This window comes from Lactuca virosa, chromosome 2 (genome assembly GCF_052849685.1).
Source record: "Lactuca virosa cultivar CGN04683 chromosome 2, Lactuca_virosa_CGN04683_v6, whole genome shotgun sequence".
Classification (NCBI taxonomy): Eukaryota; Viridiplantae; Streptophyta; class Magnoliopsida; order Asterales; family Asteraceae; genus Lactuca; species Lactuca virosa.
The window spans coordinates 146,820,566-146,892,654 of record NC_136427.1 but is presented as its reverse complement, the minus strand read 5'-3'; the positions used below and the strand labels follow the sequence as shown (position 1 = coordinate 146,892,654).

The 72,089-nt window shown below is 36.7% G+C and overlaps 4 protein-coding genes across 5 annotated transcripts; 1 reads left to right on the top strand and 3 right to left on the bottom strand.

Annotated features, from left to right (window-relative positions):
• Positions 1-16,951: 16,951 nt before the first annotated feature.
• On the bottom strand, positions 16,952-24,050 carry LOC145159574 (DNA topoisomerase, type IA, core). 2 transcript variants are annotated; one of them, XM_079078578.1, is made up of 14 exons: positions 23,947-24,050; positions 23,810-23,866; positions 23,012-23,115; positions 22,789-22,882; positions 22,574-22,673; positions 22,234-22,474; positions 21,814-21,976; positions 21,612-21,731; positions 21,387-21,466; positions 20,635-20,913; positions 20,375-20,543; positions 19,136-19,477; positions 18,882-19,061; positions 16,952-17,715 (listed from the first exon to the last, which is right to left on the bottom strand). In XM_079078578.1, the coding sequence occupies exons 1-14, from the start codon at positions 23,965-23,967 to the stop codon at positions 17,080-17,082; spliced, it is 2,586 nt and encodes an 861-aa protein (XP_078934704.1). In that variant the 5' UTR covers positions 23,968-24,050; the 3' UTR covers positions 16,952-17,079. The 2 variants fall into 2 exon arrangements, with proteins under 2 accessions (XP_078934704.1, XP_078934705.1); XM_079078579.1 differs by lacking the exon at positions 23,947-24,050 and having other exon boundaries at positions 22,789-22,877; positions 23,810-23,826.
• Positions 24,051-31,105: 7,055 nt separating this feature from the next.
• On the bottom strand, positions 31,106-38,350 carry SEC (Tetratricopeptide repeat (TPR)-like superfamily protein). The gene is made up of 28 exons (XM_079078577.1): positions 37,887-38,350; positions 37,041-37,186; positions 36,852-36,950; positions 36,695-36,745; positions 36,482-36,598; positions 36,334-36,390; positions 35,814-35,933; positions 35,647-35,709; positions 35,460-35,538; positions 35,259-35,368; positions 35,126-35,179; positions 34,968-35,035; positions 34,733-34,835; positions 34,457-34,659; positions 34,274-34,370; positions 34,099-34,170; positions 33,934-34,010; positions 33,741-33,857; positions 33,356-33,440; positions 33,108-33,275; positions 32,922-33,032; positions 32,744-32,830; positions 32,511-32,638; positions 32,294-32,376; positions 32,052-32,157; positions 31,814-31,960; positions 31,601-31,721; positions 31,106-31,463 (listed from the first exon to the last, which is right to left on the bottom strand). Exons 1-28 carry the CDS (start codon positions 38,104-38,106, stop codon positions 31,350-31,352), a joined length of 3,003 nt encoding a protein of 1,000 aa, XP_078934703.1. The 5' UTR covers positions 38,107-38,350; the 3' UTR covers positions 31,106-31,349.
• Positions 38,351-44,932: 6,582 nt separating this feature from the next.
• LOC145157836 (uncharacterized) lies at positions 44,933-45,703 on the bottom strand. Its single transcript, XM_079076820.1, has one exon. It carries the CDS (start codon positions 45,701-45,703, stop codon positions 44,933-44,935), a length of 771 nt encoding a protein of 256 aa, XP_078932946.1.
• Positions 45,704-52,254: 6,551 nt separating this feature from the next.
• LOC145159572 (protein transport protein SEC23 E-like) lies at positions 52,255-57,163 on the top strand. The gene is made up of 12 exons (XM_079078576.1): positions 52,255-53,235; positions 53,309-53,482; positions 53,642-53,803; positions 54,074-54,216; positions 54,382-54,457; positions 54,532-54,704; positions 54,832-54,913; positions 54,983-55,060; positions 55,141-55,302; positions 55,391-55,654; positions 56,562-56,666; positions 56,770-57,163. Exons 1-12 carry the CDS (start codon positions 52,474-52,476, stop codon positions 56,911-56,913), a joined length of 2,325 nt encoding a protein of 774 aa, XP_078934702.1. The 5' UTR covers positions 52,255-52,473; the 3' UTR covers positions 56,914-57,163.
• Positions 57,164-72,089: the final 14,926 nt, after the last annotated feature.

Sequence of the window (72,089 nt, the reverse complement as noted above, 5' to 3'; positions counted from 1 at the left end):
GATCGTCACAAAACCCCATACTTGATCGGGACTGAATAGATCCTACTCATACGAAACTAGTTCAAGAAGACTTCCAAGGTTATCCCGAAGGTTGCCAAAAACCCGAGTCTGATACGAATCAGAATTCCACTCTACCATCGAGGGTAAACATACCCCAAAGACTGAGGAAAACATAACACACTACACAGGGGATTTGGTGACGCATCCCTATCTTCTCAATTGTCGCCTCTCGAACCCTTCAGAGAATTCCTGCTGAAGACGACTCAACGACCAGTGGTCTAGTACACCCTGATACCTAAACCAGGGAACCACACGTCCACCTGGAGTTGAACATTCCTGCTTCTTGGAGGGGTTCACCGATTAACGCCCGCCTAACCACTCGGGAAACCGTAATCCGAATAGCAACAGACAAAACCTTCAACTAGAACACTGACCACTACCCACTGGTGACGAAACCAAAACATAACCTAACCGTCCCAACTAGGTATTACCCTAATTTAACCATGGAATGGATAACCTACGCAAAATAATCCTTCAGGTACAGAGCAACCGAACTCCGAGATAAATATGAATCCCAACTGAAGACCTCTGAATCTCCAAATTATCACTATTTATAGAGCATAAGCAACTACCGATTTTAGATTCAGACATACCTTCCTTGCTTGCAACCCAAATGCAATCCAGTGCCTAGCTTTCCCATTCCCAAGAATGCGGCCCTTGCTCGCATCACTAAGGTACTCGTGCTGCATCAATCCGCCTGCGTACCCCGTCGCTGACATACTGTCGCTATTCACTGCAACTAACTCCTTAAGTCCTTTATGCTGGTGACTTAAAACTATAACCATGACCCTGAACTGGCGAATCTTTATTCTAACTCCTCATCCTCAAATGAATCTTTGAACTCTAGCTATCTGCAATCCCTCGTGGTAATAAATTCCCCTGACACTTCCAATGCCCTAACGACCCAAGCGGAATGATACATGAGGATTCACCATACATAGATTAGGCAAAACAGAGGACTAACCCGAAGACACTACTTATCCATACCCAACAAGATTCCGAAGCAAAACCAATACCGATTAAGGACAATTACACTATAAAATTATTACATACTGGGGGTTCCATTTACATACCAAAGATTTCTTGCGGCTCGATCTTGACCTCGATGATCGTTGGAACTCGAATTCCGCCCTTTTCCAAAGTAGAACAGTTGGACTAGAAATGACCTGCCTGATAACAGTGGAAGCATATCTGATCCTTCTTACAATCCCGTTGCACATTCCCTCTTTCTCCACACTTAAAACACCTGAACTTGTGACAAGCAAATCTGTGAGTTCCCCCACACTTGCCACACACCTCATGATTCTTATGACTTCCATTACTGTGACAACCATCAAAACTCAGGTTATGACTCATCTAGAACCTTTTCATTGCCATGTGTGCACATAACTTGGCTTTAGAAGCAACAAGTTGAGCTAGATCGCGACTTAATATATCCCTCGGAACAAGCAGTGTAACATAGCATGTACTAAGTAGTCACATTGATATGTGAATACTCCAACTAGGTTGTAAAGTGCCAAAGTTCAATCTCAAAACTAAACATGAAACCATGTTCAATAGATCACAGCACAAGGGTAAGTTAAATGCCCTAATTTATTAATCGGAACATATGACGTGCTTAACTAGTTTAAGTACCTATCAAACTCAATTTAATTAAATCACGATTTGATTTAATTTTAAGTTGGAAATAATATCCACATATTATAATTTGAATTATGAGCCAAAAATATAATCCATTGTCTAATCCTACATGCATATGTTATGAACCTTTATTTCATTTATTTGAAATAAAAAATTGATTTTATAAAAATCAAATCATAAGTTATCATTTTTATAACTTAATTCAAGATGATTCAAGTTTATGAATTTATTTCTAAAAACAAATAGCTCAATAAAAACCAAGAAATAAACTCTTGGAAGTTCATGAAAATACTTAGAGTTTTTATAAAAGTTAAAGCTAAATTTTTATAAAACCTAAGGGAAGGCTTTAAGAGGGTACCCTTACCAATAAAAGTCTCATAATAACCCTCTCTCCTCCCCAAAAATTCGGCCATACACAATCTCTACACTCCTCCTCTCTCTCTTACTCATTATTGCTCCTTTATGCAAAATCCCGAGGTCAGATTTTGCATGTCAATGGGAGAGAGAAAAACCGATCTTAGATACATTTTCTGTGGGAGAGATTTTCCCATTTAGTTTTTCAAAAGTTGACTCACATTACTGGAGTTTTGTGGACGATTCTAATGTAGTATACCCTCAAAGAGATGACGAGAGAGATCGCCTATCCAAAGAGATAGAACCTCACTTTCCCTCATTCTTCTCTCTAAAATCACCCAACTTCTCTGTCACTCTTCAAGAAACCTTTCCTATTCTTAAAACCTCTCATACACCTCCAAAAATCCTCCATCCTCTGCCCTAATTTCGGATTCTTGAAGGTCTTGAAGTGTTCTTGCTTCACTCAAAGTCGAAATCAAGGTAAACAATACAACCCCTTCATATGGTTTTACAACTTTGCTTCCTCTTCTTCATAGTTCTTCTTTACTTTTCAGATTCTATACCCTTCTATGGCTAGAGATCCTTGTTTTTCCCTCTTGGTGTTTGTAGATTCTCACCATAACACATTTCATGTGTTAGAAATGGTGAAAATACGGGATCAAATGTATGCTAAGAGTGAAAAGAAGCACGCATGTTCTTATGACTTCAAAACCGAGTTCTACATCTTCTTCACTTTTGTGTTTTCATATGACAAAACCATTTCTAGTACATCTTGGATGTGTATTCACTCCATACATGTGATAGAAATCGGAATTGTGGTGCAATCCTAGTGTAAGATTTGGTGGTTCCAAGGAGTTCTCTATCACAAGAATGAAACACCCACTTTGGGGCTTTGGATAACCCTAAATCTATGGCTTGGATACATACATCTAAAAGTTTCTTGTTATTCTGTAAACTCTAGTATATTATCATTCACTTTCAACCATAAAGGTTATGCATGTTGTTATTGATGGGTTTTGAGCATTACAACATTCCTATGGTGCATATGCAACCCTAATGCTTTAGATCTAGCTTTTTCTCAAGTTATACATGCAGATAATCATCTAAAGCATATACCCTACTTCTAGCATACAATTTCGAAATTGACAACATAAAACAAAGTTAGATGAATACCTTTTCCTTGTAGCTTGTAGATCTTGACCTTCAAGAGCTTAGTGCCTCAATTGTTGCACCTCTAGTGAGTCACAAACACCAAGTAGCAATTGGAAGAATATGAGAGAGGTTAGGAGGCTTCTAAAAACGGCTAGGGTTTCCTCTAAGGATCAAGTGGTCGATTTCAGGGATCCAAAGGGTTCCTTATATAGCTGAGCTGCTAGGGTTTCAGGTAAAACCCTAATCTGATTGCTTAAGCCTTAATCAGTCCGGTAGATCCTTCCAGAAGGCCTCCTTGGACGAAATATATGTGGGTTATACATAGAATTTCGTCCACCCCTTCCTTGGGATCCACAAGTCCAACTTGCAACTATTAGATAATTGTAATATCAGTCCCCCGTAATTTAATCAGTCTCTTTTGATCACCAAATTAATTCCAAATTAATTTATGATCAATACTAATTAAATAATATGATTTCTCGTAATATATTATTCTTATAATATATTAATAAATCACAATTAACCTCTTTCTTTATAATTCATCCTATCAAATTGCTATGGTGAAGGTAACCCAAAATGATCATTATACTATCGGGTCAAGTACATACCAATTATAGTTATGGGTTTAGACACCTAATCCAACAGTTATTTTGAACATATGACCCAAATGGGCACTTTAATCAACCAAAAATAAAATGCATTCTGTTAAAAACAATTGTTCGGCTTTGAACAGCCATATCTCACTTTTTATTGACCAAATCACTATATTCTTTTCTGATACATAGTTCTCTGAGTTAAATTTCGAACCCGAGTGGTCGCACTATAAAACATTAAGAATTCGATTTTTGAAGATTTTTATAATACAGTTGCGCAAACATAACTTTTTCTATGATCACTAGTATTTCATTACATAATCAAAGGCCTTAAACCACACAATAAATCTAGAGAAAATTATTTTTGGAACGTGAGACATTTATATCAGTAGACCTAAAATTTCATGAACAAACACTTTACAGAAGTTTGTACAAAAATTGTTGAACTTCCAGCTACATTTGGAACTTGTGCACTAGTTAGTGCTACATTTCTAAACGTGTTGGGGTTGAATACCACCATTCAGCTCCAAAATAAATTTTATCCAAATTGTTTTATGTAAGCTCATGGTTTCAAGGAATGTTCTGTAAAACCCCAAGTGCTAGAACAAATTCTTTATTTTTTCTACAAAAATAAGGGTTTAATGGCCAAAAATTCAAAATAAATACTTACAGATGAGATAAAAATCTGAAATTTTATAGAACTTATTTATGTACAAAATATGGATGCCACCTAAATTCTCATACAATTTTGTCACTGTTTTGTATTTTATTCAAAATTTTCGTTGAATTAGAGCATGAATTTACAAAACCGGGTCTTATAACTCAAATGCACAAACCAATATTTTTCCCAGCTTTGGGAAAATTATTAGAACCTGTACAAATTAATTTGTGATTTTTTGCAACTGTTTACTATTTACTTTGAATTTTTCTTATTATTTAGACTTAATTTGCAAATAAATAACAAATTTCCCTTCAAATTTCTCAATAAAATTTGCAGACACTTATACCCTCCGTTAGAACAAGAATATAAATTTTTACAATTTTTGGAGTTCATTTTCATGCCTTTATGGATTTTTGAACACAAGGCACCGTGAATTCAATATTACCAATAATGAACCGAACAAACTTTGGGCACTTTACGACACCACTAGTAGGATAGGTAGTTCTTAGATAATGGCTTAGTGAATTGTATCTCACTAGCAACTATTTGTTCCGTAGGGAACTAGTAGAAATCGATCTCTACAACACCGAACCGCGAAGCTCGAACCGCAAACTCTCCCTAGTGAGTATTCACAGCCCCCTTTTTACTGTTTTCATGTTTTGAGGTGGAAGGCATGCTACTGTTTTATGAGCTATCCGTACTATTTTATGAACTTGTGGAACTTTGTTTTATGAACTTGTTGAACTCTATTTTGTGAACTTGTTGAGCCTTGGTTTATGAACTTATTTAACTTGGAACGATATTGATCTATGAACTTATTGAACTTGGAACGATATTGTTTTATGAACTTAATGAACTTGGAACGATACTCTTTTATGAACTTTCTGTTATGAACTTGTGCTATGAACTCTATGATATGAACTTGTGTTGAACTTTGTATGTTAAGTCCTCGAGAACCGAACGACAACCTATTAACTCGTATTTCGAGCCGACGGTCTTATGGATAGCGCTATTTAGGGTAGACATCCCCCACTCACCCAAAACCGTGAGTGCATATTTCCGTGAACTAACATCATGGGAACCATGGACATGATGGAATGGGGCAAGAACGGTCGTTAGGCTTGGTTGTGAACGGAGTGCTTTGGCATTCAACACTCATTTTGAGTTGGAACTTTTTTTGAACAAATCTATATTTTCTTACTAAAATGATGTACCTTTATAAACCTGTGAACTCACCAACTATTTTATAGTTGACCCTCGTTTTTGCATGCTTTTCAGGAAACGGTCAGTGAGTCAGTTTAAGACGCCATAATGATTTATGTTTATTGATCTTGTTATGTACTAGACTATGTAGTATGGAACTAAAATATAATATTGTTTCGAATATGATGTAAACATAAAAATGTTCAATGATTATGGTTGGTAATCCTATTTACCTTGTGCTATGAGACCATAGCATGTCACCCTTCGTGTTTCCGCTTTAACGGGGTGTGACAAGTACCCAGGTCAGCAGCCTCACTCTCCTCGTCCTCAGATGAAAGATCCATCCTCCTCTTTCCTAGTTGTGTCCCCACAACCAGTACTTCCCCAGTTGTCATAGCAACACCTCTCCCAATCTGCAAGGCTACAGCTTGCTCCTCGAGCTTGGCGATTACCCTGGCAGTAACCCGATCCACGACACCGGACAATTCTTCTTGCAAAATCTGGGAAACTTCTACGGAAATCTTTTCCCGCATCTGATCGATGGACAAGATCGGCCTATCCTGGCCGCTAGCTCCCGATCCCGATCCGGATCCCGCCTCAAATCAGCTCGTCATCACCATATTGAACATAAACTACGTAGATGTCAGATAATTCGCATAAACAACGGGGAACCAACTCTCCACGAAGCCCTAGGGTTGTGACTTCCTTGCTACATGTATGGGTCATGTGCTTTCAGTAGTACGGGCCCATACTACCTTCCACACCTACCCATATTTTTCTCAAGTATCATCACAACTCCCTAACAATATACATAAGCATAGGTGAGCGCTCACTCCTATAGGAAAGCTAAATATCTCATAACTGATCGACTGACCCCGCACAACCCATCCTACCACCAACTGCCACACGACCCTCCATTGGTGCCAGATAGTTACTGCATGAACACTATCACATACCATATGACTTAAACAACCCTAGACTAAATGGTTCCACCCCACAACGGTTGGACACAGACGAGAGCTGCGCAGCACGACCAAATCCTCTAACCTAGGACCATTTAACCCATACAGTATGTGACTTAACGCATTCATTCAATAACTAATTCACGCACAAAAGAGTCACACAACAATCAATGAGGTACTCTACACAAGATAACGCATCAAAGGTCAGGCAAAGTCTATCATACGATTCCTGAGGATCCCTATCTTGTCACTAGCATGTTGTTCTAACATATCACAATATCAAATAACAGTATGGTATTTTTGGGTCTACTTACTGGCTCCGGCTGATCGTACACTTCGTGTTTCCGCTTTAACGGGGTGTGACAAGTACCCAGGTCAGCATCCTCACTCTCTTCGTCCTCAGCTGAAAGATCCATCCTCCTCTTTCCTAGTTGTGTCCCCACAACCAGTACTTCCCCAGTTGTCATATCAACACCTCTCCCAGTCTGCAAGGCTACAGCTTGCTCCTCGAGCTTGGAGATTACCCTGGCAGTGAGCCGATCCACGACACCGGACAATTCTTCTTGCAAAATCTGGGAAACTTCTACGGAAATCATTTCCCGCATCAGATCAACGGACAACACCGGCCTATACTGGCCGCTAGCTCCCGATCCTGATCCAGATCCCGCCTCAAATCGGATCGTCATCACCATACTGAACATAAACTACGTAGATGTCAGATAATTCTCATAAACAACAGGGAACCAATTATCCACGAAGCCCTAGGGTTGTGACTTCCTTGCTACGCGTATGGGTCATGTGCTTTCAGTAGTACGGTCCCATACTACCTTCCACACCTACCCATATTTGTCTCAAGTATCATCACAACTCCCTAACAATATACATAAGCATAGGCGAGCGCTCACTCCTATAGGAAAGCTAAATATCTCATAACTGGCCGACTGACCCCGCACAACCCATCCTACCACCAACTACCACACGACCCTCCATTGGTGCCAGATAGTTACTACATGAACACTATCACATACCATATGACTTAAACAACCCTAGACTAAATGGTTCAACCCCACAACGGTTGGACTCAGACGAGAGCTGCGCAGCAGGACCAAATCCTCTAACCTAAGACCATTTAACCCATACAGTATGTGACTTAACGCATTTATCCTTTTGTGATGACTATGCACAAAAATCACAAAGACTCGGCAACAGACATTACAAAGTATTCCAATGGAGAGCAATTCCATGGAAACGAAGTCTCACATTCAAAGTACATTCCTTTGAACATCCTTCTTGCATTAAGTTCTCTAATCTAACACAGATTTAATGAATAACTTCCACCTACGGAAACATTTCCATATTCCCATTTTGACTATCACTTCTGAACAAGAGTTGCCTCTTTTCAGAATATGTCAATATGGTCCTTCCAAAAATTAATACTATACTTCCAACCGTCCATGAACAACCAATCTTTGGTAAACCTCAGATTGTCCTCGACAATTTCTTAATCATTTTAGTCATATCCAGTTCTATTCCTTTTTCCCTCTTAATGCCCTAGGCATTTGGAAAAATTAGAACGGATGAATATTATAGCACATGTAATCGATCCTATATCCAAAGCATATGGGACACGATTCATGATGTCTCACAAAAAGACATGATACTAGACCAGTCTTTTGCTATAAAAATTCTATTTCTATTTGCCATGTTCGCATAATTCGAATTATGAAAAGTGATGTCGTAATCATAATCGAATTTTAGAACGCAAATAATGTAATCATGACTAAATTTGATTAAAGACTCACAATCTAAGCTTTTAGAATTGGAATGAAGTATAATTTCCTCTCCCATAATTATAGCAAAACAACTTTCTAAACCCTGCAACTTTGCAAATTGACACTTTTGTTTTCTATAATTAACATTGCTAACTTGCAACACCTAACATAATAATCATGCTCCCACTAACATGATAATTATTAGCATATCACTTATACTCCCACTAGCTTTGACATGTATCCAGAAATCAGCTGGACTTCTAGAAATCAATAATTTATTGACTTTCTTACCAAAGTTCAGATTTCTGATACGAGATGCTTTGATAAGACTTTATCAAAATCATACACATTTCCTTAGATAGCTCACATGTGTGTCTAAACAATTACGAAGAGGGATGCCGTAATCATAATTTTTAGACCTTTTTCCATTCTCACTAGTCCATCTTAGTGTGCCGGTTAACCACACACGCTCCACTAACGACTTTGAGAATGCAAATATCACAATTGCTATCTACTTAAAATTTACTTAGTGAAAGCGTTTCCTCACCATCATTTTCATGAATCGGAGAGAAATCTTATGACACTTAGATTTCTATGGTGTATTTGTTCCTATCCATGTAAATTTATCATAACCATAATCACAAGACAAGGTTAGTGACAAATCCAAACTCATATGGACAGAACTTGTTTAATCTTAGTTTTCTTGCCACCCGACAGCACAAGGACCTACCATTGCTTCCAGGTTGTTATACAAACAATTGAGAACTCATAGAACTCATATGCATAGTCAACTTTAACTGGAATGGGCACAGAAACAAGAATATGTCAGCACGATAGGCTATAAACCTCAAGTCGTGTGCTAGTGATAAACAAGTCTTATTCTTGATTAGTTCTTGAGACTTTTCAAGATCTTTAAGACTCCCACTGACCTCTTGACATATAATATTCTCTTTTCAAGAACCATTCCTTGACAAAGCAAATATTCAAGAGTTAGTGCAGATTCTTATCAAGAAAAAACACTTCACACAATTGGCCTTAGTTGGTCTTTGTCTTATCCAAGACATCACAACTTACCAATTTCAAATGTACAAGAGTAGAAAAACATTTTACTCTACATTTGACAAGTGTTTTAAACCTTTCTTAAGATTACGTCACTTGAGTTACAATCTTGGAGTATTACTCTAAGACTCAATTTTGGAACGAAGTATGATTCATCTTTTGATTTAACCGTTTCAACAATTCACGATTCCTCTTCTTAGTCAAACAAATGCACTAAGATTTCCTTAGAGGATCAATTGTGATATGGTTTTTCATAATCATTAAGATGATCATAAAATAAGATACTCAAGTACTCTCCTATCTCTTCAGATTGGATAAACTTTTATCTTTCTGCCTAATTTGATTTTTCTCATTCGTCCTGCCATACATTGACACCTTTCCAATGTTTCAGAATTACACTTAAACTTGTAAGCATAACCATATTTACTAAACTTTAGTAAATTATGACGAATAGCCTTATCGTTCTTTGTGGTGGACCTGATCAGCGCACAACCAAGTGTACCCGATCTCCTGGTCCTTCACTTGACTCACATATACATGTGAACAAGGAATTAGTCTTAATTTCCCAAAGATGAAATTTCTCATTCATCATACAATACAAGTTGCATGATTCCAAGTTTCTACCCAACTGAAACTTGGGTGATGAGAATCTTTCCTTATTTGGTAAATTATGACACTACCATAAACGAAAGAATCAAATTCATTTTCCAATATTGCTATCAATGGAATCAAATAAACAAAAAATTTTCATAAATGCCATTGTAAGGATACTTAAAATATATAAAATCAAAAATTTTCTTTTTATTTTAAAATTGCGGAAAAAAACTTATCCTTACAATGCAAATACATATGAAAACTTTGTTGTTATCTATACCTAAGCAATATATCATAACTCCTAAGCAGCTCAAAATTTTGATCATCGGACCATACGATCGTAATTCATCTCTTCACGATCAGAATCAGCTTACTCTTCCTTTAAGCTTCCTTTGATTCTTCTAAACATCAAAATGTAATTTCATTACATCATGTGTAAAGAATCTCCAAATAGGAACTTAATAGAGTTAGATAGTGGACTTTACCTGAAGTAGAGTCAAATTTTTGACTTTTACCATCCTAGTGAACTTCCAGGTAAATAAGGCAGCTTCGCAGCCAATGCCCCTTCCTTTGACAATAGAAACATATGGACTCTTTGGAAATGGTACATGGGACTATCTCAGACTAAGCCTTTCTCTTTACCATCTGGTCAACCGGGTTGACTATGGTCGATCCCTTTCCATTGGGAAGAGAAGACTTTTCTGGACTTCCAATGTTTCCATTGTCAATGTCCATGAAAGTTTGGGAAGTGGATCTTCCAATCAAATTTGCTTTACCAGTGCCCCAAATCATTGTTGATTCAGTAGCAACAAGCAAATGGGTAAGATCGATAAGGGTCATGTCGTGGTCTGTCACATAGTAGTCCTTTAAAGAACTCACTATATGACTCGGAAAGTGATTGAAGACAGTCAACAGTCAACCTCCTTGAGACTTTGACACCCACCTCTCCCAGCTTGTCAATATGTGACTTCATCTCCAAGATGTGAGTACATATAGACACTCTCCTCGTCCTTAGCTGAAAGATCTATCCTCCTATTTCCTAGTTGTGTCCCTACAACCAGTACTTCCCCAGTTGTCATAGCAACACCTCTCCCAGTCTGCAAGGCTACAGCTTGCTCCTCGAGCTTGGCGATTACCCTGGCAGTGACCCGATCCACGACACCGGACAATTCTTCTTGCAAAATCTGGAAACTTCTACGGAAATCATTTCCCGCATCTGATCAACGGACAACACCGGCCTATCCAGGCCGCTAGCTCCCTATCCCGATCCCGCCACAAATCGGCTCGTCATCACCATATTGAACATAAACTACGTAGATGTCAGATAATTTGCATAAACAACAGGGAACCAACTCTCCACGAAGCCCTAGGGTTGTGACTTCCTTGCTACGCGTATGGATCCTGTGCTTTCAGTAGTACGGGCCCATACTACCTTCCACACCTACCCATATATGTCTCAAGTATCATCACAACTCCCTAACAATATACATAAGCATAGGCGAGCGATCACTCCTAGAGGAAAGCTAAATATCTCATAACTGGCCGACTGACCCCGCACAACCCATCCTACCACCAACTGCCACACGACCCTCCATTGGTTCCAGATAGTTACTGCATGAACATTATCACATACCATATGACTTAAACAACCCTAGACTAAATGGTTCAACCCCACAATGGTTGGACTCAGACGAGAGCTGTGCAGCATGACCAAATCCTCTAACCTAAGACCATTTAACCCATACAGTATGTGACTTAACGCATTCATTCAATAACTAATTCACGCACAAAAGAGTCACACAACAATCAATGAGGTACTCTACACAAGATAAGGCATCAAAGGTCAGGCAAAGTCTATCATACGATTCCTGAGCATCCTTATCTTGTCACTAGCATGTTGTTCTAACATATGACAATATCAAATAACAGTATGGTATTTTTGGGTCTACTTACTGGCTCCGGCTGATCGTACACTTCGCTTCCTCCTTTAGTATTTTAAAAACCATTTGAAAATCATTTTAAAAATATTTTCCTTAGTTTGAGACTGGATTCACACAAGTGTTCCTCCAATTCACTCAAACCAAGACTCTGATGCCAACTTGTAACATCCATAAAATTCAAGCCAATTTAAAAAATTTCAAGCATTCAAAAACCATTATTTATTACAAAAAATTTTCAAAATAGTTTCATATCAGAGTATCCCAGAAATCAAAATCATAAAATGTGAGGAGGTGCACGATCAAGCTTTCGCCTTCCCACGATCATCTGAAGTACCTGAAACAAAATCAAAAACTGTACGCCCGAAGCTTAGTGAGTTCCCCCAAAATATCAACGTGATACAATCAAAACAATATCATAGCAAACATCATGCATATAGAGTCTACAGTATGACTGGACCGCCCTCATCGGGCCTTCAGTCTTTTTGGCCCACTCTCAGAGTCTACAGTATGATTGGACCGCCCTCACCGGGCCTTTAGTTATCTGGCCCACTCTCAAAATCTTCAGCATGTCTGGTCCGCCCTATCGGGCCTTCAGCCTGTCTGGACCGTTCTCCGGGCCTTCGGCCTGACTAGTACGCCATGATGGGTCTGCAGTCTATCTGGGCTGCCCTGGGTATGTTGGCCTAAAGCACAAAGAAAGACCGCCTCAACCCACCTCCAATCATACAAATAACACATAATATCATACGCTAGCTAGCATGTATAGATAATCATACAGATCTAACTGATCACTAATCATATCATCATCCTATATACCAGGATACCGATCTAACAAATCACTAAACATAGCATCATCCTATAACCAGGATACAGATCTAACAGATCACTAACATAACATCATCCTATAACCAGGATACCGATCTAACAGATCACTAAACATAGCATCATCCTATAACCAGGATATAGATCTAACAGATCACTAACATAGCATCATCCTATAACCAGGATACAATCCAAAAAGGGTCGGCCTTGGTGCCTTAGACCCTGTTGATATAGTGAGAACTCACCTTACAATTTCGAACTGAACTGAAAGAATCAAGCTCCCGAATCACAGCTCCAAACTAAAACACCTACAACCACCATAGGACTAATTCCATCAAGACCCAAATTACCAAAATACCCTTAAAGTCAAACTTGGTCAACCATGGTCAAAGTCAAAGTCAACTGTCAAGGTCAACAGTCCATGTTGACCCAACTCGTCGAGTGCGGCTTACAGACTCGTCGAGTTACTTCAAAACTCAGAAACCCGAGTCAACTTGCCTAGTTACCAAACAACTCGTCGAGTCCATGTAGTGTCCAGAAGGTTTGGAAAAACCCTAACCAACTCGTCGAGTTGGCTATGCAACTCGTCGAGTTCCTTCAACCTTTTTTCTCATTCATACGCTTTTAAGCGAAACCCGGGCTCCAAACTGTAGATCTAGCCTCCTAAGGTGTAGTTACCATGTAAAGTTGCCAACTTTACGTGCATGCAAGGCCTCAAGAGGTTAAAACACCCAAAACTAGTCTTAGGAAGAGGTTAAAGGCATGGAGAAAGGCCAAGACTAGATAAAGCCGATAACTTTATGGCTATGGGGGTCTAGAAGAGTCCAGATCTGAACTCCTCACTTCAAAATGTGCTCAATACCATAAATGCTTCAAGAATAGGCTAGAAATCACCCTAAACTCTTAAATGGAGAGATCTAACAAGAACATGATCAAGGTAATGACTTTTTACCTTCAAATGAATGCCAAAACGAAGTAGATGCTGGATCTACAAGCTCCTTCTCGTCCCAAGCTTCTCAATCTTCAAGTCTCTTCAAGAAACGCACCAAACACACACTCTTTAGCCTCACACACACTCAAAATAGAAGGTTAGCTCGATTAGGGTTTGTTTCTGGACGTGAAGGTGGTAAGGGAGGCTGGAGGGAGGACTTAAGGTCCTTTAAATAGGGTGCAAACCCTAAAAATTAGGGTTTTCAAGCACAGCCTCAACTCGTTGAGTTGGGGTCCTCCAACTCGTCGAGTAGACTTGAAAAGGATGTGCGGCCATTAAAACTCAACACGACGAGTTGGCGCCTCCCAACTCGTCGAGTTGCCCTGGGGAAAATACATATGAAGCTTAAAATTCATTCCTGAAAATTGGGATGTTACAACCGCCTATCGTCACCACCAACTACCATCCCTCGGATTTTTTTCTTTTTTTCAAAAAACACTCATAAAAAACCATATATATTATTAAACCTCAACTTTATTTTTATTTTTTTATTTTTTTTAAGAAAGACCTTGCATTTTTTTCATTTTTTCCGATAAAACCCTCAACTTTTTATTTTTATTTTTCACCTAAAACCTCACATTTGACAAGTTTTTTCGGAAAAAAAGGCTGCTAAAAGAGCTGAATAAAAAATGGAAAAATACAATGTCTTTTTCAGAAAAAAATAAAGTTGGGGTTTAATCTCGAAAAACCACAATATATGAAGTCTTTTATGATATTAACGTTTTTTATATAACAGAGTTTCTATAGATTAGATACCTAGACTGTACCCTTTTGAGGAACATAATAGACTTCCTCACATGTATTACAATATAATCATGATGGAGGCATAGAGATGTACTTCATATATCGCAAGCATTTTCAACATTTACTAAGCGCACATCCCATATTAGAAAGTGGAGAAAATTGTGCTTCAAACGATGCATCCATATTTTCAATCTACAACCACAAAAAAATTAAATAAACTAAATAGATAACTTTTATAAATTATAATTAGTAATAGAAATTAATAAAAGTATGTTGCTATAATACGATTGATTGATTATCTATTTGATGAAGTAATTGAACTTTTGTTTGAACTGTTGAAGAACGTGTTGGAGAACAAGGGAATGATTTGCTTGAACTTTAGAAACGAGAGTGATTTGATGTTCAATGAAGATTCGGATATGTGGAAAACTAAGGTATGGATCGATACATTGATAGCATACTATATGACTAACGCCTAAAGTTCTTGGAACTAATTTTTTTCGGATTCTACTTTTACATAGTTGCCTTCACTTATGTTGTTGATGTGGACAGGAATGGAAGTGTCTGTTCCGAATATGTGCTTTTTTGTTAGAGAGATGAGTTTGCTCTCGGAAAGGTAATCCAGAGGTGCGGTTTTACCATCGAAAGTAAAATAGAAAATAAGGAGTTTGTTTGTTTAGATGGAATGGAATAAGAAAGGGAATAGGGTGAGTTGTTACATTCCATGATAATGGTTGGTTGGCTTTATAAGAATGGAATGGAGTTTTTATGTTTATGTAAATATAATATATAATTTTAACTCTATTTTATACATTATTTTAATGGTAATTAATGCACTTATTTACAAATATATAAAAAAAATTAACATGAATAAACTTGGTAAACCCTATATAAGTTGTAAGAATATAATCACAAAAATGACCTAAATGGATGATTACATTTAAAAGATTGACCAACTTTTGACCTTTTACCAATCCCACCTAATTTGCTATGGGTCTAAAGATGTGTCAACCCATACACATGGAGGAGACATCATTGTTTTTTTGACAAATGATTACACTTGTCAATTGAGGACATGGTGGTTTGTAGAGATCATTTATTTGGATACATCCAGTGGAAATTGCTTATTTACCCATTAGGTTTTGTGGCATGGGACAATATTCGGCAGGCAGTATAAGCTTCCCTTTATGCTTTTGTGGCCTCAAGAGTCCCATATTGTGTGTTACAAGATCATATCTTACAAGATAGTAGCATATGTGGTGTAGATTATCATTGTGTTTATGTGTTAGCTTATCTTCATGATGCGATTTGAGCTTTGACTTTAGCGGTTTCATTAATAAGGACACCGCCCCTAACATTTCCACATGCATGGGCGCATGACTTTTTTTAGTGAAATTATCCAAGACATGGAAGTGCACTTCGACATGACAGTTAGACATAGAGCAGTTTTTTATTGTCTATGAGCACCACATGCTCATGATTTTCTTCTAGCCGTCCTTATAGATGGTATGGCCAACATATGTTATAGTGGAGTATCGTACCATCCTTAAGTACCACCTTACGATTACATTATTTTCAGGATTATGAGATACACTCAGTTTATCGCAAGACATGCTTAGGCTCTTTTGGGAAGAATATATTACATTGGAGAGAGCTCATGGGATTCAAGTATTGACACAATATTGTTAGGTATATATTTAGGATATATTTAGGTAGGTTGGAGTTTCTGTCAAGAAAGATACACTTGTGAACTTCTTGACTGGCCTGTTGGAAAAAATTCAACACTTAGACAGGCTGACATGAAACTCGTCAACCTCAGACGAATCAAACAAAAAAAAATAGTTTGAGCAACATTAAAGAAATTTAAACTTTAAACCACAAAAAAAAAAAAAAACAAACACTAAACAAGATGTCTTCCTCTAGTTTATAGTTGTCTTTTTACAGGAGGGATTTGACTCTCATCTTCCCTTACACCAACGATGTGGGATGAAATGAGATTCCTTCCTACGATATGCATTTCAATATTTCAACAGGTATAAATGAATTTCTAAACCAATGTTAGAATGTTTAAACCCGAAACTTAACATAATATATCATGTATAGTTAGCATTACAAGTTAAAGTTATGCGTAAAAAACAACATAGTATATTTTATTAGCTACTTGTTTTTGAGGTTGACATATTTCTCATTTTTATTAGTATTTTTTATCAAACCCGGGGTCATCTGGTTTAAATTCGGAATTTAACATAATATATCTATAGTTAGCATTACAAATAAAAGTTATGCGTAAAAATAACATATTAGTATGTTTTACTAGATACTTGTTTTGATGGTCGACAATTTGACATGATCATATTGATATTATTTTCATCGTATATGATGCTTGTTTTCAAAACAAAACAATTTCTAACCAAATTATACAAGCCACTCGATATCATATTTTCAGTCCAACATCGCATACATGTTACAAAATATTAAAAAAAAACAATTGTTCAAGTAACCCTATTTATCGGCAAAAAGACAAATTGCTATCAAAAATCTCTAAAACTCATTTTCGGGTCTTGTTTCCTCCCACCTCTCCCCCTCCCCCTACCTCTCCCCCTCCCCCTACCCCTCCCTCTCCCTCTCCCTCTAAAAAACGACTTCCCATGCTTCATTTCCACAAGCGAATGCAACAAGTCATCACAAAGTATACACCCAACATGCAACGTTTCCCCATCTTTCAAAGGCGTAGTTTTCTTATTAAAATCAACTTCAATAATACCACTCTCACACTCCTTACATTTCTCCTTGGTTACACTTATCCTATGAGCACCTTCCGGAAGCAAAACAAGACAATTGCACATGTTGCAATATAGCCGCCATTTAGGGGCGCTGACCGGGTCAAGGACGAGGGTCCCGTCACATTCCGGGCAGGCACACACGCCTTGTGATATCAAAGAGTGGCGGCATGTTGGGTGCGGGCAGAGGAAACAGGGCATGCCGACTCCTTTTCCTAGTTTTGGTGAGGTGGCGGTTTTTGGGGCACCGAATAATGTGTCTATGCCTTCGAATGGAGGGTTGTTGTAACAATAAGGGCATAATGGGAATGATTTTCCGTCGGGTCCCGCCATGGAAAATAATAAAAGCTCGAAGTTGTCTAGAGGACATGTCAGTTCTTTGTAGAGCTGTGTTAAATTTATAAAAATGAAAGTAATTATAAAACCTAATTTGATTGTATCAATGTATTTTATATAATTTGATAGGTTTAATATCTCATAAAAGTGTATTTTGGGTATTTTTTCCGGATTAAACATCAACTTTATTTTTTGTCTTAAAAAAGACCGACCTTGCATTTTTACATTTATTCCGATTTGGCCCTTTTAGCAGGATTACTTATAATCTTCCAGATTTAGACGTTTTTTTCCGGAAAAACCTGCACTTTTTTTTCGAAAAATCCCTCAGATATTTTCTTTTTTTTTTTTTGAAAAAAAATCCCTCAACTTTCTTTCCCCTATCATAAAAAAAAAACTTATATATTTGGTTTTTTCCAGATTAAACATCAACTTCATTTTTTTCTGAAAAAGACCTTGCAGTTTTTTATTTTTTTCAGAAAAAAACCCTCAAACTTTTTTTTTCCTAAAAAACCCTCAACCTTTTAATCTGTTCTGAAAAAACCCTCAACTTTTATTTTGACTTTCATAAAAACCCCTCAGGTTTTTTCAGAAAAAAACTGCTAAAAGGACCAAATTGAAAAGGGTTAATCTCATAAAAACTTTATATTTTGTGTGTTTATCTGGATAAAACCTCAAAAAAAAAAAAAAAAAAAAAAAAAGACCTTGTATTTTTTCATTTTTCCTGAAAAAAACCCTCAACTTTTTTAGTTTTTCTTGTAAAAACCCTCATATTTTACAATTTTTTTAGAAAAAAATGAAAAACTACAAGGTCTTTTTCAGGAAAAAAAAGTTTTTGAGGTTTAATCTGGAAAAAACACAAAATATAGGGTCTTTTATGAGATTAACCCAATCGAAAAATGGAAAAATACAAGGTCTTTTTCAGGAAAAAAATAAAGTCGGGGTTCAATCCCGAAAAAACACAATATATAAGGTCTTTTATGATATTAACCCCGAAAAAATTGTCAAATGTGAGAGGGTTTTCCAGAAAAAAATGTGTCTAAAACCAGAAGATTAGTTGTAAACCTGCTAAAAGGGCCAAATTAGAATAAATGGAAAAATGCAAGGTCTTTACTTAGACAAAATAAAGTTTAGGTTTAATCCGGAACAAACACAATATATGAAGTATTTTATGATATTAAGCCTTTTTTTATATAATAGAGTTTCCATAGAATAGATACCTTGATTGTGCCCTTTTGAGGAACATAATAGACTTCCTCACATGTATTACAATATAACCTTGATGGAAGCATAGAGATGTACTTCATATATCGCAAGCATTTCCCACATTTACTAAGCGCACGTCCCGTGTCAGAAAGTGGAGAAAATTGTGCTTCAAACAACGCATCCATATTCTCAATCTACAATCCATAACTTTTATAATTAGTAATACAAAGTATATGATGCTATAATACGAATGATTGAATTTGATTACCTGTTTGATGAAGTAAGTGAACTTCTGTTTGAACTGTTGAAGAACGTGTTGAACAACAAGGGAATGATTTGCTTGACCTTTGGAAACGAGAGTGATTTGGTGTTCAATGAAGCTTCGGATATCTGGCAAACAAAGATCTGGATCGATGCATTGATAGCCTCGTATAAGACTGATGCCTAAAGTTGTTGGAACTAATTTTCTTCCGGATTCTACTTTGACATAGTTGCGTTCACTTATGTTGTTGATGTGGACAGGAATGGAAGCGTCTGTTCCGATTCCGTGTTTTTCCATTAGAGAGATCAGTTCGCTCTCGGAAAGGTAATCCGGAGGTGCTGTTTTACCCTGGAATGGAATGAGTCGTTACATTCCATCATCATGTTTCGTTGGTTGGCTTTGTAGGAATGGAAATATGGAATGGAGTTTTTATGTTGTATGTAAATACAATATATATAATTTTATTGCACTTTTATTTACAAATTTAACATAATTAAAACTCATGTAATCCATTTAAAAGATTGACCATCTTTTGACCTTTTAACAAAATGACCATTGGTTAAATGCAAAATTACTTTTAACGACAAAAGGCTGCCCAAAAAAATATTTTTTGTTTATTTTATTGCACAAAATGATTTTTTTTTTTTTTATCTTTTAAGGTATTTTGTGGTGGGACCATTCACCATTCATAAAGCAATTCGCAAGTAACCACATTACGAAATTGGTCATTTTGTTAAAAGGCCAAAAAGGTGGTCAATTTGTTTGTTAACAGAATCACCAAGTTTGGTCATTTTGTAATTTATTTTTGGGATAATGACATAAAAGCCCTTAAGTTTGACAGAAATGTGCGGATTTACCCTTTTGTGGATTTTAGGTTCACTAATACCGGATACTTGCATATTTCTGCCAAACTTAAGGGCTTTTATGTCATTATCCCTCTATTTTTTCATTATATTAAGAAAATAAAACTGAAATTTAATGACAAAAAAATAACATAAAAGAAAGTTGCAATTTTCAATTCCATTCCAAAATGGGGAAAAAAACATGAATAGGACAACTAACAAAATAGAAATAATCACATTCCTTCTGGAAGCAAACAAAACAAACAACTTTTTTTTTCATTCCTATGGAATGGAATGAACCATTCCATTCCTTCCCTGATTCCATCATACCAAAAACTACCAAAGTAACACAACCATTAACACAGAAGTTACTATTTATTACAAAAAAAATTGATTATATTACCTCATAGAGCTCAACTTTTAAAATCTCTATTTTCTCCCCTTCTGTAAATTGAGGTAAATTCTTCTCACTAACTGCCAACCATGGCATTATGGCAGTAAATCCTTTCACTGTCACATGCTGTCCAACACAACTGAACAACTCCCCACCAACAGAAAACTCAATTTTCTTCCTATCAACATTAAAAAAATAAAGATTTTAAATAGTGCAATCAATACTGAATCTAATATCTTGAAATAATTAAAAATTGTTTTTTTTTTTACCTTACATATTTACAATCAGGAGAGAGGGTACCAAGAAAATGCTGACAGACATACTGATAAAGTCTCCAAGCATCTCCACCCAACATATCTTCATTAGCTGACTTCATAGGGGTAATTGGGGGATGATCACCTACATCAGTTCCTGATTTAGGCTTATGGTAACCATTGGTGAGTAGTGTTTGGACATAACTACCCCATACTGGATTACTCACTATTGTGCCAAGTGTCCCTTTGAAGTCATATGATGAAGGGTATGCTGTACTTTCAGTTCTTGGATAGCTGACATTATTAACAAGTGGATATTATTAATTTGTTATCATTCCTTTTGGTAGCATCCAGCTAATGGTGATATGGCAAATAAAAATGCCAAATCAGCATACAATACAACCGTTACTTGTTAGCATTTATTTCTATTCATCTAATGAATGGATGCTGATTTGGCATTTATATTTGCCATATCACCAATTCACCATTAGTTGGATGCCACATAAGCAAAAAGGTCAAGATTAAAAATTGCTATAACTGGTAAGTACGTTGCTATAAAGGGTAAAAGTTAAAGTGTATTGATGATATTGGTAAAAGAGGAAAAGCAGGTGGCTATTTCTCCCAGTTTGCCTTACCTTGTGTTGATGGTAAAAAGATTATTAAAAGATGATTGGAGGAAGTAAAAATAAAGATAAAACTTTGGTAAAATAATTATTAAATGATTTTGGTGAAAATATCAAATAGATCTTAAAAAATGACAAGATTACCTGATAAAACCTTGGGTATACAAACGCTCAGCCAATTGCATGGCTACATGAGGTCCCAACCCTAATGCACTTGAAGCAACCTGGTTTGTAATTTGTAAATAAAAATATAAATAATTATCATCCACTAACTTTAACATTAAAATAAAAAAAAATTTAAAAAAAAAGGTATTAAAAATTCATAGTACACTTGAATAACATAATTTGAAGATTTTGTTGTTTTCTGACCTTCAAAAGGTTGACTGTATTAAGGCCAGAAGGGCGACCTTTGGTTTCTTGTTTTTCTGAAATGTTGGTGACTTTTACAACAGCATCTTCCAATATTATCTTCTGAAACATCTCTGCCACCTATTATAAAAGTCAGTGGATGGAAAAAGACAGATATACCCTTAATCAATGAAGAGGAAGAGAAAGAGGAAGAGGATCTCACATCATGATCAAACAACCTATTACGATCCCATTCCAGCTTTAGTTCAAAACCATTCTTTATTATGTAAGGAAACACAACCCAAAACTTTTCTGGCTTGAAAGTACTAATTTGAAGGTAGCGTTGCACACAAAATCCAAGTGTAGGAGTTTGACAAGGGCCATATCTGAGAAAAAAAAATTAAAGATATATTACGGATTTATATTTGTAAAGATAGAAGGATTTTCAGTGTTTTTTACTTCAATAGAAGTTCCATCACATCACATGGGTGGGTGGATAAGACTAAGGGGGCGTTTGGTTCAGAACCAAACACCAGAATGGAATGGAATTGAATTCCAGTTCCAGTTCCAGTTCCAGCCAAATCCCATGGAACCCAACAAACCAAATGCCCTTTTAAAGTATGTGATAGAACAGGGTACTTACGAGATAACTCTGGAATCAAGATTCCCATATTTTCCTTGAAAGTAAGTTGTCTGAAACCGTGTAAATGCAACTCCAACTTTCAAATCTATTTCTTGGCGAGCATCTACAGCCAATGCCTCATCTTTATTAGGTTGAACAAGGTTTTTCATAGCATGAGTTATGTCTTTTTCAGTCACAGAAGAAAATCTTGCACGATGAATTCTTCTACCATCATTCGGATGAAATCCAGCACACTCAATAACTGAATGCAAGAAAATAATAAAAACATGGTACCCAAAAAGGATTCTTTAAAAGCATTGAGCAAAATGTTTGTTAGAAACTTAGATTGAAAAAAGAATACCTTCAAAGCATATATTTTCTCCTTCGCGATCACAGTCTAACCACAGAACCAAATCTCCACAACCACGAGCCTCTCGATTTAGATGTTGACGAATATGAGCCTTTTTTTATAGAATATTTAGCAAGAAAGTGGAATTAGGTGATGAAATTGATCAATAGAAAACATATCTAGATTATAATGTAGTTCAAAGAATGAAAGAATGAAAGAAGCAGTACTTTTGGGTTGGATTCTGACTTGAGAACTGGAGCTTGAAAAAGAGTGAGAGGATCTGTAGCTGCCCAATCTTGATAAGTTGGTGGAAAATCTACACTAGATTTGCACATAAAGAAGTGGAGATTTTCAGATGTGTTGAGGGTTTATGGAACTATAAGTAGATTCTAGTTTATCATGATTAGTATTGATGATATATTCTATGAAGTTTTGGAGTAAAAAGAACACCTGAAAACATGACCAATTACTGATGTCACTTTATATTGTACCCGATATCCTAAAAACATTCCATCAAACTCATGAACCTCAGTACTACCCCTTCGTGATGACATCTGCAAAACCAGTATAGGATTCAGAAATAAAGTGAGTAATAATTAATTCCAAAACTCCTTTTTTAGAAATAATAGTCAAAATATCAGAAAGATATTTACAGAAGATAGCTATGTTTACTGATTCATAAGAATTGCCAAAAGAGTGAAAGGCTTGAAGAAGAACTAATACCTCCCATCCCCTTTTTCAAAAGCATAGAATGGCATAGAGGGTATAACTAAAGTCTTAACTACTACATGAGCATGAAGATCCAACACATCAGAAAAATAATAATAAAGGTTTCTTATGGTTTTGAATTTGGATATATCCAAAAGAATTCTCATGTAAAATACATTTGCTATATCATAGTTATGGTGTATAGACAGCAAATCAGTGAAATGCATAGTTTGTATTCTTCCATTTCACCATTTGTATCACCATACCAACTTTACCTCTCATTCTTCTCACTCCCAATTCTAATCAACAGGTTTTCAATGAAGTATAATTACATACAGATAGGAAATACAAAAGATAAAAAAAAAAGAGGATGAATTGTCAATCAATGATATGACTGAATCCTGTTCGAATATATGTTCTATAAGGTAATTTAGCAATCAGAAAAATCATAACTACTCAGAACCATGTCAACTTCGAAGTTACAAAAACCTAGTACAATAGAAAATGCACAAAAAGGAAAAAGGAGTCGCAGGGACTTACTCGACCACCGGAGAGTGCTGTAGCAATCGAAAGTGCGATGCTTGGCTTCTCCGCGACCTAATCATAGAGACATATAACAAGTGAATGAAAGTTGAAAGTTGAAAACCCCTAAAAAGAGCTACGAGGTATTCTCTCACCATGAGTACTTTGGTCGCCATTGTTAGCTTCGTGTAGAACTCTGATGAAAGTCTGAATCAAACGCAACGCCCTCTCAAAATTTCATTCTACAAAAAACCGAACCGGGCGGACTGTCTTAAAGGCCTTTCAGCGGTTCAGCTTGAGATTATAAAACCCAATTGCCCACAGTTCCTCATGTCGATCGGATCGTTAAAAGTAATTGGGCTAACGATGGGCTTTTGCAAGAGAAATAAGTGACCTTCTAAAAATAACATAGCCTCTTGGTTTCAAATTCTTAAACCCTACAATGTATGTGGGAAGGATTTCTCACTTTTTGTGTGTCGCGTCAGTCTTTCTTTTACTTTGCTTTCTCTCACCAAAACCTAAGGTATGTATGGGAAGAATATTTCACTTTTTTTTATTTTTTTTAAATATATTTCATACAATTATAATATTAATTTTGTAGAGAATTAAAAACCATGAATTTTGATATAATTTTTTAGCAGGTATATAATTTAATAAATATTAAAAAACTGAAAAAAAATAAAAAAGAAAAAAGAAAATTCTAACCAATCAAAATAGGAGAGAGAATGCGGGGTCTCTATCCCCTACTCCTTTCCCGCACCTCCTTTCCCACAAGGACGGTGCGGTATTCCAATGTGCGGGAACGCCTCCCGCACCCCCTTCTCACGACGCTCTGTTCGATCTTATTATCTTATATATGCTTCATCCCTTGATTTTTTTTTCATTTAATATATATATATATATATATATATATATATATATATATATATATATATATATATATATTGAATTCGACTAAAATAGTTAAATACATATCGATTGAAGGCAAACGGGCAACAAGCTGCGCCGCTAGCTCTTTCTGGATGGCAAAACCAATTCTTTTGAAAACAACATTTGTGTAACGACGTAAATTTTAAAACAATTTTTTTTATTTTTCAAACATGATAACACTCATATAATATTCTCAAAATCTCATGTGTCAAATGTCATCATAATAAAACATATCTCAGAATCTCAAAACATAATCCTCTGTCAGTGTGTACAAATCATGTCGGCGCCTTCCCGCGATCCTCGCTGGTACCTGAAACACATATCACATAACACGGTAAGCATAAACGCTTAGTGAGTTGCCCCAAAATACCACATACAACACATAAGCCACTCGAGGCTATAACTCGGTATGACCCTCCGGTCAATGTGTCTCAGCGGGACCCTCCAGTCCCGTAGCTCGTTGGACCCTCCAGTCCGGTCTAGCTCGTTGGACCCTCCGGTCCGGTCTAGCTCGTTGGACCCTCCGGTCCGGTCTAAATCGTTGGACCCTCCGGTCCGGTCTATATAACATATAGCATACATATAACACAATGCGCATAAACTCAAACATACACATAACACATAAGACCCTCCGGTCTGCACATAGATACCACTCTAGGTAATGTATAGTGAGAAGACTCACCTCGGGTAATCTCGGAAAGTCTCGAACTCGAATATCTGACCTAGCATTCGCCTAATCACATAAAGTAATTATCTCTAATTAATACGGCTCTCAAAGGATAGACTAGTCCCTTCCTATATTCACTCAGAAGGGAAAAAGACCATTTTACCCCTCCAACGGTCCAATGTCCAAAAGTTGGTCGAACCCTAAAAGTCAACCCCAGTCAACGGTCCAACTTGACCAGACTCGTCGAGTGCACTCGAGTGACTCGGCGAGTCCATACGTGTCCTCTGAATCCTCCTAAGGCCTCACTCGACTCGTCGAGTTAGCCCTTTTCTCGACGGTTACCATTGATCACGAATCGTGGTGCAACACGATCCGACTCGTCGAGTCCGCTCATGGACTCGGCGAGTTTCATCCATGAGAATACTCAAACGACCTCCTGAGGTCAGATCTGTTTCTCTAACTTATAGATTTGGCCTTCTAACACCCAATAATCACGTAAAGGTCTGAACTTGGTGTCCATGTATGGCATTTTGGGCATGAAATGCCAACAACATGATTTAAATGGGGTTTTCACTCATAAATACCATCAAGGCTGAATAAAGCAGGAACCTTTGGGTGCTAGAGACCTCCTAAGGTCCAGATCTGGAGTTCAAGCCTCCTCATGAACCCAAAATCCTCAAAGTCCCAAAAAGAAAGGAAAAGAAGCCCTAATCTTCAAGATGAGAGATCTACTCAAATAAAAGGGAAAGGTTCGAACTTGATACCTCTAATAGAAGCTCTTGGACGAATAAGCAGTAGATCTATCAACCTCTTCTCAATCCTAGCTTGGAATCTTCTTTTCCTTCACCAAAATGCACTCACAAATCTCAAGTAAGGCTCAAGACTCTCTCACAAGCTTAAGGGGCGATTAGGGTTTCTTCTCAGAGAGGTGTGGCCGCAAATGAGGCTATAAGTGCCTTTAAATAGGTCCCAAACCCGGGGATCTAGGGTTTCTACTTACAGCGGCTACTCGGCGAGTCTACTCTTGAACTCGTCGAGTAGTTCATTAAACTCACATGGCCACCCTGCTTCTACTCGACGAGTTATAGCACCAACTCGTCGAGTAGATCAATGATCCTCAGAAATAAATAATTAAAAAAAAATAATATACCTGAAAATCCGGATGTTACAATTTGTGGATCTAGGAGATATGACATTAGAATGCATGACTCGTTGGACTCTGTTGAGGAGCTCCACCGCCTCTGGTGCGAGAAAACCAAATGTATCGAATGCAAAAGGTACAAACACATGTTGATTTTCTATACATGCATTCTCATGCTTTACCACTTTGCACGCAGCGGCTTTCAAAGCGGCATGCCCTGCTGTGAAACCCCCGCTCCCCAAACCAACGAGAGGAGAGACCCCAGTAAGATCCATGCATGCATGCTTCCCTCCTATCCATCCAAAGACCAAAATGTCAGTCGGTCTAAGTGTGGACCTTCCATCCTGCGGGTCCGTCAAAAAGTTCACTGGCGCTTCTTTCTTCGCAGAAATACCAGCACGCCGACAAAACCGGTAGAAATTAGTTTTGGAATCAAAGTGATTTAAGGTAGAAAATCTGTTTGAGTGAAACTGGTCCGATTGAAGCTGATCATGCAGTTTGGGAGCAGTTTGGAAATGGGTTGGCATATGAAACGTTGAAACAGCTAGATTGAAAACTATTTTGAAACCTACTAAAAGAAAATGATTTTCATATTAATACAAACAAATCGTTTCATCCATTATTTTTATATAATTTTGCTCTTAAATTCCAAATTAAAGATCACAATACAATGAGTGAGAAGGAAAAACGGGCAACAAACTGTGTCGCTAAACTTTTTTGGATGATAAAGTCAATTTTTTTAAAAACTACATCCGTAGATCTAGGGGACATAACATTGGTATGCATGATCCGTTGTAATCTATTAAAAAAATCCACTGCATCAGACGCAAGGAAACCAAACGTATCAAACACGAAAGGTATGAAGACGTATTGATTTTCCAAACACGCTTTCTCATGTTTTATGACTTTGTATGTAGCAGCTTTCAAAGCAGTTTTTCCTGCCTTGAAACCCCCAGCCCTCAATCCCACCAGACTGGATATCCTTCTAAGGTCCACACAAGCGTGTTTCCCTCCAACCCATCCAAAAACCAAAACGTCAGTCGGTCTAAGGGTTGACCTTCCTTCTATCGGGTCAGTCAAGATATTCGCAAGTGCCTCTTTCTTGGTAGAAACTTCGGCGTGCTTAAATATGTTAAACAAAACATCTATAACCATATCGTGTCGGTATTTGAACCCCGGGAGTTCTTTACAATGAACTGTATGTTCTCCAAAAAAGTCCAAACATGTCTTGCAACACACCGGACATATCTCTTCAGTTGGGAATATTATGATCATGAACTACTATTTAAGAATAGCATGATACTTTCTAAAGGTGGTTTTCATTTTATTAGGTCGAATGCTTGAGAATCAGTTTTCCAAGGTCCAAATTTTCTATGGGCTATAATTATTTGTGCATACTTGATAAGGAAATCTCCAATAAAGTTTCAAAATTTTGGTATTGTTTATGAAAAAATCATGGCTTTAGTTTCTGAACATAAATTGATAAAAAAAAGCCTGCTATTTACATAAAATGACAAAAAAAGTATAGTCTTTTACATGTTAGGGGTTTTTTAAGGTAGTCTTGCTAATTTTCAAAAAAGAAAATATTATATTATAAGCTTGTTAACAATAAAACCATTAATAGATTTCATAGACAAGAACAAAAAAATATGAAGAAAATAATATATCTTCCATGTCCTGTCAAATATTTCATGTAAAAAAAAATAATAATAATATATCTTCCATGTCCTTTCAAATATTTCATATGTAAAAAAAAAGCTACATTTTATACTTGCTTAATACTTAGATTCATACTAAATAGATATTAAGTAATAATAATAATTTTAATTTAAAATTATCAAATTATACTAAGACTTTATATTATTAATAACAAAAATAATATATAAATAATAATAACAAGTACAAATTGTAAATCATGGTACCCAATGACAACTCTTAATATTCTATTTGTTTTGATGTCTTTAGTAGGTCTAGTATTTTCGTTGCATGCTTCTTTATATATTTATCTTTAAAAACAAGAGTATTTTTAGACTTTGGTGCAAAATCTCATCTAATTTTTTTTTTCAAAATTGACGCTTATATCATAACACATATATCTATTTAGTAAAATATGGTATAAACAACTTTCGTCGAAAATCTTTTAGGGGTAGAGTTGAATGGAATAACGAAAGAATGGAATTGAGGAAGTAAATGAATATTATTTCATTGTCATATTTGAACGTGGTGTGATGAATCGTTAGTTGGTGTTGTTTGGTAGATAAGAAAAAATGTTTGAATTGTATAAAATCAAGATAAAACTGCAAAAATGGTCCCTGTGGTATGCATTTTTTCAAGGTTTAGTCCAAACCTCGACTTTTTTGGTTTCATGGTCTTTTTGAGGTAGTTTGTTTGTGGAATTAGTCTCTGTTAAACTTGAAAAGACTAATCTACCCTTTTAATTTGTTTTTCTGTTTTCTTAAACATTTTTCTCTTTTATTTAAAATTTTAAAAGTAAAAACAAATAAAGAGGGGGCCCACCCCTCTCTCTCACACACACATACATATATATATATATATATATATATATATATATATATATATATTTCCCAAATATTTATTTTCAGTATTTCATAATCAAATCCTTTTTTTCTTAGTTTGCTCTCAAATGGGTTATCTTTCATCTCATTCCTCCTAATCATCGTTTTCATCGAGCTCTGTTTTCATGGCTGCTCCACACACACTGGGAAGATGTACAAGCTCTTAACCAGTTCATAAATGGCGTCAATATTTCTCGATCTTTCTCTCTTCTAAACCACTACTGAATGGGTTTTGATCCATGGTTTGTGTTTTTGATTTTCTGTAGTAGAGTCGGTGGATTAACCGTCTGTAGGAGATAGTCATAAGGAGAATGATATTGGTGGAACGAGAATGGGTTTTGATCAGGGATGTGCTTCGGGCCGGAACCGACCCGAACTCGAATAACCCGAAACCCGAATTGGATGAAAAGTGGGAACCGAAACCCGGACCGATTATACTAATACGGGACCGGTTCGGTTATTAACACGTAAGGACCGAAATAACCAAAATAAACATTTACACTATGTTTTCAAACCGAATAACCCAAATAAACTAAAATGACCCGAATAACCCAAATAAACCGAAATGATCTGAATAACTCAAATAAGGAAATTTTATATCTAGTTCAAGAAAAAAATATTAGTAATATTTTTTTTCTTGAAGTAGATATAAAATTTCCTTATTCGGGTCATTTCAGTTTATTTGGGTTATTCAGTTCAAGTGACTATTCACTTTCCGGGTCGGTCTTTTTGGCCCGATTAAACCTTTATTCGGGTAACCCGGACCGAATAACCCGAAACCCGAATTGGGCAAAAATAGATACCCGAGAACCGACTCAAATAACTTATTCGGTCATAATTCGGGTCGGTTCGGTCCGGGTTTCGGTTTCGGTTAAGGTATTTGGTCTAAAAGCACATCCCTAGTTTTGATCCATCGCCCAAAAAAAACCCCATTGCAGCTTGAAAATCAGGATTTCTGTTGCAACCGACGTAAACCTTGTTGTCGCTGACGGCAAGCTCGACGATCCAAATATCGAGATACATCTGCCATAGAACAAATCTACTAGTGTCGACGTCTCTTCCATAGAACAAATCTGCTGATGATTTTAGGGTTCTTATTTTTTCATCTCTCAAGTTCTTCACTTTCTAGCTTTCTAAATTGATGTTGTTTGGGATATGTTTGTTGAAAGATGATTGAACAAAGTCATTTTCGATTGTGACTGTTGCTTCATTATCGATGGTCATTTGATGAAAATATTTATAGGTTTGTGTTGGTTGATTTATGTTGTTTCGATGAGATTGAATTGGTGAATAAATGTGTCTCAAACGAAGGATGGTTTTCTGTGAATGGGTTCTCGATCCAATCTCAATTTTGGTTGTGTTTAAAATGGTTCCAATCGATTTGTAGGTTTCAATAAAAGAGGGAGAAAGGGTAAACTCACCCATTTGAGAGCAAATTGAGAAAAAAAGGTGATCAAGAGGAAGGAGATGAAAGATAACGAGGATGATGATGAACAGGGGTAGAGAAAAAGATGTTTAAGTGTGTGTGTTTTAGTTTGAGAGAGATAGAGAGAGAGACCTCTCTTTATTTGTTTTTACTTTTAAAATTTTAAATAAAAAGAAAAAATGTTTAAGAAAATAAAAGAACAAATTAAAAGGATAGATTAGTTTTTTAGAAACTAATTCCACAAACAAACTTCCTCAAAAAAAAACCATAAAACCAAAAAAATCAAAATTTTAACTAAACCTTGGAAAAAAAAAATACCACAGAACCATTTTTTGTCTAAAATCAATTGATAAACCTTATATCCTAAAATTTATATAGCTTATAATTTTTTTAATAACTATAAAATTTCCTAGAACTCATAGTTTTTTTTATAAGTTATGTATCTATATGAAGAATGATCATTCATACGTAATTTTTTTACTCGAGACACAATGTCTTTCTCATTACTCATCCTCCTCTACATCCCTCCAACCAACATTCAAATATAATAACTTGAGTTGAACCAAATATGAGATGAGGTAAGGTCATATTTTGATAAATGATAACAATAAAAGCATAAGCATACGAGTAACTCATCGAACATTCTCATATACCTGTCACTCACATACTACAAACCATATATATTTGTTCTTTAAATATTCAGCGTCCTAGACAAGCACAATATTATAATTATTAATATTATTATAGCAATTTACATTCTCTTCCCACTCATCAACAACACACTGATGCCTCACCTACCATGCGATTGTGATCTATCACTAATGATCATAAGGATATTCGCTATCATTCTCCACCACTTTCAAGTGCTGAGGTTGTTCACCCAAACAGTGTACATTCCACATCTTAAAATACGCTCTTTCCAAGTTTTTCACCTACAAAAAAATAATAATAATAATAATAATAATCCTCTTAACCTCAAGACATATAACTATAGTATGAACAATCTATCTCTATTCTCTAGGGGTATTTGATTAGTAGAATGTTTTTATATGACATGGAATTTGCTTACCCAGCGGGATGTGTCAAAGAGAGGACAAGTAAGACGTGATAACTTAAGTTTGCTCTTCAGTTCTTCAAGTTTCGACCGGTTTAAAGCAAGATACACCGCCCTCTCTTCATACTCTTTCATACTTCATAATTTCCAAAAAAAAAAAAAAAGTTAAATCAGAATATTTCAATTCCAATCCTTGAGGTTTAGAAAAGCAGCAAAAGTTGCACTAACCTGTTAACAATCATTTCCTCACCAACTCCAGTGGCTAAGCAGAGTGAACCAGCAACTCTAGTAGCCATTTTTTCAAGGGGAAGTGTCACCATTGGCAAACCAGCCCAAAGAACATCTGTCCCTGTTGTATGCGCGTTACATAGGGGCCTATTTTAACATAATCACAAAACTATAAGGACTTAACTATTATATAATTTAAAAAAAAAAAAAAAAAAAAAAATAGGGGGAGGGGGTTTACGTATCAAGACAAAGATCTGCCAAAGAACTGCGTCTGATGTGTTCGTTCTTCATAGCAACATCTGTGAAAATAATCTGGTCTGGTTGCACACCCTGTGCAGCAGCATCTACACAATACCCAAAAACATGTAAGAAACAGCAACCTACTTTTATTTCTTCTTATTACAACATTCAAATTGCAATGTCTTAATTAAAAGTACAAGGTTATAGTTTTATATAATAAGAGGATTAAAAATGACATACAGGCACGAAGTCTCATTTCACCAGCAGCTGGGAACCTGAGAAGCCAAAGGGCACTATTGGGAACACGCTTTAAAATATTGCACCTGAAACAAACAAACAAACAACAAACATTATGTTAAATGTTAATGTTACTTACAAGAGTAATAGAAATTGAGATATATATATATATATATATATATATATATATATATATATATATATATATGTTTAATGTTACCAAGTGATGAAAATTTCAGGATCCATCTTGTAAAGCTGATTAAAACAAGCAAATATGAACTTGTTTTCAGGCAATCCATAAGCTGAACGCTTGGGCTGGCAGTTTACATCCAGCACATCAAGGTTTTTCTGCACCCAACCATTAACAAAATAGAATTTAGGAGATTATGTAGTATGAAAAATCTAGTCGGTTATAACAATAACAAATTAATCAAACTACATTTACACCTTTACCTGCTTGTAATCATTCACAAAGTAGCAATGAGGGAGATGAACGAGCTTCTCAGAGTAAATATGAGCAAACCGAGTTGGAGAGACAAACTGTAAGTAAGATTAAACATTTAAGCATCTAGTAAAAATGAGTTTTTTTTTTTTTTTTAAAAAAAAGAGAGAGAAAAAGAAAATCGTTTACTTCATCAGTGACCAAATACTGTATGTAGTTAGCACCAGTTGTGCCAGGGAATCCCATATATGAGACCTGAATGGGAGCTGGTTGCAGAGCAAATATTTCATTTCTTGCCCCCTGGAATATAAATATATTATAGAAACAAGAAACTGATGAAGTGAAAATGATAATTGAATTTAATTATATTTATACCTTGGTATAACCATTGAGATTGATAAGTATTTGTATCTGATCCTCATTTATAAGCCTTGCAATCATATCAGAAGTCATTGCTGACACATCCTTAAAATGTTCTGCTTCTGACTGGATCCGAACCCTCCATTCACTCCCATCATTTGGACTCAAAGCATAGCAGAACACCTAATTTTCAAACAACAAATTAAAATTAAAAAAAAAAATTATATATTCATAATAATTACAAAAACTATACACCAACAAACCTCAACATTTTCTCTATTATGCATGCCAAATACAGATCCCATCAAATGTGATAGTGGATGGTTTCCAAAATCACTGCTCACATATCTACAAGTATAACACATTGTTTTAGGATCCATACTAAGAAATAAATCAATAAATACATACAATGTACAGCATTGATGAATTTATATAAGTAATAAGATGTAAAATAAATGAGGAATTTATACAGATATTATTGATTACCCCAACCGATTTCACAAAAAAGTTTAAAAATAGAAGTTGAGTGGTTAAAAAAAACTCTTGACAAAAAATTAAGGTACATACGTAGAACAATTGTCAAACTTGGTTACTATATAATTAATAACATTATCCCTTAAAAAAGTTATAACACATATTTATGTGTACCCGATTTTCAGTCGATTGTAGCCTCCTGTGATTTTTATTGGCAATGGAAGAGGATGTTTGAAAGGAGGAAGAGAGAAACGGCTTGCAATGACAGAACAATGTGCAGCATATTTGCGACTATAAAAAAAAAAGGAACCCAATTAGTATTTTATAATTATATCAAGTAATTCATAAATCTAATTCATAAAACTACCTGATTTCAAGTGCAAGGAGTGGATCAAGGGGATATGCAATCGCATGGAAAGGTTGCACGCTAGGAATAACCGACATCTGGATGAAAAAAGTCAAGTCAACTCCTTCAAACTATCAACTATGCTATAACAAGACCAAAAGGTTAAAAATGTAATATTGTCAAAACCTTGATTTGTCTTCTGAGTATATTTTCAACCTCAATAAACATTCTTTTCCTGTCATCCCAGTCGCATACACACTAGGAAAAAAAACAAGTGTCAAAAACTGTCTTATTAGAAAGTAGTAGAGAAATTACAAGTTGATTCATGCAAAAAGGGCTAAAATGTAAATGCAAGAAATACCTGTAATGTGTGGAGCAGATTACAAGTTGCTTCAGGAAAGTCGGAACGTATGGCTAATGCTTGACGATAGCTTTTAATGGCTGCTTCCACATGTCCACTACAAATTACAAGTGTAGGTGTTCAAAATACAAATTGAGCATTTGACCAAGTTAAGTATATTTGTTTTAAATGCAGTGAAAAAACCTGTCTTTGTAGGCTGAAGCGAGGTTTGCATGAGCTTCAGCCATGGTTGGGCGTATGACAATTGCATGTGAGTAGTCTTGAATTGCTTCATTAACTCTCCCAATTTCCTTGTAAGTGTTTCCACGATTAACAAGACCATCAGCTGCTAAAGGATCAATGCGAAGAACTTCATTGTAGCAAGAAATAGCATCCGCATAATTCCCCTGTTTGTTCAATCAAAGTGTTTTTACTTTTTAGGAGAGAGAGAGAGAGAGAGAGAGAGAGAGATTTTGCTACCTGCTGCTTGTATATTATCGCCAGATTGTTAAAAGGAGCAGACAATCCTGTTGTTACAGTTAAAGTTGCCTTGTAGCATTGTGCAGCAGCAGTCATCATATTCCTGAATATCAAAAACTTCATTTTAGACCTTTTACTACTTTATGTAAATATGTAATACAGTTGCCAAAAAGTATATCACAAATGAACTTATATATATATATATATATATATATATATAATTTTATAACCATACCATTCCATGTATATATTTCCAAGATTAGTGAGAGCCTGAGGATGACTAGGTTGCAAAGAAAGGCATTGCTAGAATGCAAAACAAGACTTTGGTCACAACTAAGCCAATAAAATGTTTCAGAGAAGAAAAAATAAATGCAAAGCAATATGATAACCTACACGGTAGCAATGAATGGCTTCTTCAACTTTGCCAGCATCCTTAAGTGCATTTCCCTAATGAAAAGTATATTGTCAAAAGCATGAACAAACAAAAAATTGATTATAGAACTATAGAAGAGAATGAAAAACTCACGAGATTATTATATGCTTCCAAAAATCCAGCATCACGAGCTATAGCCTGCTTATAATGGTTAATTGCCATCTCCAAGTTACCTTGCTCATAATATATGCTAGCTAAATTCCCTGAACAATGTAAAAGTCAACTTAGTAAAAGTCAAATAGTTGGTTCATGTAAAAGATAGAAACAAAATACGATAGTATTACTATTACTCACCAAAAGCCATGGCATAGTCTGGTTTAGACTGAAGAGCACGCTGATAACATACAATAGCTTCTGTAGCCATTCCCAAAGCCTATAAATTGCAAAGTTAACCCAATTTTAGCAAAAAATAAAAGAAAATTCTCCTTTTGTTAATAATAATATCTACCAAGAATTATCAGAAAAACAATGGAGTATTCACCTTGTATACATTTCCCAAGTTCAAATAGGCATCAGAAAATGTTGGCTTAAGTTTGACTGCTTCCTGCAATGTGTAAGAGTAAGACCCACACTGAGAGTAATACAAGACATAATATTTGCATGTCATTGAAAAAAAAAGTAATAATAATAATAATTATATGTATATACCTTGTAATACTGGAGTGCCCTATTAAGATCACGTGACTCCATGAAAAGGCCAGCAAGGTTTGACCAAGCAATAGCAAAAGTTGGTTGAATACGGAGTGCCTCCACATAGCAATTGTATGCCTGTCCAAAAAACACTTCTCAACATATAGCAAGAGCTACAAAATGATGCCTTATAATCTTGACAAGAAGTTCCTCTTCTGAATAGCTCGTAAAGATATTCGGACAAGTAAAGATACAATGTATAGATAGACAAAACTTATGTCCACTTTTGCCCCTGGATCATTGTATTGTAAGCCACTGAAGTTCAAATGACAAAGTGGGAAAGTGATCAGGAACTGTCGGAGGCTAATTAACACCAGACATATAAGAGTTAGAAAAATCAATACCAAACAGGACCTTCAACGCTTCTTGGAAAGTCAAAACTATGCATTGTTTAGGGGAACATGTTTATGGCATAGTGTCAATGGAACAAAGGAAATGTGATAACTGATAACTAAACATATGTATCATGTTTTCTTACTTCTTGAACCAATCCTTGAGCCTTCATCAAGTTCCCAAGGTTGCTGTGAGCATCAACCTACATAAACATATACCAAATATATATATAATTAGAAACCAAATAAGCAATAATCAGAAAATAAAGATGACTAGAGTTCATAAGTTCATACCAAACGAGGGTTCAAAGAAAGAGCCTGACGACAGCATTGAGCAGCTTCAGTTAGCCTTCCTTTCCTCATGTAAGCACTTCCCAAGTTTGACCATGCATCCGCAAAGTTAGGGCGAAGCTACATATATCATGCTCAAGGTTAGTGTGAGTAACAGAAAGAAGTGAAAGTGGAATGAAAGAGGGGGGGGGGGGGGGGTCATATATTTCTTCTTACTTCGATTGCAATTAAATAATAGCGAATGGCAACATCAATATTCCCCTTTTCCTGTATAGAAAAAAAAAAATGCAGTGAGCAAAATCCGTTATGTAATGCTGTAATGTTTAAAAACAGATGAGAAGAGACACCAGAAAACACAGTAACAAGTTATAACCTTCCATGCATTTGCCATATTCCCATAGCACTCTGCAAAATTTCGATCAATCCGTAGAGCTTCTTCATTCTTTGCAATACACATATCAAAGTCATGTAACTGAAACAAAAGGAAAAGTTTGTGTGTGAGAACCATGAATATGATGACTAAACTAGAAAGCAAGAAAGGTATAGATCGAATATAGCCAACCTGATAATATATTGCCCCCATGAGAAGAAGATTATCTGTTCGCATTGGGTTCCTGTCATAAACAGCCTTGCTATGATCTAATGCCAGTCTAAAGTCTCCAGACTTGTACTTCTGATGAGCAAGGGACATGAGCATATCTTCATCGGCTGTAACATTTAGCATTATCATTCAGCTCTTCAGCCAGAAGACACAAAAAGAAAGACCAAAACATACCCAAAGAATGCAAATGAAACAGTACTTACCATCTTCAGGTCACCCCCCCCCCCCCAACCCACACACATACACACAAGAAAACAATGCATGGCAAAGAAACAACAAAACATTTCAAAAAAGGTATGGAAACAGATAGTGAGGCCTCAACCACAAAGGTCTAACATGTTATGTCAAAGAACCACCAAAAATTGAGTGATCAAATGTGATCCCAACCTCAATTCACAAATGGAAGCACCCTCTTTAGCTCTCTTGCTCACACCTGGTCCAAAAAAGAACTGAATCATTTTAATTTCTTTATCACCCGATCTAACTGATCCCCTTATTTTGCTCCAGAAGAGTTCACATTGCCCATAACTTGGTGTCACAAGAAATTTTGTAAAGAAAACTCCGGAAAGGTTTTAACTTTTAAGAATTGTGAACCTCTATGAAGAAAACAAAGCCACAGCCGATCATATCACACACCAAGCTGTGACTTAAAATTTCAACTACTTAATTCTCAAGTCTAAAACCCTAAATGCATAAACTTCCAGATTCCCAGACAACCAAAAGTTGAAAGAAAGTTGCACAAAAAAACAACCAAACCCTAGGCATTCTCATATAATCTAAACCGTAAATAACAAAATAAAATTAAACCTTCACGAATTTCAAGTCCTTGCGACAGTTTAAGATTGACGTTAGCCGATGAAGGATCAATTTCCGTTGACAAAACAAACGAAGATTCACGGTGATGATCGCCATTATTATACGAAACCCTAGCAACCTGCTGCAACAACTGCTGTTGCTTCTGCTGCTGCTGCTGCTGCTGAAATTGCTGTTGTTGAGCTTGTCTAGGATCGGTCTGTAGGGACAACATAACTGATCGGCCGGAGAATTTCCTAGAACGGAGATCGTCGTCGCCGATTAAACCTCTTTGTTATCAAACAAAAATCATGGAACGCGACGATAATGAGTATACCGTTTCATAAAATTAGAGGATCAAAAACAAAGGATGATGATCCTCCCTCTATTTCTCGATTTGTGGGGATCTTTCGCGTAGTAGAAACGAAGAAGAGAGAGAAACAATCACGAAAGTGTTTCCCTTTTGTTCGTTGATTTTGTGCCTAATTATATAAATATAAATAAAATATATTTTCCATAAAATCTTTCCCACCCACCGCGTTTAAAGCCGATCAAGTCAATTTCACTGTCTCCACCGCCGGAACTTCTGTCTATACTCCACCGACCGGCCCAAGGCCCATAGATAAAAATAGTCAAATTAACCTCAAATTAGTGTTTTTATTACTTTATATCTCGAATTATTATTATCTAAAAACAACATTGAGAGGTTTCAAGTTATTTTAAAATAATGATTTCATAAAGAAAAAAATAGAATTGGGGATTTTGAGAAATTATTGGGGATTTTAAGAAATTATTGATTCTACATCATCAAAATTGTGATATAAATTGAAAATTTTGTAGATTTTTTTGTGGTTGAAGATTTCAATTACCATAATAAGTGCGAGCATTATGTCGTGTCCGCCTGTTAGATGATCTTGATCTTCTTATGATCGTGTGTTGTATGGTATAAATTGTTGTTGTAACCACTTGATTTGGTGTATTTGCCATTATCGCCATTGTTAAAAGATCTCTACATATGAGATTTGAGATGTTACCTGCCATTTAGTATTTGTTATCTCAATTTTGTCGTCTGGATTTCAATTCTTTAAAGTACTCTTAGATTGCTAGAAGGCCATAAGAACACAATTTTAGTAGTAAGAGACTGTGAGAATGTACATGAGTTTTGATATAAAGAGAAACTGCATGATCTATATAATAATGTCTGCTGGCAAAAACATATCATAAATTTATCGGTTCCCAACACACTTTACCCTTTTTATGCGGTGAATATAATCTCAATATTCGCTTTCGGATATCATTGTAGAGTATGAAATATATTATTATAAATTAAAACAACTCTTTATGGTATTTATGAAACCACTAGTGTGTGACATGTTTGCAAGTAGTTATGTATTTTTTTAAAAAATACAAAGGAAAATTTTTTATTAAAAAAAATACCAATGAATGTAATGATGTTCTAGCATGGGATTTTTTTTACTAATCTAAAATACATAATTACTAAAAGAAATTAAGTAGATTACATAAATATTCTTTATTATTGACAGAAAATTATGCTTTAAGTACAAGACATTTTTTATAATAATTTCATTTGTTTTTTTATTATTAGCCCATTTCAAATCATGTCTTTTCTAACTTCTTTTATCTTGTTTTCCTTTTGTTAGATTTATAGTTTATAAAATAAAGAAACAAGTTGGCCCCACCAAACTTTGGTTGAATGTAACATCTGAATTCAGGTAACTCTTTCCTTACGCTTTTGTTGAATTTTAGTTGGCAAGGAGGACCCATCGTATGTTGGGCGTACGTGCAAGTACGCTTAGTGTACTGAGGCGCGCACCATCGGGCATCTGAGCCTCGCACGCGGGATGTACGAGGAGGTACGCGGGGCGTACGTGGCCTATGACCAAAACCCTAATCTTCGGACTTGTTCCCTATTTAAACTCATTTATGGCCTTTTAACCCTCACCTTTATCAGCCACCTTGCCTTTAAATGTCCCTAGAAACCCTAAATAGCCATTAGAGGTGATTTTGAGCTTAAAGTAACAAAAAGGAGCCATTTTTGGTGTGTTTGCAAGAAGAAGATCGTGTGGTGCAAGTCTTGGACGTGGTGGAACTTCTAGATCCAGCATCTACATCATCCTAGGGAGCTTCTGGAGGTATAAAGTTCATACCTTGCTTATCTATTGATTAGATCTCTCTTTAAGCTTGTTTTAGTCCTTTTTGGTTCATTTGGTTGATCTTGACGGGTTAAGACCATTTGAGATGCCAATCTCGTAGATCTGGACGTTTAGGGGACTCCTTTAGCTTAAAGGTACAAACTTTTTGGTGTTTGTGACCTCCATGCAAGTATTAAGTCTCTTATTAAGCTCTTTTGGGCTTTAGGACCTTGTTAAGCCTTGCATTAACGTAAAGTTTGCAACTTTACATGATAAAATACTTCAGGGAGATCAGATATGAGTTTTGGAATCATGTCTTAACTAATTAAGAGCTAAAATGCAAAAGTTGGCAAACCTGAGGAGTGAGGAGTACGTTGGGCGTACAAGCTTGTACACGCAGCGTACAGGCCCTTAAGCGTGTACGCCTAGCGTACAAGCTGAGTACGCCCCGCGTACTCAGTAGCAAGCTGCGATTTTGGGCCTTCGGTGGTGGGCTTCATTTCTGGACCCTAGGAGTTTAGGGTTGCATTATGGACTTCCAAAATATTGATTTGGGCCTTGGGCTGGTTAGGATAGGTGGGCTCAATTTTGTTGTGGGCCTTGTGTGTCATGGGTTGGGCCTTAGGGTCGTTATTGTATTAGGCCAAATATGGTTGGGCCGATCAAAAGGGAAGAAGCTTTTGAGCCTTATTGAAGAAAAGACTTAGGGATTTTGGGCCCATGAGTGGGTTCGTATCATAAGTCTAATTAGGGTAAACTGTATATTTACAGCGTGAGACTTCTGGACCGGTAACCGTGCAATTATTATTTATCAGCAGTCTGAGGTGAGTCTTCTCACTATATCAATGGGTCGAAGGCACCAATGTCGGCCCATTATTTGACATGTGGATTGACGATTGTTATGTATTTAATTGTCTGAAGACCCCGGGGGTAGCCCGTGACACTTGTATGAAGACCATGAGGGTAGCCCATGGCACTTGGATATAAGATCATAGGGGTAGCCCATGGTACTTGGATGTCAGACCATGGGGGAGCCCATGGCATTCCAGGTAAAGACCATGGGGGTAGTCCATGGCAATTATATGTATGTTGCATGGTATTTGTGGTTGTATGTTTTGTGATATTTTGGGAACTCAATGAGCTTTTGCTTACAGTTTATTTGGGTGTTTTCAGGTACTTCCGGTACTAAAGGGAAGGGTCCGGTTTGATGGCGCAACATTCACTCTCTAGCACTTTCCGCATTGAATACTCTGATATTTTGACATGATATGATGTAATGGATTTTAGGGAAACAAATTATGGTTGTAATTACTATTTTAAAATGAAAACAAATCTGGTTTTTAGGATGTTACAAGTTGGTATCAGACCCTTGTTTTGAGGGATTCGGGCACACCCTTAGGTGTGTCAGAACTCAAACTGAGGAAATAGTAACCCTTTTTCAAAAGGAACAAAAGTCAAGTTTTTCTGAAAACGATTTTCTTAAGTAAGAAGGGAGAGTGCAATGCGTGCGATCAGCCGAGCTCAAGTAAGTGTTTCCCAAAATTTAACCATGCTTATGAATTGCAACTAGTATGTTAATATGTGGATATTTCAAGTATTGATTCTGTCTTTTCGAACCATCACGTCAGAGCAATGACGCCACCGCTCCCATTGAATGGTTTTGGCTTGCAGTTTGCAAAGTCTTTATAAGTACATTCCCTCGGGTGCCCTTGGTTTTCACTTTGACTGGAACTTTTTGTTCCATTTCCACCTCCGTTGCTGTTACTGCCTATTTGGTCTACCGTAGCAGCCACATCAGCGGTCACTGTAGCTTGGAACACTGCAGTATCCATTTGCGGGGGAGGCGGCGGTGGTGGTGGCGTCGTCGTATTGTTCTTGCGCCTGTTGTATATTCGGGGCGGCATTTTCTACCACAAGGTGGAATGACGATTAGTTTTAATATGAATTATGGCTCAGTCATTATTGTAATAGAATTCCTTCGTTTCTAATTGTTACGGTGATTGGTTTGTACTTATAATTGAAACTTTATTAAACCAAATAATATTGAAAAGAGAAAACATATCAGATAACAACATCCAACAAAATAAAAACACATTTTCATTTCATTAATGATAAGATACTAGTACATGTTTTTGAGAAAAATTGACCTCTAAAAGGTCTACAGTACATCGAAGATAAAATCTAGCAGCATAACGACCCTCCGAATAGTGTAGTCACTTAGACGTAGGGTCAGTCCTACATACAAGAAATAGAAAAGGGATAGTACCAACACATATCTAAAACCTAGTCTACAACAAAGTGTGAGTAGGACGAATCCTACTCACGACGGGTAATCCACTGTGGTCTCTGGGTTGAAGTAGAGGCGCCCTGCAGCTCAGCCAATCGACGCTCGGCGGCGAGCACTCTCTCCTCGAGAGCCGCATGTCTCTGCTGATATTCCCTTACCTCCGCTTGCGCGGTAGTAAGGTTCTTGATGAGTCGGTCCATGGGATAGTAATCCCTCTCGAGGTCTCGAGTGCGTACATTTGTGACCTCTACAATAGCTCTCATCTCCATAACTCAGTTCGCTATCGTCTGAGCCTGATTACCAATGTCCGAAATCCGCCGGATCATGACGGGAAGGGGTCGGTCAACGGGTCCTCCATGACTGGTTATAATGCAGGACTTAAAGTGTACGCTAGGTAGGTACGGCGAAGAGAGAGTGTCTCACTAGAGCATTAATAGATTTACGTGAACTACGACTCCCTTTTCTTGTATCATGAAATAATTACACTATTGGAAATTTATGACATAAGTTTTATGACATACAAACTATACCATTAATAGTTTGCCTTGTATGTTTTTCGTGTAAACTATTTATAAAAATTTTATATAAATATCTATTTGTAAGGTTGTTAAAACATAATATTATTGCGTTTTAAACCATCAAAACAGCGACGCCTAAAATACGACCATTTTTACCAAAAGAGTTATTTTTAGTAAAAATCTCCAAGAATTTGTAGTTTTGTACATCTCATATTTTACCGGTTGAAATTTTGTATTACAAAATAGTTGGTGTTTGTCAACCTTACCATTTATCCCCATAAGTCACGATTTTTCTAACATCAAATATTAACTATAACCCTTTTTATACAAAATATTTAATACTAATTTCAAATAGTAAAGATGAGACATGAATGTATCCAAAAGACAACCATGCTTTTGACTTATATGTATGTATGTTTGGTTATCTTTGCGTATATCAACTCATACACACCATTTTTGAGTAATCAAAATGGTGACAACCACATGATTCACGATTTTTATGTAGGAGGCAAGTAATATTTACTTTTTATACAAGAATTGTTTCATATTCAAACAAATAGACATAATGCACGCAAATGTCCAAAGGACAAACACATTTTGACATATAAAACCTTATGAGTCACGATTTTTATGTATATATGTAAGATGATTTCAACATTTTATGCACATATTATTTCATAAAGAAATTGATGCATGAAAATATTCATTGGGTAAACGTAATTTGACTTGTATTCCCCCCTAAAAGCATGTAAAAACTCGAAAAATTGGGGGTATGAAGCTCACCTTGGTTATTTTCGTGTGTGGTAGGAAGGATGATGAAGAAGATTTCGAGCCTAGTTTGGTGGTGATGAACTTGAAGAGCTTCTTGGAAAGGTTGGTGTTCTAGGGATCTAACACACGAAAAATGTGTGCAAACATGAAGAACTTGACAACCAAATGTATAAAAGCACTTAGGATTCATGAAGGAACTTACCAGAAATTCCTAGAACCGACCTTGAGGTGGTGATACTCGAAGAAGGTGACTTTGTTTTGAGAAGGAAGAGAAGTGAGTGAGCAAGATCAAGTGGCAAGAGTGGGATAACCCACTTTCGGCCGAAATCCTTAAGTAGAGAGGGGGAGTGGCCTTGGTTGTTACTTATTGGTCATTTTTATGTCTAGTATGGGTACTTGGTGGTTATTTAAGTGTCATGCATGGAGACATGATGGTTTGTTGTATGTCTTGCATGGTTGTTTGATAGGTAATGGGTTGTAAAGCAATGAGGTGTCAATGTGTGGTCAATCCTTGGGTTATGCATCTAAAACCGATTTCATTAGCTCAAGAGAGGGGTTTTCGGTTCTAGGGTGGTCGAAAACACCCTCCATCCTCAAAGGGTTTTCGATTTTTGGGATGGGTATGGGTTCTCTGGTTGCCCAATAAAAGGGTTTTCGGTCTTGGGTTATTTGGGCTGAGAACTTTTAAGCCAAGGTCCATTTTTGATTTACGTATGATGCATTTGATCTATTTGGTCTTTTAAAGGTTTATTATGAAAATGCATATATATATATATATATATATATATATATATATATATATATATATATATATATATATATGGACTCATATAACATTGTCATTTTTGAATTACAATAATCTACTGCAACAAGATCACGTAGAGAAATTGTTTGTACATGAATAAAATCTCGACCCTAAATTTTCTAGTTGTGACATAGGATGATAGTTGGCAAGGGCGTATTTAACAAGCATGAAGGTAGGTCCTAGGACCTACCTAAGATTTGAATTTTATTTATAATATATATACCACAAAAATTAGGAACCACTTTAGAAAAAATAAAGGACCTATCTTGAGTTTGTTTTTTTTTTAAAAAAATGTCTTAAAAAACCATTTTAAAAGGTGAAAAAAATAAGTTACATGGAGCATTTGTGCTGTTAAATATATAGGGTTAAATATAATATATAGTTTTTATCAAACAATAAAGTATTAATTAATGCGCTACTAATCAACTAGTTTTTCATTAAATCGTTCGGTTTTTTCAATTATATTTTAGTCGGTTTTTTAAAATTTTAATTGGCGGTGCCTGATCGGTTTTTTCAGTTATATTTCATTAAATCGTACACGATCCGACCCGACCCGTCCCCTCACAAGTGTTGTTGATTTTTTTATCGGCTCCACTTAATTTAGGAACCACGTGATATTTTGTTCTAGATTCGCCACTGATAGTTGATTCACCTATATCTCCTCGAGTGAACTGACCATGCCATGCATTTGGACATTTTTCCCAAGCCACATGCGTGCAATCTAGACTGCCAAACATACCCGGAAATCCATGCCTCTCTTCATGAGTCGAATATAATCTCTCAATATCACGTTGAGTATGTTTGCGCAAATATTGTTTGTGAAAAACCTCATACATACATGCAAAAAACCAATCTACACATTCAACTGCGGTCCTCTCGGATACTTTCAAGTATTCGTCAGATGCATCAAATGCTATACCATATCCCAAATACCTAAGAGCAGCCACACATTTTTTTATACTAATAAAACTCATTCTTCCTCTAGCGTCGGGTTTTTGTTTGAAAAAATCATAACGAGATTCTAAAGCATTACTAATACGTAAAAATATAGCATTATTCAGACGGAAATGACGTTCGAACGAGTTGTCATTATAAACACAATTATCGGCAAAGTAATCACGTACCAATAAGTCGTGTGCGGCTTGGCGATCACGATTGACGACCGCCCTTGTACGAGCAACATTCGAACTTTCTTCGTCGTGAATGTGTTGCACAATGTTGCAGAATGTCTCGACGAATTCTACGTCGTCATCCGAGTCAAAAGTTTTTAAGAATTCCATGTGTTTTGTGGAATCCATGTGCATGTGTTTTGTGGTTTTAGAGAATGAAGGTCGGAGAATGAATGTGTAAGTTTTGGTGAAAATAGAAGGTTTTATTTATATGTATTGAATTGAGTTTGAAAAAAAAGGCCAAATGGCCGTTCAACGGTCGAGAAAGCAATCACCAATCAAGTTTCGCGTTTAGAATCGTCGTCAGCAACACGATGCACAACGACCACGCCCGACTACGGTCGGGGCGGTGTGCACGAAGTTTTCTCGTGGCCACATGGACCACGGATGCTCTCGTTGAGAGTATACCGTATGGTCTAAATTATAAATTATCGTATAGCGGTTACATTTTCTAATTTGCTTTACGTTTTTCTTATCAAGGGGTTACTTGGTTAACTGTTATGGAGCACCTATGAAGGAGTTGGAATTGGTGGTAAGTCGGGTGCTTTGAATGAATTTGATCTGGTGTTGCCGCTGGATATGGAATTAAAAAAAATGTCATTGATTCCAAATGAATTTTATATATTATGGAAAATTTGAAATCAGAGCATATGAATATTTACGTACTTTTTCGGGTATGTATATAACAAATAAATACATGCAATGTTTTTTGTTGCGATGATTTTCCACCTAAAAACCTAATAAACTCACAGTATGGACCAACACGTGCATTGGATAGTAAGCGGCTGTTTGGCAGGATCTGAATTTTTCAGATCTGAATTTTTAAGAGGTCTGAATTTCTAAGAGGGTCTGAAATTTTAAGAGCTGAATGTTTAACATGTTGTTTGGTTGGGACCTCTGAATTGTTGTGCTGAATTATTAAAATGACCATTTTACCCTTATGTTTTATTTTTTATTGAATTCAACTGTTTATTTAGAAAATAACCTAATAAATTTCTTAAATATGTATTAAAAAAAATATAAACACCATATAAAATCCAAATTTAGCATAAATAAAAATTAAACACAAATCCAAATCAAACATAAATATTTTTAAATCCACAAAATCATACTAAAATCTAAATAAAATCCTACAAATTTAATTTCACCCTAATTGATTCGTAATCTAGTCACGCAAATTATCCATGTATTCATTTCCTTGTGAACCCCATTCCATATCGTATACGTTTTCGCCATCATTCTATCCCCCTTGTGCTTGAGCATTGTTCTCCTCGAACGCCATAAATAACTCATCATGAATATCGCATTTCCTTATGAAATTATGGACTGCAAAACAAGCAACGACTATATCTCTTTGCACTGAAAAAGGAAAAGGAGCCATTCGCTTTAGGATTGGGAATCTCGCCTTCAAAACACCGTAAGCACGTTCAATAACATTTATGAGTTGCGCATGTGTATGATTGAATTTTTCTTCCTTAGTTAACGCACGTCGTCGTCGATAATCGGCTAACCAATACCTTGTGTTGCGGTAAGGAGTCATAAATCCACGAGTGTTGGTGTATGCAACATCGCAAAGGTAATATTTATCTATACACATGAGTGAATGAAGTATTATATATAGAAATTTAAAATCGTATTTTAGAATAAATTTAAAAAGAATTAAAAACCTGGAGGAGGGAACGGAAAGCCTGAAGTCGGGTTACATGCAACTTCTTTCAAAACTCGCGAATCATGTGTTATACCCTCCCAACCGGCCCATACGAATGTGAATATCATATCAAAATCACAAATTCCTAAAACATTTTGAAAGCATTCACCTTTTCCTCTTCCCCTATAGCGAGTTTGTTGATCAGCAGGCACGACTGCATGTACAAGAGTTCCATCTAACGCACCTATTGCTCCAGGAAAGATTTCTTTTAGCTTACGATGCCTCTCTGAGGAATTCACGGTTGCATTAGAATTCGTTGGCACTATAACTTCTTTTGCAAAAATCATCATTGCATTTAGCACCTCATGAAAGCATCTATGAACTGTTTCTGTGGAGTGTTGAAACCTTCGTTTGATAATCCTGAACTGTTTATTATGTGCTATAGTTGTCAAGAACATAGCCATCTTTTCTTCAACGCTTATATGCCTACTACTTTGCAACCAATTGTTTCGTCTAAAATGATTGCATAAAAGTACATATGCTTCACGTGAAAGACGCATCAGCTCATGACATTGTGTAGAAGTTCTATGTAACAATTCTTGTGTATGTTGATGACCGCTCATTTCCGAATCATTATCAATTGCCCTTCCAATTCTGTTGGATGCTAGATTCAACCAATAGTAACATAGTAACATGAAAAATGCAATTTCTTCATCCGAATCCATAAGCAATCTGTTATTTTGAAAATACATAACAATTATATTAACAACATATAACATAAAAATTCATCCAAAACATCAAGTCATTCATATCATATAAAAATCTAGTAATCCAAAACATCAAGTAATCCAAAACATCAAGTCATTCATGTCAAGTAATCCAAAAAAAACCATCTAGTTCAAACCAAACATCAAGTAATCCAAAAAAAACCACCTAGTTCAAACCAAACTTATCCAAAAAAACCATCAAAACATTCAAAAAATCTACTTAGCGAAACATTCCATAATATGCTCCAACAGTCTTGACCCAATTCTCACAAATAGCTGGATCAATGGTTAACCACACGTGCCTCTTATCCGCACCTTCACCAAAAAGAGCAACAACAGTAGTGTATCTTGGATCAAATATTCCCCATCCTAACTTCTCAAATTTTTCCATACACGCATCCAAATTTGAAGAAGAATGCTTGTCCACAAATATTTTAGCAACTGTGGCAATATCTTCCCCGATTTCAAGCAATCTTGAATTGGATGCATCTTTACCCTTATCTTTACTTTTATTTTGACTCTTTGCCGTATCTGTAGTCTTTTGTTTTTTTGATTGAGCGGATGACTCGTCACTGAGACCTACAGTTTCTTATTGAGTGCAATCAATGTCATGAAAGTCATGCAAACTATACTGGCTTGACTCTTGAGTAGGACGGGGAAGGGTAGAAGTTGGCCCCCAACTATGAATGCATGTCGCAGTCGCGCCTTCAAACAACTGTGTGCAAAGGTCGGGGTACGGTAGTGGCGTGCGTCTCAAAGAATCCACATGTTTGTTTGACTGTTTGGAACAAATATTTTATTATTTAAAAATGATAATATATTTTTTATAACTAAACAAAATACCTTCGATTCTAGTTCTCATTCTTCTTTGGAAAGATTGAAGGTGTTGGTTGTTGCATTGTACACATTGCCGGTTTTGTTTTTTAACTTCAAAAAAGCACCAAACTTTGACTTTAGGTAGTCATAGCGGTTCTTCATTTGTTTTTGGTCGGCAATAAAGTTATGTTCAATTTTTAATGTTTCAGCAACATTCCTCCAAGATAGTGCTTTCAAACTACTCCCTTCCCGTCCATTAACCGTAACTTCACGTAAACAAGCTTCTAGAAACGTTTTCTCTACACCTTCAACCTTCCAACTAATCCTATCATTCTTTTCTCCCATTTCTTTGATCAATTCAACAAAAAAATGTATGTTTTAGCAACAAGTTAAGCATTGCAAATACACATTTTCAATAACAATTTAAGCAATATAAAGGCACATTATCAACAACTACTTCAACAAAACAAATGCACAATAGCAAAAGCAATGGATATTTCATGAACATCAAAGAGAAGTAAGAATTCAACAACAAAATTTCAGCATAATACTCATGAAAACATTAGACATAACATCAAAATAACACCAAAATTCAGCATATAACATCAAAATTCAGCATATAACATCAAAATTCAGCGTCAACATTGAATCAAACATAACATCAAAATTCAGCATCAATATTTGATCATATCCATTGAACACATTCAGATTGTAACATATAACATCACTATCGAGCATATAACATCATAATGGAGAATATAACATCAAAATCTAGCAAAACATCAACTATTAATTTTGATTTAACAAATCAGAAAATTATAGCATAATAAATTCGATTTTTGATTTTCAATTTTGAAGGGAAAGAAGGAACAAACAAGACCAACGAATTCAAGGGCAAAAAAGGAAGAAACAGAAGGAAGAAACCGAACCTGCTGCAGTCGGCGGAAGAAAGATTGGAGCTGGAAGACCTTGCGGCGGCGGAGGCTGACGGCGTTGCTGGCGTCGTCGGTGTGCGGCGTCGTTGGCGTCGTCGGTGGGAGCAGTTGCAGGCGTCGGACCTGGAGGGGAGAAGATGCGATGGCAGTAGACGCTGTAGGAAGGAAAGAAAGGAGGCCGTCGATTTAAGGCAAATAGAACGAACACGTGTTTCTTTATTTTTCAGACTTGGTTTAACATCTGAAAAAATAAGAGGTATTTTTAAGTTTAAGAGGTAAAATATAATACGCAAACAAACGCTCTGAATCTGAAATTAAGAGGTAAACAAACGATCCCTAAGTAATTTTGTTATTTTTCTTTTTTAATGGATTAATTTGATAAACTATACATGTGCTTTTTGTTTTTTATTTAATACAGAAGAGAAAAAGACTTATTTTAGAAACTCTAGGAAAAAGGCTTTCTTAAGGGAATGGCTAAATAAACTTCACACCACATTCTACTAAAAAAACAACCCTCCTAATAATTAAGCAATAATTGGTCTGTTTATATTTAGTCACATCTAGTTATATCCCTTGATATTATAAATATAAATACTATATTTTAAAAGCTATAATTATAGTACATTCTAGATAATAAATCTCATATTAGAATTTATTATTAAAACAAATCATCCATCCATATTAGCATCATTCTAAAAAAAAATTATTCCTACGTATTATATAACTGTATTTAAGATTTATTGTTATTTTTTTGCTTATTAACTATTTTTATATTATCATAAATAGAAACGTTATATTTCAAAGGATATAATTGTTATATTTTAATAAATCTATTATTAAAATTTATTATTAAAACAAACCATTCATACGTCATTATATAAATTGTTTCTATTCTTACTTATCATAAAATTATATTTGAGATTTATTGGTGTATATTGCCTATTAACTATTTTTATTATTTAAAGGTGTATAATATAAACATATGTTTCTTATTAGATAAAAGGTATACTAAACATCATTTTATAATAATATTAATAATAATAATAATAATAATATTTCTTTGGAAAATAAGATAGTTTTAGACAAACTATATGTAATGTTGAAATATATGTAAAGTATTATAAAAATTTTGATTGTTGAAACAATGTGAAAAAAAATAAATGATAATTTTAAAACATAAAATGAAAAAGAAAAAATATAATAAAACAATATAGGGAATAAATATTAAAAAACGAAAATGTGAGTTAGTGTTTGTTTTGTAGTAGGATATATAGGCTTATAAAACACACTCTCAAATAAAGTTCAATGTATTTAATGCTAAAAATAATTTAACTTTAATGATTAGGGTGTTTATGAAGTGTTTATTTAGTAACACCATTTTCTTAAACGTGCCATCATTTTTCTCAAGTATTTTGAAACTTCATTTTTTCTACACATTAGATACTATAATAACACACAAATAAATGAAATTATGTAGTTTTTCGCATTTACCCCTCCGTAAACATTATAATATCCTACTTATAATTCCTTTTCTTATTTGGACATCATAGATTAAAAAGAACTATTTAAATAACATTGTTATAATTAAGTAGATGCTCCAAAGGACCTGGTATATTTTATGAATTTAGATGATAGTGATTTAATTTTAACTTTTTTAACATTTTCCTACGAATAACTTGAATAATAGACACAAGGATGCATAGTATGTAATTTTATCATAATACCACTTTCATGCATGTATAAATTTTATTTTTATAGGAAACAGGATGTGAAAACGCATTTAAGATAATTGTTGAGCTTAAAACTGGAGTATCTCTTCGTAATTTTATAATCTGGAGGATGGCATTTACATTTACATCTTTAGTACAAACGGACAAATTGAGAACAACTTTATTAGGTGGGACAAAATATTACAATTTTTTTTTTCCTATCAATCATAACAAAAGGCCATAAATGATGACAAAATAGAGTCTGGAATCAATCGCAATTGATTGTAACAATAACAACAGACAAGTAATTTTTTTTTTTTTTGTAGGAGCTTGCTTAAAAATAAATTAATGATTGTGTTTGGTTTGTGGAACACAATTAATGAATTGAAATTCCATAGCGTGTCCGATTTAGTTAAATGAAAATTGTTCACTCTCTGTTTCGTGCACAGTTTATAATATTCATGTTTCTTTGAAATTAATAATAACCATATAGTTATTTTTATCATACATATTTATCAATATTTAAGTTATATTATTTTATCTTGTAAAACATGCATATATCGGCCTATTTTAATAACAAAAAAATTCAAAGCATGTTTTTAATTAATAAAAAAACCACTTTTAGAAATACCCCTCCATGCAGATACGTCTTTGGCCACCCAGGATTATTTGTCATTGAAATGTCACCTTTAATCAATATAAACAAATGAACGATCAAAGGAACATGAATGAAATTGAGAATGTTACGAGAGACATGGATACTTGTCTCTCACATCCTACCAATCCGGCATGTTATCTCAATCGTGGAGATGATATGATTCTTTCCAAAATGAACCAAAAGAAGCTGTTTCATCCATTGGTTCAAATTCAATTGAAAAAACACCATCCTACAAATCGATGTGCATTTGAGCCTCGATTCACCTGATTTGATGACCCCTCTTCTCTGTTCTTCCTAAAGGGGTCGTCAGAATTCAGTTTATCAATCATTAGGAAAAAAAGGTTGAGATTGTAGAGAGAATTGAAGATGTCGACGGAAATGGCTAACACAGATCCAGAGGGAATCGATGGTGTTCGTATGACATGGAACGCCTGGCCTCGCACAAAAGTTGAAGCAAGCAAGTGCGTCATTCCAATCGCCGCTTCGATTTCTCCGATCCGTCCTCATCCACACATACCCAACAATCCTTACGCGCCTCTCCGATGCAAGACCTGCTCCGCCGTTCTCAACCCTTTCTGCCGTGTCGACTTCTCGGCCCTGATTTGGATCTGCCCATTCTGCTTTCAACGCAACCACTTCCCCCACCACTACTCCGGTATTTCCGAAACCAATGTCCCCGCAGAACTCTACCCCCAATACACCACCGTCGAATACGCCGTCCCCAATCCTGACACCCGTCTTAACCCTCCTCAACCCGTCTACGTATTCGTCCTCGACACGTGTATGATCGAGGAGGAATTAAAGTATGCCAAATTGGCATTACAACAAGCACTTGAATTCATACCGGAAAATGCTTTGGTGGGTTTTGTTTCCTTCGGGACGCAGGTTCAGGTCCATGAATTGGGTTACGCTGATATCTCCAAGGTTTATGTGTTTCAAGGCTCCAAAGAGATGACTAGAGAGGATGTACTGGATCAACTAGGACTCCTCGCCGGTGTTGCCAATGGCCGGAGAATGGGTGGTGGGCCGGGTTTTCAAAAGGGGGTAGTACAAGGACAAGGGTTTCCAAATTCAGGGGTTTCCAGGTTTTTGTTGCCTGCTTCCGAGGGCGCCTACATCATCCATTCGGTGAGTATAATCTAAATTATATTCAAATTTCAACAGCTATGTTCCTCCATACTTACGAAAAGTCATAATTTAGCGATTAGAAGAATTGGATGTCGATTTATGGCCTGTTGCACCTGGTAATCGATCGTTGAGATGCACTGGTGTCGCATTGAGTGTTGCAGCAGGTTTGATTTGTGCTTGTTCGCCTGGTACTGGTGGTCGTATAGTGGCTCTGGTTGGTGGGCCATGCACAGAAGGCAATGGTTCTGTAAGTTCTGCTACTTTTTTTCTTTTCTTCAGATTGCAAATACGCCATTGATGCACAATAATAAACTCTGTTTTTACATTTCACGCAAGTGGATGGTTTCTCTTGCCATTTTTTTTCTCACAAGATCTTAACCTTTTGTCGCATTTTGGATTTTGACAGATTGTCTCACAAGATTTATCTGATCCAGTTCGATCACATAAAGATTTAGACAAAGATTCAGCATTATACTTTAGAAAGGCAGTCAATTTTTATGAGGAACTTTCAAAGCAGATGGTTAGCCAGGGTCATGTTTTGGACCTTTTTGCTTCTGCACTAGATCAGGTAGAAAGAACAGTTGTTTTGTTTTGGTATTTGGTGTTTGGTGTTTGTTTTTGACTTAATATAGAAAAAAAACAACTCAACAAAGAAACACTTCTATCTATATAACTATCCTTTTGTCCCCATTAAGTCCATTAAGTCAAAAAGAAACATCATCTTAGTCTTTACACGGATGCAAGAAACGTTTCCTTAATTCTATAAAAAACTTATCCACATTAAAGATGTAATTTTTTGGTCATATCCTTTGGCATCTAATGCAATTTATGTTATTAGGTTGGGGTTGCGGAGATGAAGGTTATTATTGAAAGAACTGGAGGCCTTGTTGTTCTATCAGAAAGTTTTGGTCATTCGGTTTTTAAAGATTCATTTAAACGTGTTTTTGAAAACAGAGAAGATTCTCTTGGTCTTTCTTATAAGTGAGTATTTCACGCATGTTTTATGTCTACACCATTAATCTTTTTAAGTTGGAAATTATATATATTCATTTGCAAATAGTTTATTATCAGATAACTTTTGTCAAGATAAGTAAAGGACAAATTTTTTCTATCTTTTTGAATTCATAACTAGTTTATTACTTGTAGTGGCACACTTGAGATGAACTGTTCAAAAGATATAAAAATTCAAGGGATTATTGGACCTTGCACATCCCTTGAGAAGGTATTGGTTTACTAAATCTTATAACTTTTAATAATATTATTAAAAATGTTGTAACATTTTTAAAAAAAATGCAGAAAGGACCTGCTGTTGCAAGCACAACAATTGGTCAAGGGAACACTAATGCATGGAAGTTATGTGGACTTGATAACGACACATGTTTGACTGTTTTATTTGACATTTCTTCAAGTGATAAACCAGATCATTCAGGAAACTTAAATCCACAATTGTATATACAAACACTTACAAGGTATAAATTAGACATTGTATTTAGAAAAATCTACCTTATTACACTAATGAAAATTGCTATAACTGAATAGTTTCTTAAAAGTAAACTGATATTTATTGAAATTAATGAGTCATGAAAATTGATTCAGCTACCAAAGTATTGATGGACAATCAAAGCTACGAGTTACTACCATTACTAGAAGATGGATAGAGGGTTCAGCAGTTTCAGAGGTATTATTAAATATTTAAATTATTTTTACTTTTGTTTATTGTGTAAAAAACAAAATACCTCGTTTACAGGAATTAATGCAAGGTTTTGATCAAGAGACTGCTGCTGTAGTAATGGCTAGATTAACTTCTTATAAAATGGAAACAGAGGTATATAAATTATAAATTATAAATTATAATTCAATTGTTATAGGGAATAGTTTTTTCTTACGTTTTTATAATTTTGTTAGGAAACATTCGATGCAACAAGGTGGTTAGATAGAAATCTGATTCGTTTGTGTTCTAGATTTGGCGACTACAGAAAAGATGATCCGACTTCATTTTCCTTAAACCCTAATTTTTCTTTGTTCCCTCAATTTATGTTCAATCTCAGGAGATCTCCATTCGTACAGGTAATTAGTTCTTGATTTATTAGATATTACAATAAGCAAACATTAAATATAATATAATTTTGATTATTGGAATGAAATGTGAATGAAGGTGTTTAATAACAGTCCAGATGAGACAGCTTATTTCCGCATGATGCTAAATCGGGAAAGCATAACAAATGCGACAGTGATGATCCAACCTTCTTTGATCTCGTATTCATTCAATTCGTTGCCTTCACCTGCTTTGCTTGATGTGGCATCCATTTCAGCTGATCGAATCCTTTTGTTAGATTCGTATTTCAGTGTTGTTATTTTCCATGGAATCACTGTTGCTCAATGGAGGAACATGGGCTATCAAAATCAACCAGAACACCAGGTATATATCTCGTGCTCATTCTTTCTTTCCACTTCACACATGCCAACCAAAATTAATGATTTTATTTTAAAAAAAAAGTATTGTATGCAATCCCAAAATTCCTGATTTTATATTTTATCTCTTAGTTTGTTAGCTTGTTTTGTATTTGGTGCGTATGTTTGTAGCTTGGTTTATTTCTTTTCATTTTCGTTACGAACTCGTTGTTTGTTGTTTGTTGTTGTTATTATTATTATTATTAATATTATTTATTATTATTGTTTATGTTTTAGAAATGGTTAATCTAAAAAAAACTTTATATTTAGTGTTTTTTCCAGATTAAACATCAAGTTTATTTTTTGCTTGAAAAAGACATTGTATTTTTTCATTTTTTTTATATTTTTCTCCGAAAAAACCCTCAACCTTCTTATTGCTTCCAAATAAACCCTCAACTTTTTTAGTTTCTCTTGAAAAAACCTTCAAATTTTTACAATTTTTTTTTTTGGAAAAAAATGATGAAAAGGACCAGACCGAAAAAATGAAAATATATAAGGTCCTTTTTAGATAAAAAATAAAATTGAGGTTTAATTTAGAAAAAACACTAAATTTAAGGTCTTTTTGAGATTACCCCTTTTAGAAATTGAAATAACTCTCTCTCTCTCTATATATATATAATATATATAGAAAGGTCGGTGAGTAATAAAGTATAAAAAAATTAAAGTTGGTTGGTGTATACATTTTCGATGAGAGAAAATATTTTTTTTACGAAATGTCATTTTCATCCGAATTATAAAAAATAGCCTTTAAAAGTTTGTCATCCTTAACCAGCTTTATTGATTTCGTTCTTCATTGTTTACAAAATTGGTTACGATCACAACCCACATAAATTCTAAAGAATTCAATATTTATATCTATTTTCATAATTTTTTAGGCATTTTCACAATTATTACAAGCTCCACGTGATGATGCTGAATTGATAATACGTGATCGATTTCCTGTCCCACGATTGGTGGTGTGTGATCAACATGGTTCTCAGGTCATCTCATTAAATATCATCATCTTATATTTTGTTTTTTTTTACCTTTTTACATTGTATTAAATTATTAAAAAAAATGTTATATTATATGGTAATTAATCAGGCACGATTCTTATTGGCCAAGTTGAACCCTTCAGCAACTTACAATAGTGAAGTGGGTGCTGGAATGGATGTTATCTTCACTGATGATGTAAATCTTCAAGTATTCCTTGAACATCTACAAAGGCTAGCAGTTCAATCTTCTTAGATACATACCACTTTAAATAGCACTTGATAGAGTTACAAACTTTTCTTATTTCATCAAAGTTTTGCAGCATAATCTAGAAATGATTATTTGCACAAAAACGTGTGATTGATCAAACCACAGTTTGCGAATTTGATGTAGTTTGCTTCGTTTAAATCAAATGGGGTCATGAAAGTAAGATGAGACATGTAAATTTGAAGGTTGATGGATTATATGAGGCAACAATCTACTATAAAAGATTTATTTTTAGTTGTGTTTGTTTGTTATACACGCATTGCATTTTATTATTTTCATTTTACCATATGTTTCCAAGTATTTCAACGAAAATTCTGAAATAAGTATAGACATAAGCCAATTAACTTGTTTAATATGATTCCCTTTGCCAATAATATCATCAACAGAGCTAAGAAAATAACGAACTACTGAATCCCATGAATATATAAAAAGAGAGGACCCGAGTTTTACAACACAAAATTGCTATAATAGAAATGTAAAAGTGATGATCTTAAGTTTTAATGCCACAACTATGAAGCTATATATTCTTTTTGGCATCATCACTTGCATATGCACATGTTCTATATGCCAATAACAAAAATAATAACATCTAAGCTAATTTTTTATTAAGTAATGAAATTTTGCCACTCATCAATAATCGTTGATATGTAAAATATACCAACACGATATAACATATATACACGATTCAATTTTAACAACTCATATTAATTTTGAGTGCATTTGAACATTTTATATTTTTAATAAACTTCAATCTATTACTTACATATGGAGTTTGTATAAGTTATAAAAATCACCATTTTAAAACTTATATTTAAACATTTCAAAATTTGACGTTATTAACATTTTTATAAAACCAGATTTTATTTTAAACCAATAACTTGTTAAAATCTTATGTCCACATTATAAATTTTGAAAAAAAACTCAATGTGATGTTTATTTTATCCAAAATTATTTTAGCATGTGAAAAACTAATTTATCAACCACACATAATAATTACTTAAAATAAACAACACAACATGCATAAAATTATATATGCATAAATATAGCTAACTAATGACATTTTTTTGTGAACCAACACAAAAAATGTCAAGTCCATTTCTATAGGGGCATTTTAAGGGACCAAAAATCTTCTTGTAATGTTGTTGTAGAAGCTCCCACTTGATAAAACACTTATTGCTTGCAAAAGACTGGAAAAGCTTCTTGAAAACAATATTTCACCAACTGTCGCTAAAAGTCCAACAGCCCTTGAGAAACAGTATTAGTGACACTTCTCCGAAATTGTCACTAACTTTCAGCAAGTTTTTGAATCACGGAAATTGCTCTTTGGTCTTCAAAAATGGCTCCAACTTCATTTGTTGTTACATTTTTGTACAAATAAATTATCTCTAAAAACTAATCTATTACTTACAAAAATAAACCAATAAAACTAATATATTTAATTTATTACATACCATATGAATAAATAAATTATTACAACCATTTTTATAAACAACCAACACAACAAACACAATGGTCATTCGCTAGTTTATGCACATCATACATATCAACATACACATTAAATAACATTTGTTTCTCTAAGACAACTTTAAATGACAAATGATGCATGAAAACTTTTGTCACATAAAATAATAATTATAAAGTTGTCATTGAAAATATGTATGAACTTGTTTTTATACAAAATCAAGTTATCCATATACTCCAAAAACTAAGATTTCCAAAAATCAAAAAATCTAACCAAACTTGCAAGGTGGCTCTGATACCTATAGTTGAGATTTTATTCAAAAATCAGTTTCAACTACATAAGATTTAGCAACAGAAGACTTTAAAATTAGAATAAACATAAACCAAGTTTATGCCCACCAAGGTTCTTCTTGCAAAGTTTGGAAAGAAAACAAGCACCAAAGAGAAGAAGTGTTTAACTGTGACATCCCCAATTTCAAGGCCAGAAAAGACCGATTTGTTTATGCTTTATTTGAAAATCAGAGTATACTTATAAAGAAAAATGTTGCGGAATTTGTTCCCAAAATAAAATATGATAAAGATTTTATCAAAGCATTTCCGAAGAAATGTGTTTTCATTACATTACAAACCCCGGGATGTCATTGTCAATACAGATCAAAAGCATAAACAAAAAAGCATAGGCCACAAAACAAAATACGCCTCATAGGCCTTACAACATTCTATTTATTTATACTAGCCAATAATCCATATTCTCTCATCGATTCATCGCATCTATGCTCTTGTGTCACTACCTGTAATACAAAAACTGAGTGTGTCAGGTTGGGGAGCTTGGTGAGCACATAGGGTTTTCAACCCACAATACTTAAGTTAATTAACTTCATCAAATAAATCAACCCGATTACCTGTTCACGTTATTCTCGCTTTACATCCCTAAAACATCTATCATAAGGGACCTATCCTAAGGAATTTCACCGGGATGGACACTTCTGCTAAGGGGGTTACTCAACAATAAATTTTCGTAAGGCAACCATGAGGGGGATGGAGTACACCGGTGAACACATCGTTCACAAACACCTACAGGTTGCGAGCCTGCTAGCGTTCCACTAGACTGTCTAGAATAGTTCGTGGTCGTCATGTATACTCCGCTAGATGACTGGAACATCGTCAACATCGAGGCTTCTCTTCATTTTATTTCATCATACACCAACTATTTCATCTACCCATGTTTTACCCAACATATTTGTAGATATAAATTACATATACAATTTAGATGTGAAAAATAAATGTTTAAATCTTTCATCCAGCATAGATCTCAAGTAAACAGATAATATGCACACATAGCACGTAATTTATATAAGGTACTTCATATCTATGTGTAAGATGAAAATAACTATGCACTCACTTGATAAGGTGGTGATTCCAACTTGGACACCGTTTCGGTTCAACGAAACCGGGAGGTTTGCTTGAAAACCGGGCTCTGCGGGGGTAGAGTTTCTGAACCAAAAAACTCTTTTTCTCGGAGCCTCCAGGCACTCCGGGGCTTTCTTCAAGTGCTAGGGAAGTTTCCTAGGCTTTTGGGGTGTTTTGGGAGGTTTAGAGAGTGAGTAGAGAGAGAAATAGATGGCTAATGGTGTGAAAAATGAAGGAACTCTCGGGTGGTATTTATAAGCTGAAAAAGTGATGAACTCGTCGAGTTCTGGCCCAACTCGTCGAGTTTCTGGCCCCTAAAGTCATCGAGTTTCTGGTATAATCTTCGATTTGGTGCCACGTTTCGTCATCTGGTGGGGAGAAAGCAATGGCTCAGATTGCACCACGTCACCCCTTCGCTGCAACACCCTTCCGACTTCTAAACCCCGTAACTTTCGCATACGAGCTCCATTTTCGACGTTCTTAATATCCACGCGTAGGTATTGACAAGATCTACAACTCTCCATTTGACTCCATTGGCTAATTCTCGACCGATTATAAATTTAACAGTATGAGAAGATTACACTGTTTAACGACCGTGTAAAATCCATAACTTCTACATACGGACTCCGTTATCGACTGTCTTTTTATCGTTGAAATCATATTAATGAGATATTCAATTCTCATTTAGGTTGTGTCGGCTAAAAATCGCTCGATCTAAAATTCGAACTCCGGACTGCACACTGCTATGCCAAATCTTAGAAAATTCATAACTTCCTCATACGAAGTCAGATTTGGACGTTCTTTTTATGCACGCTCTCGGTTTAATGTATACTACGACATTCATTTAGATCGCTAAGGCTAAAAAACACTTTATTTTAAACTCACTTTTTACGTCACACAGCGTCGTGTCGGTTTTGTCGCGAAACTTCGACATGTCATAACTTCTTCGTTATAACTCGGATTTCGGTGTTCTTTATATCTCTGGAATCCTTGTCACGACCACTACAACTTTCTTCATAGATATTGGGTTTATCTAACATTATTTTTGATGCTTTCTTTTATTCTTAATTTATTATATCATTATAAACAAGTTTAAAGCACATAAATTCACATAATTCCCATAATACTCAAGTAATTCCTCTTTATTACTTAAATATAAGTTAAATTTGTTTACCCTAACTATTAAAACATCCTATCAATGCTTAGCCTCGAAACACGGGCGTTACAATTCTCTCCCCCTTAGGATGATTCCGTCCCGGAATCATGCATCAGCAAACATATGCGGGTAGCGACTCATCGTGTCGCTCTCCGTTTCCCAGGTGAGGTTTGTCCCATTCGTATGTTTCCATTGCACAAGCACTAAGTCGACCATCTTGCGTCGCAACTTCTTAGTCTTACGGTCAATAATCGCCTCTGGCTCTTCGATTAACCTCTTATTTCATCCATCCTCAACTCTGAAATTGGAATTATGCCGGGAACTTCTCCCGTGAACTTCCTCAAATAACACACATGGAAATTGTTATGAATACCATCTAATTCTTCTGGTAGTTCTAGCTTGTAAGGTTGGTTCCCAATCATCTGAAGAACTTTGAACGGTCCAATGAACCTTGGACTCAAGTTTCCTCTTTTCCCAAATCTTATAAGTCCCTTCCAAGGTGAGACTTTAAGCAAAACTGGATCTCCAACTTCGAATGTCATCAGTCGTCTCTTCTTGTCAGGATAACTCTTTTGACGATCCTGAGCTGCTAACATCCTTTCTCTAATCAATTTCATCTTTTCAGCAGTCTGATAGACTATCTCGGGGTCCATAAACTGCTTTTCTCCAGCTTCAATCCAACATGACGGCGTACGACACTTATGTCCACACAAAGCTTGGTAAGGTGTCATCTTGATGCTCGAATGGTAACTATTGTTGTAGGAAAATTCTACCAGAGGTAAGTGCACATCCCAGTTACCTTGGAATTCCAGGGTACATGATCTTAGCATATCTTCCAGTGTTTGAATCGTCCTTTCGCTCTGACCATCGGTTCGCGGATGGTAGGTTGTACTTCAACACAACTTTGTACCCAATTCCTATTGTAGACTCCTCCAAAACCTTGACGTGAAACGACTATCACGTTCTGATACAATCGTTAAAGGAACACCGTGAAGTCTTACTACCTCCTTCACGTAAGCATTTGCAAGCTTATCCATAGACCATTTTTCATTGGCTGCTATGAAGTGTGCACTCTTAGTGAATCGATCAACGACCACCCAAATCATGTCGTGACCGTCCTTCGTTCTGGGTAGTTTAGTGACAAAATCAATGGTGATGTATTCCCATTTACCCATGGGTACAGGTAAAGGTTCTAAACTCCCATATGGTTTCTAATGTTGTGCCTTAACTCTCGCACAAGTTGCACACTCGACCACATACTTTGCAACATCGAGCTTCATCGTCGGCCACCAGTATTAGGGTTTCAGATCCTTGTACATTTTAGTGATGCTGGGATGAATTGAGTACATGGTCTTGTGAGCTTCTTCCATCAGAAGATCTCTTATTCCTCCCGTCTTAGCTACCCAAATCCTATCTTGGAATACCTTCAATCCTTGATTATTTGTACCGAACACCAACATTTTGTCCAAACGCTCTTCCTTTTGGTCACTTTTCTTTGAAGCTTCTTCCTGAGCTTTCTTGATGCTTTCCACAATCGTTGAGATAACTTCTATTCTTAACGATCTTGGCCTTCTCTCTTCAAGGCTCACTTTTCGACTTAGAGCATCAGCTACGATATTTGCTTTACCGGGGTGGTAAAGTATCTCACAATCGTAATCCTTGAGTAACTCTAGCCAGCGTCGTTGTCTCATATTCAATTCTTTTTTATCAAAGAGATACTGGAGACTTTTATGATCAGTGAAGAGTTTGTACTTCGTGCAGTAAAGGTAATGCCTCCATATATTTAATGCAAATACTACTACTGCCAACTCCAGATCATGAGTGAGGTAGTTCTTCTCGTGCTCTTTCAGTTGTCTCGATGCATATGCTATAACCTTATCCCTTTGGGTCAGAACACAACCTAACCCAACTCTAGATGCATCGCTATAAACTCTGAAGTCTTCAACTCTGTCAGGTAAAGAAATAATTGGTGTTTCACACAACTTCTTCTTTAGCTTCTCGAATGTTTTTTCGTGTTTTTCACTCCAAGTATAAGTAGCTCCTTTATGGGTCAAAGATGCCAATGGAGCAGCTATCGAAGAAAAGCCTTGGATAAACCTTCAGTAATATCCAGCTAATCCTAGAAAGCTTCGAATCTCTGTGCGGCTTTTTGGTCATTCCCACTTCATCACTGCTTTAATCTTAGCTGGGTTAACCACATGACCCAAGAATTGGACTTCTCGAATCCAAAAATTGTATTTGGAGAACTTTGCATACAACTTCTCCTTCTTCAAAACTTCTAACACTTCTCGCAGGTGCTTGCCATGTTCCTGCTGGCTCTTTGAGTAAACCAGAATGTCATCTATGAACATTATCACGAATTTATCAAGGAATGGTTTACAAACCCTGTTCATCAAATCCATGAATGATGTTGGAGCATTATTTAGTCCAAATGACATAACCAAGAACTCATAGTGTCTATATCTTGTTCTGAATGCGGTTTTATCAATATCCTGCTCTCTTACTTTCAACTGATGATATCCTGACCTAAGATCGATCTTTGAGAAATAGCTCAAACCTTGCAGGTGATCGAATAGGTCATCAATCTTTGGCAATGGATACTTGTTCTTTACCGTTGCCTTGTTCAACTCTTTGTAGTCTATGTACATCCTTATTCTTCCATCTTTCTTCTTTACGAATAACATCGGAGCTCCCTAGGGTGATGAACTAGGTCTAATGAAACCGTTGTCCAACAACTCCTGAAGTTGCGTCATAAGATCCTTCATCTCTGTCAGTGCTAATCGGTATGGTGTTTTCGCTATTGGTGTTGATCCTGGAAACAAGTCTATTCGAAACTCTACTTGTCTATCAGGGGGCAATCCAGGAAGATCTTCGGGAAAAACTACCGGATATTCACACACCATTGGTATTCTTTGCATCTCCTTCTTCTCCTTATTAGCATCTATCATAAATGCCAAGTATGATGTACATCCTTTAGACAAACATTTTCTGGCTTTCATCAGGGAAATGATTCCAGAATTTACTCTGTGTTTGTCCCCATACACCATAAGTGACTCTTTTCCAGGTGAGTTTACTCTCACTATCTTCTTCTTGCATAGTATCTCAGTATCATTGGCGCTAAGCCAATCTATTCCCAGTATGATGTCGAAACCATTTAACTCAATGGGTAACAGCTCCTCATGGAATTCGTTTCCGTTCAAGTCGATGACGATGTTTTTAATGCACTCGCTAACAGGTATGAATTTGCCACTGGCAACTTCTACAACTAGAGCATTATCAAGTTTATCTACAGGCAATGCTAGTCTTCCACCAAATTTGTGTGATATAAAGGAGTAATTTGCTCCGGAATCAAATAATATATTGGCAGACAATCCGTTTACAAGAAAGGTACCTGAAGCTACATCTTCTGCATCCTTTGCGGCTTTCAGGGTCATTTGGAAAGCTCTGGCTTTTGGCTTCGGTGGAACATTGGGCCTTGCTGCCTCCTTCTTCTTCGGGCAGTCCCTCGAAATGTGTTCGTCTTCATTTCACCCATAACAATTTTTCTTGTTGAAGGTGCACTCATTGGCATGGTGCCCATGCTTTCCACACTTAAAACAGGTGACCTCTCCGTCATATTTCCCAAAGTGCTTCTTCTTGCACTTCTCCCACCACTTCGCTTCGTTTCCTCCTCCTCTAGACTTCCTTGAACCAGACTTTCTCTTTTTGTTGGACCTTGCAGATCCCTCAAACTTCCTATTTTCGCCAACCTCAACCTTGATGGCGGCTCTTCCCTTGATCATTTCCTCAACAGACTTGGCAGCCCAGATAGCTGCCTCCAGAGTAGCTGCCTAACGTACAGGCACCGCGTACTCCCATGGAAGTCCCTTTGCGTACTTTTCGACTTTCATCAACTTGTATGGGACGATGCACAAAGCAAACTCCATTTTGTCTGTGAAGGCATTGGTGTATTCATCAATGGACATGTTTCCCTTCTTCAATGTTAGGAATTGGTTCTCTAGCTCAAGCAGATTTTGATCCGAGCAGTACTTGCACTTAAGTGCACCAAAAACTCTGCTCATGTCAGTTGTAGTGGCTCATTGGGGCTTATGGTCTTCCCCAGAGTGTTCCACCATCGAACAGCGCCACCTCTGAACTGACGTACTGCATATGTGGTTTGTAGCTTGCCCTTGCATTCACATGTTATGAAGGCCAACTCCATCTCCGATATCCAGTCCATAACTCCAATATGATCTTCTTTCCCAGTGAAAGTCGATGGCTTGCAAGTTATGAAGTCTTTATACTTGCATTCGTTCCTCTCGACTCCCTCATCTTGGTTGTTCCTCTTAACCACTGGCGGTTCAGCTTGACCAACGGTCCTACTATAGTCCCCTTCTTCAGACTATCTTTCATTCAGTTCTGGTTGTTCAACATGCATCAAAGGTTCATCCCTATTGTTTAGCAACATCTGCCTCATCTCTTCCCTCTGTTCGGACGTCATAGCCCGAATCATGGCTTGTACTCCAGCCATTGTGACTGGCTCTAGTGTAGCTTCTACTATCGGCACCTGCTCAATCCATTGGGGATGAGGCTGCTGATTTATGTTCCTATTTGCGTTTCCGAGTCCACTTCGGGTTCCCACCATGTTGATCTATACACCAAAGTATGTGAATTTAGATCTTTATTTACGATAGATGTTTAAATCCTCCTTATCACTCTGAAACGTTACATGCTAGTTCTAATATCGTAATCGAACGCTTAGAATCCTGAACACATAAGGTTTCCATATCCGGTCGGCAATAGACCATAGATCCGAACAAATAATAACATATAAGGAAACCATAAAGCATTTAGCACATAAAATCATTTTAGGCATCTTTCCTAAAATAAACTAGCGCTCGTGTCTAAAATATGGTAGACACTCATCTCACGATCATCGCTTAGCATTCTAAGTTTAAGTCTAGAAATCCTACAAATTCCTAGTTCGCTTAAACTAATGCTCTGATACCAACTGTGACATCCCCAATTTCAAGGCCATAAAAGATCGAGTTGTTTATGCTTTATTTGAAAATCAGAGTATACTTATAAAGAAAAATGTTGCGGAATTTGTTCCCAAAAGAAAATATGATAAAGATTTTATCAAAGCATTTCCGAAGAAATGTGTTTTCATTACATTACAAACCCCATGATGTCATTGTCAATACAGATCAAAAGCATAAACAAAACAACATAGGCCACAAAACAAAATAGGCCTCATAGGCCTTACAACATTCTATTTATTTATACTGGCCTATAATCCATAATCTCTCATCGATTCATCGCATCTATGCTCTTGTGTCACTACCTGTAATACAAAAACTGAGTGGGTCAGGTTGGGGAGCCTGGTGAGCACATAGGGTGTTCAACCCACAATAGTTAAGTTTATTAACTTCATCAAATAAATCAACTCGATTACCCGTTCCCGTTATCCTCACTTTACGTCCCTAAAACATCTATCATAAGGGACCTATCCTAAGGAATTTCATCGCGATGGAAACTTCTGCTAAGGGGGTTCCTCAACAATAAATGTCTATAAGACAACCAAGGAGGGGGATGGAGTACACCGGTGAACACATCGTTCACAAACACCTACAGGTTGCGAGTCTGCTAACGTTCCACTAGACCGTCTAGAATAGTCTGTGGTCGTCATCTATACTCCGCTAGACGACTGGAACATCGTCAAAATCAAGGCCTCTCTTCATTTTATTTCATCACACACCAACTATTTCATCTACCCATGTTTTACCCAACATATTTGTAGATATAAAATACATATACAGTTTAGATCTGAAAAAAAAAGTTTAAATCTTTCATCCAGCATAAATCTCAAGTAAACAGATAATATGCACACATAACACGTAATTTATATAAAGTACTTCATATCTATGTGTAAGATGAAAATAACTATGCACTCACTTGATAAGGTGGTGATTCCAACTTGGACACCGCTTCGCTTCGACGAAACCGAGAGGTTTGCTTGAAAACCGGGCTCTGCAGGGGTATAGTTTCTGAACCGAAAAACCCTTTTTCTCGAAGCCTCCGGGCACTCCGGGGATTTCTTCAAGTGCTAGGGAAGTTTCCTAGTCTTTTGAGGTGTTTTGGGAGGTTTAGAGAGTGAGTAGAGAGAGAAAGAGATGGCTATGAAAAATGAAGGAACTCTCGGGTGGTATTTATAAGCTGAAAAAGTGATGAACTCGTCGAGTTCTGGCCCAACTCGTCGAGTTTCTGGCCCCTAAAGTCATCGAGTTTCTGGTAAAATCGTCGATTTGGTGCCACGTTTCGTCATCTGGTGGGGAGAAAGGAATGTCTCAGATTGCACCACATCACCCCTTCGCTGCAGCACCCTTACGACTTCTAAACCCCGTAACTTTCGCATACGAGCTCCGTTTTCGACGTTCTTTATATCCACGTGTAGGTATTGACAAGATATACAACTCTCCATTTGACTCCATCGGCTAATTCTCGACCGATTATAAATTTAACAGTATGATAAGATTACACTGTTTAACGACCGTGTGAAATTCATAACTTCTACATACGGACTCCGTTATCGACTGTCTTTTTATCGTTGAAATCCTATTAATGAGATATTCAATTCTCATTTAGGTTGTGTCGGCTAAAAATCGCTCGATCTAAAATTCGAACTCCGGACTGCACACTGCTATGCCAAATCTTAGAAAATTCATAACTTCCTCATACGAAGTCAGATTTTGACGTTCTTTTTATGCACGCTCTCGGTTTAACGTATACTACGACATTCATTTAGATCGCTAAGGCTAAAAAGCACTTTATTGTAAACTCACTTTTTACGTCACACAGCGTCGTGTCGGTTTTGTCGTGAAACTTCGACATGTCATAACTTCATCGTTATAACTCGGATTTCGGTGTTCTTTATATCTCTAGAATCCTTGTCACGACCACTACAAATTTCTTCATAGATATTGGGTTTATCTAACATTTTATTTTTGATGCTTTCTTTTATTCTTAATTTATTATATCATTATAAACAAGTATAAAGCACATAAATTCACATAATTCTCATAATACTAAAGTAATTCCTATTTATTACTTCAAGATAAGTTAAATTTGTTGACCCTAACTATTACATCATCGTATCAATGCTTAACCTCGAAACATGGGCGTTACAATAACAACCTTTGTAGACTGTGAATCCTCAAGGGGAGGCTTGGAAGTTGATGGAGAATGTGAAACTTTGAGATAGAACAAGTTGTCAACTTGATTTAAGATGCTTGTCTTGTAAGAGTGTAACATCCCATTTTTCGAGTCCAAAAATTTTGATTTTGATATAACGACTTAGAAAACATTCATAAGAAAATATCATGAAGTCATATCATTTCGTAAAAACCATAATCTCATGTCTGAAAATCATATCGTAAAAGTAGTAACAATGTCAGAGTACAATCCCAAGAAATCTCATAATGCGGAATCCAATGTGTGTATGATGTGCAGCTACCGCGCCGACTCCTTTCCCTTCGCTGAAGAGGTACCTGAAACAAAACTGAAAACTATAAGCACGAAGCTTAGTGAGTTCCCCCAATCGTACCACATACCATACAATCATATAGCATACATACTGCCGGGCAATTCTGGGGTGCCCGACCTACCCGGTACGGCCATTCTGGGGTGCCGACCTACCCGTGTCAAGCCATTCTGGGGTGCTGACCTATCCGTCGGTCCTAAGAACCGACCCTCGGGGACTATTCCACCCCTACTGCTACTATCACATATATCATAACATAAACATACTATCAGACATATTTGGGGTGTCCGAACTACCCTTCGGTCCTAACAACCGAACTTGGGGACTATTCCCCCTACTACCACTATCACATATAACATATCATGCCAGCATATAAACATATCATCACATACTGTCAGACATATCTGGGATGCCTGATCCACCCTTCGGTCCTAACAACCGAACTCTACTACTATCACATATAACATATCATGCCAGCATACAACATATCAGGTAGTAGCAAACCTTTCCAGCACACCACTGGGTCTCTTTGACCCATAACAGAAAAGGGGAGTCTAACCTCGGACTCGCCGAGTCCCAAGAACGACTCGCCGAGTCGATACTTTCCAAGTCTATTTCTTCGATTTCTGGCGTACAACTCTTGTCCAAATGATAGATCTAGGTCCCTAAACTCGATCTGGCACGTAAAGTTACGAACTTTACGTGCATGCATGGGACTTTGAGCCTAAAAGGCTCTAAAAGAGACTCTTAAGTTGCATGGGGGCTTCCATGGGTGCAAAAGCAGCCCTTTTCTGCCTTGTAACTCCTTCATGGACCTAGATCTGAAGCCTCAACCCTCAACCATGCTTGCAATCATGGTTGGTCACCAAGAATGGCTTATAAAAGCCTTAAATCTCCCCAAAAAGGGATCTAGCAAATGAACAAGCAAGGTACCGACTTTATACCTTATGGGAACTGCAAATGATGCACAAACTTGAACTCCCTTGGTCTTCTCTTGATCCCTCTAGGCCCTTCCTTCTTCCTTGTGATCAAAATCACCAAAAATCACCACAAATTCCTTTAGATCTTCACACACACAGTTAGGGTTTGCTAGGGGGGGGGGGGTTTCTGGAAGCAATAGGGATGAAGGGTGGCTGAATGAGATGCTTAAATAGGGTGCAAACCCTTAGATTAAGGTTTTGTCTAGTCACGTCGAGTCTGGAGGCCGACTTGACGAGTCCGTCATTTAAATCCCGTATCCAATCCGCTTCTACTCGACGAGTTGGGCCTTCAACTCGCCGAGTCCCAGGCCAAAAACGCACAATACTTAAATAAAATACATACCAGGAACCAGGTGCTACAAATCTCCCCCACTTATTTTAGACTTCGTCCTCGAAGTCTGCTGCTCGTTCCTGGAACAACTCTGGGTAATGCTCCATCATCTCATCCACCGGCTCCCAAGTCCAGTCTGAGCCCTTCCGGTGCTGCCATTGCACCTTCACCAGCTCGACCTTCTTATTCCTCAGATCCTTCGACTTCCGGTCAAGGATCGCCACAGGCCGCTCAATGTAATTCAGGCTGTCATCGACCTGAATATCCTCTAAGGGCACCACTGCTGAGTCGTCCATCAGGCACTTCTGCAGTTGGGAGACGTGGAAAGTGCTGTGGATCTGACTGAGTTCGGCTGGCAGATCCAGCCTGTACGCCACCTTGCCCACCCAGGCTAAAACCCTGAACGGTCCAATGTACCTGGGGCCCAACTTCCCCCGTTTCCTGAATCGGATGACGCCCTTCCATGGCGACACCTTCTGGAGAACCATATCCCCGACCTGGAACTCCAGGTTTGATCGGCTCTTGTCGGCATAACTTTTCTGCCGACTCTGAGCAGTCTGAAGCCTGCACCGGACCTGTTGAATCTTCTCTGTCGTCTTGAGCACCACTTCGGTGCTACCCATGACCATCTGGCCAACCTCACCCCAATATATCGGGGTCCTGCACTTCCTCCCGTATAACATCTCGAAGGGAGGACGGTCAATACTCGCGTGGTAGCTGTTGTTGTACGAGAACTCAGCCAATGGAAGGTAAGTATCCCAACTACCACCGAAGTCTAACACACACGCCCGCAACATATCCTCCAGAGTCTGGATGGTTCGCTCGCTCTGACCATCTGTTTGCGGGTGAAATGCAGTGCTAAAGTGCAGACGAGTACCCAACTCGTCATGGAATTTCTTCCAAAACCTGGAAGTGAACTGTACATCCCTGTCAGAAATCACGGAGACTGGCACTCCGTGTCGAGCCACCACCTCTCGAATGTAGTTGTCGGCCAACTTCTCGGCCGAGATACTCTCCTGGATCGGTATGAAATGGGCACTCTTGGTCAACCGATCCACGATGACCCATATGGAATCCACTCCCCGCGCTGTCCTGGGAAGTTTGGTGATGAAGTCCATGGTAACATCTTCCCACTTCCACAGGGGAATATCCAACGGCTGCATCTTGCCGTGTGGCCTCTGGTGCTCGGCTTTGACCTTCCTACAGGTCAAGCATCGCTCCACATACCATGCTACATCCCGTTTCATGTAGGGCAACCAATAGTCGAGACGAAGATCCCTATACATCTTCGTCGCCCCGGGATGAATGGAGAATTAGGATTTGTGCGCCTCCTCCATCAGAACCTGGCGCACACCCCTGTGGTATGGAACCCACACCCTGTGGTGTAGTGTCAATAACCCTCGGCTATCATAGTCGAAGGAGGAAACCTGACCCACTACACGCTCGCTCTTCCGGTGTTCCTCCTTCATGGCCTCCCGCTGGGCCTCTCAGATCTGCTCCAATAGTGGAGTCACTACTGTCATCCGCATGCAAATGTCTCGGATCGGCGATGCCTAGAGGCTAAGCGCATCGGCCACCACATTGGCCTTCCCCGGGTGGTAAAGGATCTCGCAATCATAATCCTTCACCACGTCCAACCACCGACGTTGCCTCATGTTCAGGTTCGGCTGATCCATGACGTACCTCAAACTCTTGTGGTCCGTGTAAATGGTACAACAGACACCATAGAGGTAGTGTCGCCATATCTTGAGGGTGAAGACGACCGCCCCCAACTCCAAATCGTGCGTCGGGTAGTTCGCCTCGTGAGGCTTCAACTGCCTCGAAGCGTAGGCGATGACATGTCCTCTCTGCATCAAACTGCGCCCAAACCCGTAATAGACGCGTTGCAGTACACCACAAAATCCTCTACGCCCTCTGGCAGGGCCAAGATTGGCGCCTCGCACAATCTCTGTCTCAGTGTCTCAAACGCTGCCTGCTGCTCAGGCCCCCAATGAAAGACTACGACCTTCTTCGTCAGCCGCATCAAGGGTACAACTATCTTGGAGAAATCCTGGATGAATCTTCGATATTAGCCGGCTAATTCTAGGAAACTCCTAATCTCAGATGGAGACTTCGGAACCTCCCATCTCATCACGGCCTCTACCTTGGCCGGGTCGACCAAAATACCGTTCTGGTTGACAAGGTGCCCAAGAAACTACACCTCGCGCAACCAGAACTCACACTTGGAGAACTTGGCGTACAAGCTCTCCCTCCGCAGAGTTTCCAACACCTCTCTCAGATGCTCCTCGTGCTCCACCTGCGTCTTGG

Bases quoted from the DNA above. Each gene is read 5' to 3' on its own strand.
- LOC145159574 (XM_079078578.1), bottom strand. From the start codon at position 23,967: ATGGCGACCAAAGTACTCATG. The intron at 22,475-22,573 runs GTATTCTTTTTT...TCTTGCATTCAG, and splicing joins AGAAAATATATGCTTTGAAG to TTATTGAGTGTGCTGGATTT. The intron at 20,914-21,386 runs GTAATCTTGTCA...TAATAATGTCAG, and splicing joins TATACCCAAGGTTTTATCAG to CTATCCAAGAACTGAAAGTA.
- SEC (XM_079078577.1), bottom strand. From the start codon at position 38,106: ATGTTGTCCCTACAGACCGATCCTAGACAAGCTCAACAACAGCAATTT. The intron at 34,011-34,098 runs GTTTTGACAATA...TTTTTCATCCAG, and splicing joins TACTCAGAAGACAAATCAAG to ATGTCGGTTATTCCTAGCGT. The intron at 32,158-32,293 runs GTATGTCATTTT...GGTATTGTGTAG, and splicing joins TGAAATGAGACTTCGTGCCT to ATGCTGCTGCACAGGGTGTG.
- LOC145157836 (XM_079076820.1), bottom strand. From the start codon at position 45,703: ATGGATTCCACAAAACACATGGAATTCTTAAAAACTTTTGACTCGGAT.
- LOC145159572 (XM_079078576.1), top strand. From the start codon at position 52,474: ATGTCGACGGAAATGGCTAACACAGATCCAGAGGGAATCGATGGTGTT. The intron at 53,483-53,641 runs GTAAGTTCTGCT...GGATTTTGACAG, and splicing joins GCACAGAAGGCAATGGTTCT to ATTGTCTCACAAGATTTATC. The intron at 55,061-55,140 runs GTATATAAATTA...TAATTTTGTTAG, and splicing joins CTTATAAAATGGAAACAGAG to GAAACATTCGATGCAACAAG.